Here is a 72,089-nt window from a genome sequence, read left to right as displayed (position 1 = left end):
GTCCAAAAGGGATTTCATGCGGGGAGAAAGAAAGCTACAGTGTGAAATTGGATATTTTACAGCGGCGGCAGGGAGGGAGAGCCTACTGAGTGCGCACCTAAACCCCCCCCCCCCCCCAACGATATCAAAGGAAGCAACCCGGTCAGACACACGCCCGACTGAACAGAGACGTAAGCTGACAAGAGTGAAGTTACGAAGAGGGTTTTGCTCGACGCAAGAGGGGATTTCATTCAGCAGCACCAGCAGCGCCGACACAGCTCCTGCTCTGCTCTTCTCGTCTCAGTTTGTCCAAGGGACGGATCGTCGGACCCGTGGGCTTTACGCGAATCTTTTCCCGGAATATCCATCCTTTCTTACGGTAGGTTTTCACACCCTAATTATTGACATATACTACGAATTTAGTCAAAAGTAGACAATTTAGTTTAATTATAGGCTTTTTAAAAAAAAAAAAAAAAAAAAAAAAAAATTTTTATCAAGATTTACGTGAACCTGATTTAGAAATAATCTCGGATGCCGTCCCTTTCATTGATGTGTTCCTTTCACGTTCAACCTAATTTTCCTGTTTGAACTTTGTCATTCCAAAGTAGAAATAGTGCTTTTAGAGCACTGCAATTACAGGAGCCCTATTACCATTTTGAGAGTGAGTTCATGTTTATTTATTATAATTTACCAGCCTTTACGCCTACAGTTGTAATTGGTAATGTTTTATTTTATTTCATTTTCCTGTTGTGAATGCTGAAATCTGTAAACTCTGAAGTAATTTTTTTTTTTTTAACCTACAGGTTATAGGCTACTTCTTTCTTTGCAATGCGTGTGTGTTTGTGTGCGCGCGCGCGTTCATTTATGGAGGGCAGGAGAGGGGCTGCCACCAAACACGAAAGACATATTAGATCACCGGGCCATGGCGCTGATGGAGTAAAAGTGTGACGGATTGCTCCTCACTTTGTCCGCGAGTAAATCTTCACTTTATCAGCCTCTGTCAGGCAGGCGCTTCAACACAAGATTGAAGTAGCCCAGCGGTGCAGCTCCGCGTAAAAGTGTAGTCCGCGGAAAAACGGCTTCACCCTCACTGCAGGACTAAATTGACTCGTCAGTCCGAGGGAGAGTCAGACAGGGAGACGCGCAGGCAGACGGACACAGAGGTTGATTTGGTGCTCAAAGTGCGACCACGTCCTCATATCCATGACATGAAATCAGACCAGCACAGTGATGCAAAGGTAGGCTGGCATTTTGCGTTCCTCTTCACTGACACTGAGCTATCGTTAACTGGCATGGTGTTGCTGTGATGAGCCAAAAATGCAGCCTGAATGATCTGAGACACTTCTTTGCTGGAAACCTGCAGCCTGCAGGGTTCGATCATGTATAGCTGCTCTAGTGTTAGTAAGTCTCTCAAGGCTGTTTGGAAATTAATTTTTACACAATAACATTTAAAAAACAAATGGATGCTTTTGCAGCTTTTAAATCCACATGTTTAGAATCAGGTTTGCCAGGGGCTATTGAAACACTGAAAGTAACCTCAGGTGCTCTGCTGACTCACAGAGGATGGAACCTGCAGCCATGACAGTATAAATGCCCGACTCATTGAGCCGGTGGGGCTACACCTGTCTCCATTGTGCTGTGGCAAGGCAGGTTTGGTGCCAGCAGGACTCTTCTTTCACCTATGGGGGACCTCATGGGGGAGCAGAGACATCCCCAAAGTGTCCCGTCAGCATCTGCAGGGAAAAGCCAGACCCAGCAGCAGCAAGTCATCGAGCCAGCTAACAGTTCTGAAACGCAACACCAACTCTAATAGTGCTGAGAAAGCTCAAGAGAAAAGGCACAATGCACTGTGTTTCTCTGTGAGGGCGTATGTGCGTGTGTGCTTAAATGCACGCACACGTGTGATTGTGTGTTATACATTTTTGTGGTGACTTCTCAACTATAACAACTCAAGGGTCCACTTCAGTTTTCTCCTGCATACTGATGTGATTCGGAGATATTAATTTGTCTGCGGCTATTAACTAAGGTCATTCCCCTGCAGAACCCCGACTTTACATAACTCCAGCTGGAACATTGCAGAGTTTGGCAGTTTATAGTCTGTAATTAGTGTAATTATCCACTTGAATAAATAATTAATAGTCACTTAGAGAGTCAGTTATTATGTTGAGTCTTGATATCTTGCTGCATTTATTCATTTTTTTGCATGTAACCAGCATGTGGTTGTCTCTCTTGCTGTGTCTCAGTGCAAACATGTGTGCCTTTGCATGTGCAGAATTCTCAGACCTCTTCTCACTTCTCAGTTATGGAAGCATTTCTCATTTGAATGCATTATCCAGCGAGTAAGGTCTTCAAACACACCCAGCTAGTGATGAATTTATCACAATTCACACTGTGGATGAATAGTTGGATGCAGGAACACAGATTAAGAGAAGACCAAGGTCACAGCTTCTCGATTTGTGTGCAGGTTGGAAGCTGTCTTTGCTTCTCTGGAAACTATCACACACACACACACGCATTACTTCAAGGACAGCAGCCCTTGCATTCTGCTTCATTTACAACCAGCCGTAGGACGGCTTTGAAATGCTTTTTCTCAAAGCTACTCTGAGAGAAATATCATTTAATATTTGAAGTGATTACTTCAATAATCTTACATTGAGATTATTAGTGAAGAGCTGGCTGAGTCACAAATTTTTTTTTACTAGAAGCTGCACATGTATAGGCCAAAAAAAAATAAAAATAAAATAAAATAAATATATATATATATATATATATATATATATATATATATATATATATATATATATATATATATATATATATATATATATTTTATATATAGTATAGCCCCCCCCCCTCCTCTTTGCTTCTTGATATGTGAACACTCAAAAGGATTATAGGGTTATTTGACCTTGTTACATATTCCTCCTTTATCAATGTTTTTTTTTTAAACCAATGCCTTACAGCAAAAATCATTCATTGAAATCCATTTTAGGCAATAAAAGCATGTGTGTTTTTGTGTATGTGCACTGGCTAGTGTGTGTGTGTGTGTGTATGTGTGTGCACTTGGGAGCCAGAGCTGCTGGTACAGACTATACACCATGCATAATCTGGTTGAGGAGAACAAAGATTTTCTACAAACAGTGTTTGTTTGGATCAGGATGATCCCGCCATCCAGATCCAGAACAGTGGGTCATTCACAAGACAAGTGGACCAAGTGGAGGGACCCACTAAGGTCTCTTTTTAAAAGTCGTGTATCCCAGGAGAACAACAAGGAGAGGAGTAGTGAGGAATAGTAAAGTATTCTTCCCTTATGTGCTTTTCATTTTAAAATGGACGGATTGGTTGGGGGTTAGTGTTCAAAACATGACCTGAAAAGTAAGAGATCCTTTATATAAGTGAACACACCCTCTGTGGCAAAGAGACTATTCGTAAAACTCATTGCACGTTGCACAATATGTAATGGGAACATTTTGTTTTTGGCAGATTACAAACAGGTAGATTTACATAAATGTATGGCCTTTGAACCAATTCAGTGGTTATCCAGGGGAGCAAACATCACGGGTGCCATGTCTATCATTTAATTCATCATTAAAAGTTGTCAGGTGGATAAAAGGCTTAACAGTTCAAAGTTAGGTCTGTGGTGTGAAATCTTCTGTGGAAATGAAAGCCTCACACCCAAAGAGGCTGCTAAACAAGACTTTTCTTTTCCCCCTTAAATCAAAGCAGAAACAGCTAACTGCTTGGTGCAGAGCCAGTCCACAGGCTCTAGCATACAGATATATTTAATGTGCATATATACATACAGTCAATACACATGCAAATGATCTGTTCACATAATATTTTGTACTTGATTTTGTACATGGATGGACCCATGATGACTTTTGCTTGATGGGATAATGAACAGCCCCAGTAATTGCCATTTATTTTTCCAGTTAGGCCCAGCTTGTATCTTATTATAAGTACATTTACAAAGCAATCTAAGCAGGGGCAAGATGAGGGCACAGGCATTATGTAAATTTAAGAATTGAGTATGCAGATTTTCCTAAAACTATTTCTTCATAAATGTAGGGATCATGCGGTCCTCTTAATCTGCCAACAATAATTCTGCCTCCATATCACACAGTGATCAGAGAAGCCAGACCATTGTTACAGCTGGCACAATGCACCATTGTTTCACTTTCTTTTGTGTGAAGCTTTGAATAAGGTAAGGTCTTTTCAAATGGCAAGGTTGTAGTAAAAGGATGCACAGCACATATTCATTACACTGTGTGTGATCCTTGTCCTGATTATGGAGAATTAATGGGACGTATTGCTCAAAATCAATACTTCAATTATAACTTACATTAACTGCGCACTGTGTCTGCAGCTGTTTGTTTCTGGCAAAGTCATTTCAGTCCCATCAAAACCCATTGTTGCTGTGGCACCTCACGTAAACGATTTAATGTAGAATCTGGGTGGCCCCTTTCTCACCACACCTAAATTGCCTTGAACAGTTTCTAGTCGTATGCCATCCATTATTAGTCCCTGTTTTTGTCACATGTCCTGAAGGTACTGTGAGTGTGACGTCAAAAGGAGCTTGCGTCTGGTAATGCCTCATGCACTTGATGCAGGAGATCAGCTATGTCTGACAGCATACTTCAAAAGAATCATTCCCAGGTGTTAAAGGAAGCTTTTTCTGTCATCATCCAGAAAATATCTGTGCAATTATAACCGACATTGTTATCTTTAAAACTTCAAAACTTCAAAAACTTCACTCTGACCCGAAACCTATTCACAATCCCAGTTGTCTTCTCCTTTTTTTCAAATTGTGTTCTCTTTTGCCAGCTTTATTATTCAGAACAGAAAAGGGGTTAAATTAATTGAATTTTGCCCCTGGCTTTCAACTACTTTCTTTTTTGCTTCGTCCTTCAGCTCCTTTCATCTGTCCTCTGAGTTCATATCCCTGTTGTCTCAAATCTAGGTTGGACCCATTTTCAAACACGGAACTAGGCGAGGAAAAGATAGTCATGTAATTGCCTAACCGCATCGCATCACAAAAGCAGAAGTCTGGTTTAACCAGCGAGGCTGATGTAAGCATCTTTGAAAAGACCGGGGGTTAGGAGAAAAAACCTGACAGGAATACAGCGCATCAGAAATTTAGAATAAACGTCACAGAAATAAGGGTCGTTGATTATTTCTGTTATTTGGCCTTTTGATGTTTCTTCTACAGATATGAGGACATGTCTGTGAAACCATGACATATTCAGACCTTTGTTTGTGATACCCGCAGCTTAGAGTTCACTCAGCTTTGACCTTTTAATGCCTGTTACATGGCCGACTCCGAGAGACGAGTAGAAAATAAGAGCAAACAACAGAGGCTCGGGGGTGGTTTGGGAATTGATTGCATGCCTTTTACTTGTGTGATGACAAACTGCTTACCAATAGACAGCATAAACATTGGTTTGCTCTGCACACATTTCTAATTTTTACGGTCAAATCACCCTAACAGATCTTATTTCTTTTCAATGTGCAATTCACAACTATAATAATGATTACATTTATTCCCAATGACATGCTCCAATTCCACCACAGGGCTTCTATGTAAGGACATTGCATACAGATCTTTTTCTGTGCACCCGTGCCACTAGTAGTCATTAACCTTCTAGTCAGGCAATTTGGGCCAGAGGAGTGTTTTTCTCTGTATGTCGAGCAGGCTGGATATGAGAGCTCGCCAAGAAGGCCAACACCCTGTTCGCAAGGTGAAAAAGGCTATTTTCATTGGCCATGTGATGAATGTGGTGTCTGTGAAGGTGCATCGCCCTTTTGCCGCTCTCTTCCGGGCTCTCATTCGCTCTCCATTAGTATTTTCCTTCATTCTGTTCCCCTCATTCATTTTTCCTCCTCGGCTCACCCTCTCATTCTCTGGTCCCGCCACTCTCTGTCGCTCTGTCCCTCTCATTTTCTCCCATCTGCTCACACGGAATCTATTGTAACTGACTTTATCTGTCAAATGTCCTTCCTCTGTGTCTCCCTGTCTCCCTATTCACAGTGCATCGGCTGTTGCTGGCCGGGGCTGAAGGTGATTTGTTGGCTGGGCCAACGGCTGCAACACAGGACATGGGTTCTGACTCTCCTCCACCGCTCGTGTCTTGTGTTGCAGCCAGTGGTGCTGCCTGTCTGCCTCTCTGCCCGTCTGTCTGCCCACTGCTGATGGACTGAGCTCCAGGAATAGACGGACCCCTATCAACCATGGACCTGCCGACCCAGCTCCTCACTTTACAGCTGGCTTATGCCTCATCGCTGTCATTCTGTGTGGTTTTAAAAATCAATATATTGTCCTCTCACAGTTTTAAAGGCAATAAAGCACTTTGGAGAAAATGTTATTCCTGTTCTATTTGTAATGACAATGCAGGGATTCAAGGATTATTTGCTTTGGGTTATAATGGGATGTGCTCAGTGATCCCAGTTTATGTCTCATCAAGTGCATAGCTGCAGCCCTCAGAGAACAGCTCCCTGGTAACATTTGCACTGACAAAGTTAGCACCATCGGGGATTGTTATTCTTTTAACACTATAAACACAAGGCAAGCCAAATAGGTTTTTAATGAGCTTTGTCTTGCATAAAATAAAGACACACTTCTGACTTTTCCAGGAAGCAAACACCATCATGAAGTAATAACTCCTGACAAGGTAAACAGTGATGCACCTCTGGTGAGGCAGGCAGGTGCTGTGAAGGCACGCACAGGCTGTCTGAGCCCCTTCAAATGCTTCCTCATCTGCCCTGCACCAAACAAACAGCGAAGACGCTACAGAGTGACATGAAATAGATTGTGTCTTTGTTGTCTTCTCAATAACTAGAGGGGAGATGAGGGAAGAAGAGTGAGTGGGAAGAGATGCTGTACAATGCCTCCTGCTACCAGATGTGACCGTTCACCTTGTTGTCACTCAGACTTCTCTGGAAAACACTGTGTGTCTGTGTGAGAAAAAAAAAAAAAAAAAAATAGTGGGCAGAATACAAGTGTTTTTCACATCAGGTATTCTTGTTCTCTATGTATTATAATAATGGAGCAATGGAGCGCGTGAGTGTGCATGTGTTTCAGAGTTGGGAAAATGAAACCATTTTCTGATCGGGGTGTCACTTGATTGGAATGTAAAGCTGGGTGTGAAAGCTTGCTGTTTTCAATCTCCCCCTACCCGAATTGTTTACCAGAGGGATTGAATGGAGGCTGTGTGCTGAATGCTGTGCGAGCTGATATTGGCTGACACTGTTTACCCCGTGTTGGTGCAGGTGTCTCAGAAGCAATATTATTTATTTACCAGTATATCACCCCAAGCGCCAACAAATACTTTGCTGATATACCTCTGGGAGTGTTCCATAACCTGATTGGCAAATTAACTCTGAAATGGCATGTAATGATTGGTGGACATCGTTTCATGGCCCAGGCAAGATTAGCTACAATTACTTCAGGGGGACTTTCTGCAGCAGAAAGTTTTCTCTTCTACTTGGTTTAAATGTTTTGAGAAACTGAAAGCAAATGAACTCAGTGGCCTCTCTTTGGTCTGAAGACAACATTTTAATATTAGTTTTCCTAGAAAATATGCGCAGTCGCTCTCTTTCATTGATACCACTCTCATCTCATTAAGGTATATATAAAACTGCTGCTATAGCAGCATGTTGGCTCAAAAAGACTGTAAACAGCGGCAAACAGCAAGCCTGGCTTTGAGGTTAGAAAATTCACCGATCAGCATCACTAAAGCTTCCTAATTAAAGTGTTTTATCTCTGTAGAAACAAAGATTTTTGTTACATTGCCAAGGCGTTATATACTGGACTGTTCAGCAAATTTCCTGCAGACTCCACTGGTTGCCTCTAGTCACAAATAGTCTGGCACATAAACCCCTAAGATGACAACTTGTCATTTTTACTTGTCTAGTTTATATAAAACAAGAACAGAGTTGCAATCTATACAAGATTGTATAAACAGGACATAACGTGTTCATTCATGAGCTTGAAATGGTGCTGGTATGTGGATTGTTACTTTTTGACATGGCAGACTAGCTGCTTCCCCCACATTTTCCATCTTCATGCCAAACAAAGAGAACCAGCTTCTAATCATGCTGTCCATTAATAAAGAGAGAAGCTCTACCTAAAACCCTATGCTAACAAAAGGCTAACCTTGAAAGCACCTAAATAACTAAATGAAATAGGTTGCATCTTACACCCAGAGAAGTGAGCAGGACATATCAGTCTGACATCTAACAGATTGCTGGGTCTTAACAAGGATTTGCTGTGCTGCATATTTTTCTACACCAGTGCACTTTGTGTCTGCAATCAGCAGTTACAGATTGAGGCAGAGAACTATTCCCCTTCCTGCTGTGGTCTAAACTCCTCGTTGGTATGGTAATGCTACAGCAACAATATCAAGGCAAGGAATTTATTCAGTTCACAGTGGGGGGAGATGAGGACAGAGATTGAAGGCAGGATTGGGAGTGGGAGGGTCTTGTCACAGGTGTCTTGTCACTTTGTGTTATATTAGATATTTGTTCAGCTTATGGCATGGCAGGCACCCCGGGCTGAATGTCATGGCACTAGGTTAAGAGACTGACATTTGTTTGATGATGACATGAGGTGAAACATAGTCAGCAATGTGCTCTGAAAAAAATAAAAATAAAATTATAGTGGGGGTGATAAAAGAAGAAAAAGAGTTCTGTCACATCTCAGTTACCGGTGCAACTGCATGTTTCTGGGCTAAGTAACTATTATTTATGTGCAGTCGCTCATACTGAAGTGTCAGTAAGGATAAAGGAATAAATGATGGCTTGGCTGGCTGTTCATAATCAATTACGGCATGTTTAAATGTAGTCAAAGTCAAAAGAGTGGACAACAAGGCCTCTTAAAGTCAGGCTTTCTCACTGTGATGAAGGATTGCCAATACAGATCAGGCTCATTTACAAGATGAAGTACGAGGCAATGTAATCAATTCCTCAGTCTATTCCAGGCGCTGCAGATCCATTCAAACGCACACACACAAGGTCATGATGTGTTTTGTGTTTTGGAGCCCAATACAAAGGTCAAGAAAGCCAAAGGAGGATTGGGAATAAGAGGAGAGACAACATTCTGGTTAAAGGGCAGCGAGCGGCACAGACCAAACTCTCTGCCACACTCATGCTCCATTTAATTAAACCATACATCTACCATTAATCTGTCAAAAGTGAGGCACCCACAGTACCTGGATTCTCTCCAAGGACCCTGAGCTTTTATAACAGGCTGAATGTGCCGGCACTCCCAGACGCAGGGGGAGGGGCTCTTTTTTGAGAAAACTTAGCGATGATAAGAGCTTCTAAAAAGAGGCTGGAAAGGAGGGAGTGAAAGAGGGGGAAGAGGAAGCTAACTATTAAGGCGGAGGAGTTAGAGATGGCAGGAGGGGGACGAAGAGATTGGCAGCTGGAAGATAAAGACAGACAAGCAGAGGGAGGGAAAGAGACCGGCAAAACAGAGATAGAGAGCGGCGAGGAAGGAAAGGCAGCAGGCTTAGATAAGTAGTGAAAGGGACAGAGCTAGAGAGGCAGACTCTCCATTCTCAGGGAGAGAGTGGAGAATAGAGTGCCTGGGGATGATTTATTAAAATTGAGCGAGGCGCCACTTCAGAGACAGCTGCCACTTTTCACTGAGTTTCAGACAGGGTGAACGACAGTGACGCATCAGTCAATAGAAACAAAAACTTTGCCCACAAGTGCTCGGCACAAAAGTTAGGAACAATGTGCGATAATTGGTCTGCGGAGGTCTCTGAGGTCCAACATAGCCAGAGCACACAAAGTCTTTCGATTATTCTTTAAATATCTGAGTGGTGTGGCGTTCTAGCATATAGTACATAAAGAAGAGCGAGGTATCGATCGCCAACCCCACTATCCCCCCCCCCCCCCCACACACACACACCACCACCACCACAGTTTCAGTTTTTTTGCTCGCCCTGTGTATAAGTAGATTTTCCATCCGAGTCTGTTTACCCATTGCAGAGCAAACACAGACAAAAATCTAATTTAAAGCAATGATACTCTCCCAGTCCTTCTGAAGTGGAATAAGCAGTTCGAGGAATGAATATGAAACATTTTCACCCACTGCAGCGTCAGCAGCAAACCAAACAACCATTACAGCATTACAATGGGAGTCCTCTGCAGCTGTGTGGTATACATTTTCCCAGCAAAGTCACAAAGGATACAGGTACTATGGTAGCCTATTCAGAATTCTAAACACTACTACTCAGGTAGGTCATGTGAGGTTGAATGTTCGTATTTATCGTCTATAGAGCACATAGCGCACGTTGATGTCAGTTTTCAAAGCAAAGATTTCAAAAGGCGGCAAATGATCACATAGTTTCAGGTAACAGATATGCAGCCTTATCTGATCCACCTTTGTCCATCAGTGCGATCATTTCTTCCCATTTAAAGTTCTCATTAACTATTTAAAAGAGTATTATCTGCCTTGGGTACATATTGTGCGGTTGTGCATAAATGCCTGTTTGTGTGTGGGTGCTCACACTATGGGATGCCCTTGAAAGGTTCATTGAGTTGATGGGGAGATTCAGATCACAGGTTTCCTGTAAACTTACTGGGCGGTGTTGCAGGAACAGGCAGTCAGACATTTTGCGATGCCCCTGGAAGCACTTTCAAGCTGCTGGAGTGTGACTTTGATAATGCAAACATCAACCAATGCTAGGCCTCACTGGGTTGATGGTCTGTAGTTTGGGGGGGAAAATTTGCTTGTGATTTTAATGGAATCCAGCATTTCATCACTCGATTCCATGCTCCCTTTAGTTACAGGGGAGCGGATTAAAAACCAAGACACATTTCAGGGGATGTGTCTTCACCACAGAAAATAAATGGACGTGGTCTTTATTTCTCAGCGTAAATAAAAAAAAAAAAATAAAAAAAAAGTTTGTCATTTGGATGCTGTATAGCAGAGAGGCACTCACCGATGGGAAGAAACTGGATCAGAGAAAAATGCTCTTTCTCATCTGCCGTGGTGGATTAGGTGACCACTGTTCCCCATGTCTGTCTCTCCACATCACCTCCCATGAGTACCACTGTTCCAGCTCAAGGGCTCATAGTGTGCATAGGGCGAAGGAATGTGAATGCGTGTCTGTGTGTGGGGTGTGTGTATAAAGATAGAGACAGGCAGGAAAGGAAAGGCTGTCGGTTAGATGAGATGAAGAAAAAAAACTCACACTTGGAAGTTTACAGACAGGAAAGCAGAGTGAGGGAGGAGAGAAGAAGAAATGGTAGAGTGTGTGTAATATGAGTGTTTGAGAAATTAAAAAACCCTGAGGAACATAAAAGAAGACTGAGAACAAGTGAGTATGACAGGAAAGTAGAGGAACAATCAGACCGCTGAAGAGTCACACTGATAGAAATGAAGAGTTACACAAGATCAAAAGCTCCTGAGGTGGCAAATGTGAAAGAGACAGGGAGACAGGACAGGAGGAGAGACAGAGGACAGAGCGATTCAAGCTTCCAAAGATGAGAAATTAATCTCCTGTTGACAGCAGATAGGGGTCAGTCATGATAAGTGTTCCCCTCTCTATCCTCAGTGGGAGTATAGTCCAGTGCTGAATTATCAGCTGCCAGGGCCCTGCTCAGGTCCTGCAGACACAAGGTGACCTTCTCTGATCAGCCAGTTGGTGGCAGGGAGCTGCAGACCGCTGACAGTGACAGGTGTTCACTTTCAGCTCCGAGCTCCCGCTGGCACACTGTCATTATGGTTTATTCATTCATTCTGGATTCACACAAAACTTTAAAAGGGTAAAGAGGTTCCCTGCAGGGCAGATATAAATCAAGCATTCTTGCACATGCAGTAATACTTGCTGGGTTGTAAAAAAAAGTGCTGCAGTGTTCAATCAATGAGGGGAAATCACACCAGTTGCGACGGGGAGCGTGTAAATGTTGACACCCTGTCAGATTCACTCAGAAATGATGGGGGGGGAGCAATTATGAGAGTGTTCCTTGAAGGGGCAGAGCTTTAAAATGGATTAAAACAAAGACTAAAGTGATGGATTGCTGCCTTTCCTGACTGTCTGGGATAATGTGTTTTCAACAGTGTCTGCTTTTCCATTGAAAGTCATAACGATTGTAATATATCAGTAAAATGTGAATTTAATGTGCTGCAGGTTCCAAAGGATTTTGAGGCTAAAGTTAGGTTTTTCTTTTCATTTCCTACCAAAAATAAAAGGTTCTATTCCATTATCAACACATTGTAAATTATCACCTGCCACATGAAAAGAATCACCTGGCAGTGCACCCACCTCACAAAAAAGAAAAGATTGGAATTCATCCTGGTGGAAACAAAGCATGTGTCACTGAAACGTGCGGCAGACAATAGTGCAAGATATTTTCAGGAAAATCGAAACCTGATAAGAAGCAATGGTGCGATGGCTCCTACAACCGGAGCGGAAAGTATAAAGATATTAAAAATCCTCAGTCATGCGCCAGCAGTTGCCAAATGATCATCCGGGAGGAGGACTTTGGTGCCACAGCCGCTGATGATATACACTGTGTGTCGGTGGTGGGGTGAGGATGTTTTTACGAGGCCCACGGCCATGAAAGCGCCGCTGTGCGGACCAGCTCTGAACAATTCTATTGTCCCAGGGCTTTTGACTAATGTGAAGGGTGGCTGAGGAACAATTCCAGCAAACAGAGAAGAGACGGAGGGCCCTCGGGCTCAGCGGGTGCCCCATCAGTGGGCCCCTATACTGCTTTGGTTGCGATTCCTACAACTGGACTGATAGTGTCTGATGTTTCTGTTTACCTACGTGTCCTCGTGTGCCTGTACTCGCAGCTGGGATGCAGGGAATTGTGTTTCTGCGTTTACTCCATGATTGAAAATCTCTCTTCCACTGAACATAACTACTGATTGGTTTGACCTTGCCAGCGAAATCCATTTGTTTAACCAACTTGGGCTGAAAAATAAATTCCATCATGCTGCATTTCACAGCTAAACTGTGAATTATGTAAATATTTTTGAGTTGAAATCAAGGCTCAGATATGGACAGATACTTATTTGCCTGGTGTGGGAGTTCCTTTGAAGACTATGTCACAGCAAATACTATGGTTATTCAAAGTCTAGACATGCACTTTTATCTTTGGCAGCTGTGCGATAATTCCCAATGATGATTATCTGCCTTGCTTCCAATTACAAATATTACACTGTTTCCCTACAAATGAGGCTGGTGCATGAACGGCTTACTCTTTCAGTCTACCTGTCTGGGTGTTTGAAACCCGTATGATGTCCCAAAAGAAGAAGACCCCCCCCTCCCCCACCCCCTACACGGACAAACTTGTCAGGAGAAACCATCAACAACTGTCATACTTACTTAAGAAGAAGCCAATTAAAGCAAATTGACAGTTATACTCATTTCTGAGCAGATCCCCTTTCAAAGGAGCAGACATGGCATGTTGCCTGGCACTCTTTAGAACTTTGTGGCTGTTTCTGGCCAAGCAGATTCATTTGCATGCCACTCTCCCCTCCTCTCCTCTGTTTTCTCTCTCACCCCTTTCTGCCCCTCTCCGTCTCCTTCTTATACCACCCTATCCCCTCCAATTGTGAATCAGACGTGAAACAAACAAGTTAGATGCTCACTGGAGTGATGCGTTGCCTTGGTGACGAAGGGACAGGTCTGAGAAGTCTGGGGCTGGATGAGAGATTGGAGAAAAGTGAGGAGGTGGTTTTGTGTGTGTGTGTGTGTGTGTGTGTGTGTGTGTGTGTGTGTGTCTTATAGACACTCCCACTGGGCCCCCTGGCTGGCAAGGACTGACTGCTGAGTGGGCTGATTGGCACATGGAGACCCCACCCCCCACCACCCCCCACCCCCGCTACCCCAACCTTTTCCTGCTCATCTCTCTTCTATTCTTCCTCCTCTCACTCTGTAATGCTGATGATACATTCTGCTCCGGGTCTACTTCAGCTGCATAAACAAGTGGATGGTGCTCTGTCCTGCAACCTTGGTATGGTCATCCAACATGCAGACTACAACAAAAAAATACACACACACACACACACACACACACACAGACAGACAAGACAGACAGACAGACAGACAGACAGACAGACAGACAAGACAGACCGACCCTCACCATCAAAATCATTTATTGATAACCGCATTCTGCTCTTATGGCTGAAGGTCATTGTGTCTTCGTCTCTGTGGGGAACTAATAAGCGATGGGAGAGTGTGGGCCAGAATCCATCTCCATTAAATTAAAGGAGCCTGGTCCCACAATGTGACCTCTCTTCACTATGATTTATTGCATGAACAGAGTAAATGAACATCAAGCACAAAGGACATCCAGTTAATGAAATCATTGGCCCAACAGTTAAGTCAGTTAAGATGTGAATCGAGCTGTAATTGAATAGAATTGTAGAGAAGTAAAAGGCCTGGACACACATTCCTGGAATTGCCGTTGTGTAGTTCAGGCAGTTCTTAAGTCTATTGTCAATACATACATAGATCTGGCCTTCTCATTTTAAATGACTTGCTCAAACAAAGTGGCATTCATTCAGCCAAAATATCACAAAGTGATGCATCAGTGTCACAGGCCTTTTTCAGCTGAAGATAAGAACTCTTCATCAAAATAGATTAGAGCATCCAAAAGTTATTTACTGGAAAATAGGAGAGAGTGTTTCTCTGTAGTATTTTATTGTAAGAGAAAGTAGATGAAATAGGGGTGAGTTAGGACAGAGAGTCAGTTTGGGCCCAAATTGGCTCCAGAAGGATTCACTCAGGCTATTTGATGCCTCCATCCCTTTGGATTTGTTAAGTTCTCCAAACAGCTTGGATCAGATGTTTTTTTCCATTCAAGAGGCATTACCATAGTTAATGCAATTACATTGGATGTATTCTATCTAGACACTAGATGGCGCTCTTTACTTGAACTGTTTCGTCTGATCTTATGGCACCAGGTCAAACACTGCCTGTTGCCATTCTTCAAATCCACTTGACTCATGTTCTTCAAATCAGTTAAATGAGAACAATCTCAGTTGCAAACTCTGCAGCTACTGAGCAGAGTCCAAATGCAGATTATGAGGACAGTGATAGGTCTAGTCAGCCTAAAACCAAGAAACCAAAAGCCTCTACAGACCGGTTTTAAAGGGAGCAAAACCAAGTTTGCTCTGGATGTAAATAAAATCTCTTTAGAAATAGGACTCTTTCCGTTTAATTTTAGTGCAATTTAGTAGGACAAAGGTTTTTGACAAATGATGCAATTGGGTTAAGATGCAACCTTAATGAAAATCCACATGTAGGTTAAAGCACAATCAAATCTGCAGTTCTCCCACATGGAAAAAGTAAAATTACATTTAGTGACTTAGAGGAATGAAGAGCAAATGGAGCATGCTTGCTTCTCTGAACTAAATAATAGTTTGAATAGAGGAAAGGTTAAAACGCAACACCCGTACAAGAGCCCTCCTTGTAGCTTTGAAAGCCCCAGATCCCTATCGTAGAAACGGGACCCTTTTCAGTTCCGGATGGGGGCACGTAACCCTCACAGAGAGAGGTGTCAACTGGTTTCAAATGGCGAGAAGAAAAAGGGGGGAGGAAAGGAAAAGGAAAGAGAGGGAGGAATAAAAGATATTGGCAAGTTCCCAAGTGGTGCAGGTGTCTGTCTAACAACAGGCTGCACTAGCGCATTGCACACTCTAGGCAAGTGTGGTCCGGCCTGAGCAGGACCCGGAGACTATGGGAAAACAAACCAAGCTTAAGCATGGCAAACACACAGAGGGAACGGCTGTTTGTGCATGCGTGGCGCACTGTTTATTCATTCAGTGGACGAATGGATCCTGTCAGCATTCCTGTGATGATCAAGACGGTTTCTGACGTTGAATTTCGTCAAATCAATCCCATGATCAAGTAAAGCTGCAGGATCTCACTGAACTCCATAAATCACTCACTGTCAAAGTGTACCATGCAAAAACAAGTCTGTAGTCCTGAAAAAAAAAAAGAAAAAAAAAAGCTTAATTCGCCTGCACGTAATCACATAATCTACTCTTCAATCCACTGAATAAACTTCACTTGAGGACTTTGATCTTGATGAAAGAGATTCACGCTCTGTAAAAATGAATCACCCACAAACATGCTATTTAAAATGTAACTCTTTAGGGTGGGCTTGCTAAATTAAAAGGGAGTAGTTTTAGATGTTCAGCAGCATCCACATACAAGACAAATATAATAAAAAAAAAAATTTGAAACTCTCCATGTAACTTGGCTGTTTGTTATACACTTGTCTTATGTTAGCTATAGTTACAATCCGCAGGTTTCTATACAAACACTGACACGCTTTACACACAGACTAAAGATCACTCAGCACGTGTTACCTGCTCATCAATCTGTTCCAGATGTGGTAGTTTGTTGGTGGCTCTATACTTTTGTAAACTGACTGTTCTTCTTCTTCGGGTTTTTAAGAGACCCGAGTAAATGTGAACATCGCTAAACGGTGACACCAAAGTGCAGATGTTTTGAAGCCACACCGTGAAAAACACCTGGCATTTGCCTTCACAACAGTAATAAGTGACTGATGCACATCAGGAAAATCATTTTAAAGTGCAAAAGTCATGACTATATCTCTAAAGTTGGACATTTTCTGTTCAATTTAAAGTTGGCAGAAACTCACATCTGGACGTTTTCCGGTTCTACGGCTCGACTGTGGAGGTACAAATTTTCTATCGCCGGTGGGTACAGAGTACTCAGTCTTTAAATAGGTCATTGAAAATCTTTGGAGTAGCAATTACATCTAGAGGCAACTAACAGCTAACAGGTTAGCATGGGGCGCTGCATCAAGCGAACTGCAAAGGATGCTCGCGTCACCGGAAGTAAGCTGCGCAGGAATTGTTCACTCTGTTCTTTTTTCTTTCTTTGACGTATGGGAAATGTATTTTTAAGGAAACTGCATGAGAAAGTAACAAGATAATTAGCTAAACGTACACAATGTCAGGCAAAGGCTATTTCATCTGGCTGAATTTATTCATTTATTTATTTGTATCTTCCCGTGAATACGTTAGTTTAAAGAGCGTTTTCTATTTCAATGTTATATGTAAACAATTATTTGTCCTATATAACGTTTGCCATTTGTATTTGTTTTCGTTGTTGGGCTTTATGTCGTGAATAAAAGTGAATTGCGCACGCCTCGTGCTTTTATTATGAAAGGTTGTACCGGAACCTCTGTCGTGTTTGCGGCGGCCTTGGCTCAGGTCAAAAGCCCAGTGTGGAGGCGAGGATGTGGGTATGCTGACATCTGCAAGCCAGAGGTTTAACTGGAAGACGACCGCAGTCAGGCGGACAGACAACGGCCTTGGCAACTTTGAAGAAACTCCGAGACATGTAACTTGTTGATGAGGTAAACTCACTCCAGCTTAACTTCCTCTCTTTCTGTTTTGCTTTTCCAACTGTCATGCACGGTATGTTCAAAGTTGCCTGTAAACGCTGGCGATAACTTCATTTGGTGTTTCTGACTTACTTGCTTATTTACCAGTAACTTTTAGTCAACGCAGTTTGACGAGCTGGTGTTGGATTTACAAAGACATTGGCGACAGGTTATTATTTAGTCGCCAACAATCGCGGGTGCCTTTGGAAAGCTGAGATTTGTCATATTAGTCCGAGTCCCTGCTGCGCTGATCTGCATAATTTAATGCAACCTTCACCGAGAGATCAGCTAAAAAAGCCTTTACCCTCACAAATCATGATCCTGACATTGATTCAGTTTGACAGAACTAGAGACCTGTTGCTGAACTGTGTGTTAGCAGCCATACTCGTGACAGGCTCTCTCTCTCTCTGTCTGCCTCTCTCTCTCTCTCTCTCTTTTCTCTTTGCTCATAAACCTGATAAAAACGACCGAAAATATGACTGAGTTCAAAGTTGGCTCAGTAGAAAGGCCGTGGAGAGGTGAGCAAAGGTGGAGGAGTTTCACTTTTGCGTGAAAGTAAAGCACGTGACGTGAAGCGAGAGGAGAGCGTTTAGTCAAAGCTCTGCCTAAAAGCACAGTTCAAGTCTGTTTAGGTTTATTTGTATGTATGTCAGAGGCTCCTCTGTCCAACTTTGAATTAAGCCCATCATCACTCATCCCAGTTTGGCCCCATTAAAATACTTGCTGTCAGCATTGTAGTCACAGAGTTGAGAGCTTTGAGCTCTTGAGAGGAGTATTGTTTTATGTGGGTATTCTAAATAGGGCTAGGAAATATATTTATATTATATAAATTTCATGACATGAGCATAGATTTTTTTTTTTCATAGATTTGAGTTATTGTGATGTCTCATAAGTGTTGTCTTTTCCTGGTTTTAAATGCTGGGTTATGGTGAAGTGATGTAAATTTCTGAACTCACGAGTTTATTCGAAATTTACTATTATTTGTGTTTACCTATTTAGTTCTTATATCCACATTTCTGATGATTATTTATCAAAAAAGCTCAGTATCCATATCAAAACATTTTGTCAAAGATCCTGTGGCCTGATGAGGTAAATCTGTGTCAGCCCTACTTCTAGATTCTGAAAAAGTTGGGGTCAACCTGTTTGACTGGTTATTATTTGATGTCACACCCATTACAGCAATTTGTCTTTGTCTGACAAAGAAATGAGTCAGGTACTGTATTCAGCACCCGGTGTTCATTCCAGGCTAATCATGGAGAGCAATAGGGGCTTCATCATGTACCATGTACCTCAGAGCTGACATCAGAGTTTTAAGTGAACCCAACATCAAACAAAAACATCAAATATTGACCCTCAGCGTGAAACATGCACTGCAGATTGCAGCTCAAGAGGCAAATCCAAATGTTTCTCCTTCCTCCCCTTTTTTTTTTTTTTTTGGTCACCGAAAAGTGGGGCAGGATTAAACTGCATCTTAGCCTTCTGCCCCCTCCTGCTCACGCCAGACTGCTCCCCAGTAAGGCTATCAGATTCAGAGAGAGTGCAAGGTGTGATGGACAGCCAATAAAAGGGTTTTTTGTCTGCAGCCGTCTCCATTTTGAAACCCCAGGAGGACGCCCCGAGTCCTCTGGCCCGAGCCCAGACCGGAGTGAAAGGGCTGCGCTGCTGCCTTGAAGGACTCGCTCAAATTGAGTTTCCTTTGATTCTGCAACGTAGATCGACAGATTCTCATGCAGCATCTGGGGAGCAATTTCAGTTTGATTTAACTACATGAACTGTTCCCAGAATTAACATTTTTATATAGAAGTAGGAAATAACCATCACTGGGCTCCGGTGTGTGGAAGCACTGATGAAGTGTGTGTTTGTGTGCACATCAGCGTTGTCACAAAGCCTGTCCGGCATTGGCTGGCACTACTGTAAAAGGCACCCTCCTGTAATATTAATGCCACACAATTATGTGATTACATTGAGTTAAGTGTCAACATAGCTAAGTGGTTTGTTTTTACCACAACCTTCTTTTTGATTTTGGCATGTTAAGCTGATCTGTCTGACACAATCGTCTAAATGTCTGTCTTCCCGTATCTACAAACCCCAGGCTAATCCTCTTTTTAAATTAGCAAAACAGGGATTTGTCCTCGTGCGAATATTTCACCCAGGCTTTTTTTTTTTTTTTGGGTGGGGGGGGGGGGGAACTTCTATTTTTGCCTCAGTGGAAGAGAATAGAAATCCTAAAATGAGAAACGCTTCAAAAGACCTGGTTCTTAAGTAAATCTAAATTTGAACAAAAGGCCTGCTTTGACCTCACTGTTTGAATGTTGTCACTTGTTTTTGTTTTTGTTTTAAATGCGTTTGCTTTGATGGTAAGATATTGTGCAAGCATGTGTATTTGGCTTCAACAGAAGAGAAAAAAAGTTGATTGCGAGTCAGGAAATTTGCCAAAGCTGAAAATGTTGTTCATCAGGTCAAATTTCTGAAGGCCTCCAGGGTTTCCTTAGAAATGGTGCTGACATGAACAAGTGTAAATTGAAACTTCACCTTAGACATAAAAGCTGCAAAAACGAAAGTTTAGCAGCGCAAATCGAGTGAAACTCCTCCTTATTTTAGACTTCCTGTTATGCATTGTGGCTAACAACTGCACCATTGTAATTTAGTTCATCAGGCTAACATATCTCTCCTTGGAGTGCACCACAGATTCAATTTATTCAACACATTGTTGTACTCCAAGTCATAATTTAGCCTCTTCCATCTAGTATCTAATGAGCATCTTAATGCAGCCGTGAGCATGCAATTATATTTATGGTGCTGTTTTTTTTCATTACAAGCGGTCTGGTCTATTGAAGCTGTGTCCTCAGGCTATTTGAGAATTTCGAGGCAGACATAATCTTACTTAGGTGTAAAGTGTTTAGATGAATCACTTCACTTAATTGTGGATGGGTTCCTACTTGATTAAACCTCCTCCTAATAGGGAGAGCTTTGTCTAAAGGCTTCAATCTTGCGAGTCTTCACCTTTCAGTGGTAGCTAATTGTTGCTGTGGTTGGATTTTTAGTGACTACCCATGTGTTCACTTCTCCGTGGTATGTTTCTGACATGAAATAAAAATGTCTATGGTCATATTTTTTGTTTAACCATTTTATCTTTTTGTTTCCTTCCTCCAGAGGGTTGTGTCCTGCAGGGCACCCTGAGGCTCAGCCAGTCCCGGTGCCTCCTTGGGGCTTTCCATCATGAGGGGCCGCTGCTCTCGAAAACTGGGCGTGCTGTCCAAGGCTGGCTTCTTGCTGTGGCTGCTATGGCTGGGTTACATACTGTTAGAGCGTTCCTCGTTCCCTTTTTCCTCCTCCGCGGAGGAAGGAGACGAGGGCCGCAATCTTCCGGCGAGACAGCTCTCTGAGGGGGAGAGTGGGGCTGACGGGCTGCTGGCTCGACCCTTCTACGTTAAACCATCACCTGACAACAATGCGCCAGGAGAGTGGGGTCGGGCCACACACCTGAGCCTCGATTCTGAGGAGAAGAAACAGGAGCAGGACACTGTGGAGCGCTACGCTATCAATATTTACGTTAGTGACAAGATCTCCCTCCATCGGCACATCCAGGACCACAGAATGAATGAGTGAGTCAAGCAAAAAACAGCAATGACCCCATCAGTCACTTACTGAGTAATGAGCTGAGACAATCGCTTGACTGAAATGTTTTTTCCACAAATCACTAGTTCTTTTTTTTATTGCTTTCTATTTTCTTTGAAATGCTAACTAAAACATATATGGCTTTGAATGTTACCTGGAGCTGCTGCTCTGCTGCAATTGTGACAGGAACTAATGACTCAGTGGAGATTAATCTGAACTCGTTACTTGAATCAGTTTTCCACCGACCGTTACAAAGAAGCATGAAGGCTCTCGTGATGCATCGCAGGGCTTATTGAAGCCGGTCTGAGCAGCCTTCTGGCTGAATGAACTTAAGGCAGAGTTGTTGTCGACCGCCATTCTCAGCTTATTTGTAGCTTCTCCCTCCAACCTTGCCTTGTCTCTGTCTGGCGCTCATTCCAATGAAACCCAAATCTAGTATCGGTATCAGTGGAGTAAGGACCGTCATTTGATCGTGTCAAGGCCGGTGAATCATAAATCATTTTAATGATGACATCTAAGCATACACTTTCTAAATTACTGTCATTAAAGGTGTAATGCGAAAACCCTCTGAAGTGGACTTTACTGGAGACGCAGACAAATATATCTCATTGGTCACAGAGGTGAAACTGCGGTAAATCATTTCACCGCCGAGATGCCTGCATGACCAAAGACAGGCTGATAAGATACTTTAATCTTAATGCTGGGCTGCAGAAAACTGCAGTGGAGGTTGAAAGTCACACCCTGTGCTTATTCAAAGATAATGCTGAAACAAGAGCCATCATTATCAGACCTCACTATAATTGCGCTCCTTCGCTGCAGTTCACTTTACCAATGCCTTTTGGCACTTGCAGTGACATTTTGCCAGGTACACTTCCTTTTGGTGTTTTGGAGAGCGGTTATGAACATGACATAAGTGAAAGCAGAGAACACCGTTAGGAGTGGATTGGCAGGGATGAAGTGGTGCACAGCTTTGGTGTCAGGGAACTTGGCTGCCTGCCTGCTTTATTGCAGAGTGACTCTGACACGAGACCCAGCAGTGCTGAGTGCTATAGGGGCATGAGCAGAACTTATTCATACATGTACATACGCAGACTTGTCTTTTCTCTTGTTACATGTCAGCTGATTTTACTTTGATAGTTAACGAAGTAACATGTTTTGAAGCGTGAATGATTGTCAGTCATCGTGGTCGGTTGTTATGTACATTCTTCACAGACATTATTGAGTGGATGGGGACTTTCTCTTCCTGTTTTCAGACTGTCTCTGTTAGTGTTTGGCTTCAGGCCTCACAGCACAGTAAGCAAATGAGTTATGTCCTCCCAGGTTATTTTATATTAAGGTTGTGTGTTTATACTTGTTGTAGTTCTGAACCTATTTCATATTTAGATCATACTTCCTGGGGGCAGGTTTTTTGGCAGATTGGCTTCAGCCTGCTCCCTCCATGATGAAGCGGCAGCGCTATAAACACAGTGCTTTTGAAGGAAAGAGACATCTAATTTGACTGGTAGTGATTATTGCTTGGGCATAATGTATTTGGTCTAGCTCCAACTCACTTCCAGCATCGTCACAGTTGTTAATTGAGTCTGGCTACAAAATTACCAGAAGTCTGTGCCAGTGGCTAAGCTCGCATTTCCTTTTGCACTTGTAAAACAAATTTTGCAGAAAACATTTGTCCTCCCTATTTTTCCTCTCTCAATGTTCTCATTTTCTCAAGTTTTTAATTTCCAGTGTTTATATTTGGTCACTTTTCGTGTTTCAGCCAGTCTTGCCTCTGTCCCTGGTCTCTCTGATTTGCTCTTTTCGTTTCTGTTTGCTCACGTTCTGTGGTCTCTCCCGGAGCGCTGCTGTGGTATGTTGCTCATTGGTGTGATACCCTCCCCGCCCCCAATTCATATTTCTGCAGCTCTTTATTGTTTTAATGACTGCCATCTGGATTAAGACCAGACACCTCCTCCTGCCACACTGGTTTGCTGACGCCGCTCTGGCCGTATGAAAAATCATTTCCTACTCGTGCGAGTTAACTTAGAGGGCTGTTCTTTATAAATATGTACTGCACATGAATACTGATGCTTATGTCAACTGTGTCTCCCCTTCCACCCACGCAAACACACACACACGCATACCTCAGATGCCGAAGTAAGAAGTTCGACTACCGACATTTACCCACCACCTCTGTGATCATAGCCTTCTACAACGAGGCCTGGTCCACGCTGCTGAGAACTATTCACAGCGTGCTGGAGACTACGCCTGCCATCCTGTTGAAAGAGATCATCCTCATTGATGACTACAGCGACCGAGGTCTGACACTCTGCACTAACCTGTTTTATTTAATCTCTGTAAAAGTAAAACTGCCACAATTATGTCCTGCCAGCTGGGAAACAAAGAGGACTGACAGTCTTGGCCTAGTTTGGTAAAGCTGACGAACCAAACCTCAGTTGTGTGCTTTTATCACAATGACAGTACTCAAAGGAACATGTCAAGAAGGATTCGGCTATATATAGAAAAAAGACTAGTGAATGCCTCTGGATAAATTCCAAAAGCAATTAGAAAAACATCCCTCTGGAACAAGTCGGGACACATTTCTTTGTCGAGAATGATGTGCAAAGCAAGGGGTTTTGAATCACCTCTTATTCTTAACATGTTTGATTGAAGGATAAGAAGACAAAAGAAGGCCTGTCATTCATTTGTTTGCGAGTCATCTTTTGTGTAAGACAGTGAGGGACTTCGCCATGAACTTTCTTGACCTCGGGGACAACATGTGTAACCAAATAGTTTCAAGTCAAAGTCTGCTCACTGGCTCTCAGAGAGCTTTCAACCACACCTCACAGTTTTCATCAGTGAGTGGAATGTCTGCTTTCTGCAGGCTAACTCTGAGAGCGATACCACTTCGTCTCAGAAACTGGATATAGGAGGAGCTTGATGTCTGCCCGTCTTAATGGAATTAGTATTCGGTCCCAGCTAGTCTGGTCCGTGTATCGGAGACATTACACCATAATGATGACTTCAGTGAGACTGAGCTGCTCTGACATCATTTCCTCTCCTCTAACCACCCTGACCAAGTGGAATGCTAGACATGCCCCTCCTGAGCCAGGAGGGTTACTGCAGACAGACAGCGACTGGAGGGCTGACAGCTTCCACTTAACTTTTCATGCTAGTTCAACAGGATCTAATATACCAATCCTTCTTTTGATCTCAGCTGTCCTTTGCCCACAAACATGCCATCTTGGAAATTAGGTAACAGTGAAAAGAGTTTATACATAAGCACTCATTCTGCATCTCAGATTTGAATGTGATTCTATAACTAGACCTGCATAAATTTAGAGTTTTGATGTCAAAACTCAACTCATAATAACTTTGTAATAATAAGAGGTCACTAGTATTTTCAAAATAAACAAGCACTCGGCCTGAGCCAAACTAATCAAGACCAAAACCGGGAAAAGTAAAACTCGACATGTGACACAGGTACAAATGGATGCTGCTTAATGATTGATTTTAAAGCAGACGCATGTTTTTTTACTAACATGCTATCCATAACAAATTCATTAAGGTTTTGATTGTAGCTGTGTCTGTCAGCTTGTTATTATATTTCCCATCCCTTTAGTAGCCTAAAGTCCACCTTTAAAGACAGAGCAGCTTTGTATGAAGAGTAAATAACATAGCTGCAATGAGAGAGATGATTATCTGTACTTGTGTCTGTATTATGAAAATTAGGCTACCTGAAGTCCCAGCTAGCAGACTACATCAGTAATCTACAACGTGTGCGGCTCATCCGCACCAACAAAAGAGAGGGGCTGGTCCGGGCCCGTCTCATCGGCGCCACCTATGCCACGGGGGATGTACTGACATTTCTTGATTGCCACTGCGAGTGTGTCCCTGGCTGGATCGAGCCTCTGCTGGAAAGGTGATCAAAGTAGATTATTTATAGTTTTCTGATCAATCTAAACCAAAATAAAGTGGCACACACTGTACATGAATCAAAAATAATCTTTGCCCCCCCCCCCCCCCCCCCCCTCCCTCACACACACACACCCTTCCCCTCCATCTTACTTTCTTTCTGCGTGATACTGGCTTCGCGTTTAGGATCGGTGAGAACGCCAGTACCATTGTGTGCCCCGTGATCGACACCATTGACTGGAACACCTTCGAGTTTTACATGCAAACAGACGAGCCGATGATCGGCGGATTTGACTGGAGACTCACCTTTCAGTGGCACTCTGTCCCCGAAGTGGAACGTAAGAGGCGCAAGTCTCGCATTGACCCCATCAGGTAACCGTATAATACTTCGCAACAGTGACTCACATGAGAGATCACTTTATCAGATTGGCACATACCAGTGTAGAGATCTGCTGTCAAAACTGTAATACATCTTTCACTTCTAATTTGTCACTCTACCTGTTCTTTTATGTATTATGTTCTACTTATATTACACCCTAACACATGTGGCTGATCTTTAAAACATTGGGAGAGCCATTATACTTCCTGTCACCTTAACACAGTCATAATAAAATGATGTTCCTGTCCCTGTATCCCCCTCAGGTCTCCTACCATGGCAGGTGGTTTATTTGCTGTGAGCAAGGCCTTCTTTGAGTACCTTGGCACATACGACATGGGCATGGAGGTGTGGGGTGGTGAAAATCTGGAGCTGTCCTTCAGGGTGAGTTCAGTTTTTCCCCACTGAGGATCACATAGTAAAGTCTCTTCTTTACCGCCGCAGTGCCACTTAGCAATATGAGACCACAGAGCAGGTTTTAAAACTATCAGGAAAGAGTGACGAATCTGACTTCCTTGTTACCAAATTTCCTGTTCCCAGACCGAGCATCCACTGGCTCAGTTTGTTCGCCACCATGATGGAAAGCAGACAGAGGGATCAGGGAATTGTGGTTTATCAGCTTGTCATTACCCGAGGGGAATATGTTTTCAAAGTATAAGTCCCTGATTCATCAATCTTAACAGCTAACAGTCAGTGGGTGGTTGGTGTGAGAGAGACACGTCAGTGTCAGATCGCAATCAGCCACGGCATCTGAAATGGCACCCTGATATTGGCTGATACCTCGTTGTGACGTTGGTGTTGCTTTTCACTTGTTTGCGTCAATCAAATTGGCACTGCTACGTGCAAGTGTGTAGCAGGGTGCATGCAAGGATGGGCAAGGTAAATTACGTGTGTATGATTTAGAGTGTGTATTGTGTTGCAGTGTGAAGACGAAAGGACTGTTCCCGTGAGTGATGTGTTATGCATGTGGAACCAAAACTCCGGACTTTTTCCATACATAATTTATGTTTAGTGGATTCAGGTCTGTTTTTGTAGCGCTGAGAAATAATGGTGTGGAGTAAAAGGCCTGGTGAATTCAGATGGAAAGGACTGTCTTGTAAAGGCTGTTTGGCCATAGACATATGGTAATGATTTAGCCTTGTGTAATTGGAACATAGCTCAGCCATGTATTAAGAAATACCTTGTTAACAACCTTTCATTCTTTAAGGGTGTTGTTGTTGTTTTTTTGTTGTTGTTTTTTTAAACAGTGAAAGATCAAACAATTCTGCCATGTAAATTGATCCATAAATCAGAGATGTGTTCAGACGTAGTTGCATGACTCACCAGAGGCAGGCGGTGAATCTTTATGGTGATACTGACGAGAGGACACAGTTTTTAAATTATTTTTCAAATAGATGTTTAGGCTTCCCTGTGTAGGGACATTAATAGTACAAAGGTTTTAGAAGATGTAAAAATAAATCTTGGCTAATAGTGCATTTGTCAGTTGGAAATATCAACTATTTGCAACATTTAAAATGATGTGCTGTCCAGTTCAGCCTTTTAATATTTGGACATGCTACACGAAAGTGACAAGCTTTTGCTTTAATTTGAGTAAGTTTATATCAATATAGCAAATAACTATATAGAAGAGGTAGCCCTTGTTCGGCACTTCTTGAATTACTATGACTGCATAGTCGAAATTCACAGACACTAACTGTCAAACTGTAACTGCTCAAATGTGGTTGTTATGCAGCGCTGTGGGACAGCGGTAAATAGTAAAATGTTTCTGTTTTTCACAAATATTAGGTATGTGAAATATTCTTAATTTATAGGTACATAATAAATGCACTGCTGAGATGTGAGGCTTCAACAAGGCTCAAGCGTATTTTGACATCACTCTAATAGCTTCGGAAATGTATCCAGACAGTTAATTGTGGTTGCGGTTGTAGAGTTGCACATCTCAGATTAGTGGACTATTGGCCTCAGCTGAGTTCTGTGCTCTCTGGGGACCCTTCTAGTTTAATCCTGCTGTGGGCTCATACATTTTAAACGTACTGTAAAAAAAAAAAAGATTAGTTTCACTTGTTTTCGAGCTTTATGTAACAACAAAAAAAGGAGAAAATGGGAAAAACGATAAATAAATATGGGATGAATAGTGCTAGTAATGTTTTTGACTTTAAAGAAAACCAATAAGATCTTTTCTATGTCATGTTGTGTGTCTGACACCCTCAGGTGTGGCAGTGTGGGGGAAGTCTGGAGATTCACCCTTGCTCTCATGTGGGCCATGTATTCCCTAAAAAGGCCCCATACGCACGGCCCAACTTCCTCCAGAATACTGTGCGAGCTGCAGAGGTTTGGATGGACTCTTATAAACAACACTTCTACAACAGGAACCCCCCAGCCAGAAAGGTAGGACATTCACAAATAAAGCTTTTTTTTTTTAAATAGTGTGTCTAACTAAACATGTTGCTGTGATTCTGAATATTTCCTGTATCCTATTTAAACAAAGTTGTTCTCTAGGTACTGACTTCATCTTTTTTAGCCTGTTACAGGCTTGTTATTCATTCAACTAGTGCTAAATTGAAACCCTGCAGTGATGCCATGTTACACCCTGGAGCACTGTGTTAATATGGTACAGAGCTTGACTTACCTGTGACGTCAGATTTAGATTCACCTGTCGAGGTGCCAACATATTATCACACACTGTCTGCCTGACTGGGTCAGATGTATGTGTTTGTGTGAGGACTCACGCATGTGTGTGTTTGTGTGCCGTGCCTCTCAGGTTCTGAGTATTGAGCACCATCAAAAATTGATGTATCTCAGTTTCACCTATCTGAAAAAAAGTACATTATTAATGTTGGGGATCTTTGATCAAACAATAAATTACCTGGCAAGGGGGAGATTGAACAGTGCTGCCAGACCACATCGGCAGATCCAAATCCATTTTGCTGATGTCATAGTATGTCAACCAACCCCGGCTATAGAGCTATAGACATAGTATTGGTTCTGAGCTGTGCAAAATATCGAATTACTTATTTTGATTTCATATTAAGGTGTTTTTTTTTTGTGCAATTTTTAATCAGATCGACAACCACTTAACAGTATCTTCTTGATGTTAGCTTATTTTTGCAATTTTTTTAGGGGGGAGGAGGGGATTTTTGTATCCTGGATTTGGAGAATTAGAGTAGTATGGCTTAACTGCAGCGAGTGTTTTCACAAAGGAGTACAATCTTTTACACTTGTTTGTTTATTTGAGAAACCACATTCCTCTCTTGGTTGTCCCAGTGACATTTTCTGTGTCCTCTGATCTTGAAATGCCGATAAGAGCACTAGATTTGCGACTGAAATAGTTTAGCACATCTGGCGCCATGTTTTATCAGTCCATCCTCACATGCAAAGGAGTAAGGTGTGAATGCTCTGGACTTTGAGTTGTTTAAGGTGGAGTTACGCACATTAGCAAACACAGTTATCTAAAGTATACACGTTGCAGTCAACTGCTAGTCGGGTTCCTGAGGACTTCATTGTTATTGAGTTACAGGATTCAGCAATCATAACCAGGATTTAAATATTTGCTTTTTTTGTTATTGGTGTAACTGTTTTATTTTAGATGCCACACAAATACATTACAAAGTGTCATGTGTGTGTTTAAATGACAGCGTGTGTGCTGTTATGAATGAAGTCAAAACGTAGAGATGATCCCATATTGTCACGGAGGCCTATTTTTAATCAACAACCAAATATAACCAGATTTGTCACCCGCAACAATGACTCATACAGTGTGTGCTCACTTCACAGGAGACCTACGGGGATATCTCAGAGCGGCTGCTGCTGAGGGAGAGGCTGAAATGCAACAGCTTTGACTGGTATCTGAAGAACATTTATCCTGAACTGCACGTACCTGAGGACAGGGAAGGCTGGCACGGGGATGTACGTGTCTGCTAATCATACACTCTATCTGAATACCATTATTTATCCTTTTCGTGCAGCATTTGTTTTTTATTTTCATCTCAGATCTTGCGCTGATTTGCGTAAGATGTAGCTACAGAACACAGCAGTGTGTTCTTTCCTAATTCCATCTATCCTAAATCTGAAACTGGGTATCAAGGGTGGGGCATGACGTGGGAAAATTCTGTTGAAAGTGAGAATGCTGCATTAAGACAAACAAAGGCTTTGAAACCCTTTTGGACTCGGCTCAAAACTATTATACTCCAGGTACCCGGTGAAGTATTCCATTGTAAAATGATTTGCACAAAATCCTTACTTGGCTCATTGTTGTATTTTAAAATAAATAACATTTCAGCCACAACAATGTAAGCTTTGTGTCTAAAGAGAGAAAGAAAACTCCCTGAAAGATTTATTTCCTCCTAATATCCCAAAATCCACCACCTGGTCGTGCTGGCACTTGTCTCATAGTTCACATTGACATGTAACAGGGGGAATGTCCAAAATTGAAATGATGTCGAAACTAAAATGAGTTTACACGCCTACAGTACAGGTACACAGTGACATGACCTGAAATGACCATTTCAGACGGAGAAATATTGGCATTTTCACAAAAGCACAAGAAAGTATTTCATATTGATTTCATGCTGAATAGGTGTGTGTTGATGTGGAAAATAAGCAAACAGCAGGCAGAAGTCTGCTTTACTGATACTGTATACTGAATCCTGTAATTGAATTAGCTGACTGAATCTACCAGCTTCACTGTTGAGTGGGTGGTCTTACAGTCTGACCTGCTTGTAGAGAATAAAACCAAGAAGATAGACTCCTCGCAGGAATCAATGTGCAGTTCTGCATTTTAATTGGGACCCATATTTGTTTTTCTCCTCCTGCCAGGTGCGTAGCTCGGGGATACATTCAGAGTGTCTTGACTACAATGCTCCAGAGCACAATCCCACAGGTGCCCACATCTCTCTGTTCGGCTGCCATGGTCAGGGAGGCAACCAGGTACGTTAAGCACTTCATCGTGTTTATTCTGTCGATCTCCATCTCTCTCATGCACACACTCTCTCTCTACACAATCCCACAACTTCTCTTGGCCCGGAGGGAGAACCCCTAAAATGAGCTGCCACACTCGATTCACACCAGAAAATTGCTCACTGCTGGTGCGTCCAGCATGACTTGAATGCAATGAAGGGAAAACTAAATGAAGTGTTGCAGACATACCCCCCCCCCCCCCCCCCCAAAAAAAAAAAAAGACTGTGTCGAGTCACAGGTACTTTTAACCGGATTGGCTGCCAATTCGAGTGATGGATGGTTTAGCAAACAACAGATTCTTTGTCATTGAGGATGTATATTTAATGTTGGAGTCAGACAATAGTCAGAACTCCTTTCTGTAGATCTTCAACCTGCTTTGATATCTCTGATAACCCCACTGATGCACCGCATCAGGTGTCCTCGGCCACAAAAAGCACCATGTGTGACTGAAAATCAATGTTTGAATGGCTTCCTGGTGAAACAAAAACCTGAGAGCCTATCACCCCCCCCCCCCCTCCTCCTCACTGGCCCATATAAGAACCGCGTTCCATTTAAAAGATACATGAGCCTCACAGGCACAATGAATGCCGCAGCCTGGGTAAATAAGTCTGAAGCCAGAGACAGTGGCCCTGAGTGAGTCTTTTATTAGAAACAACCATCATGGGTCCCGATGCACCTAAAAGATGTATGAGATGTGAAGAGAAGGATGGGGAAGTATGAAGATTGATTACCTGACCCTCCATTTAACGGTCTGCCCAGGGAGAGTGGCATCCTTTGTCCCACTGGGCCGCGTTGTTGAAATGACACCAGAGGGGGAAGAGTTGGGTTTGTGTTCACGTCTACTGGATTGAGAGGGCCAAGGCCCTGTCTCTTCTGATGAGATCCGTCTACACACATACAGACACACCATACGGTGCTGGCTCTCTCAGGACATGAGCTCAGAGGAGAGGAAGAGAAAAACATCCTGTAATCCTTGTGGAAAAAACCTACAGTATTTGGCTTGTTGAAAGTCTTTCTACATAAAAAGAGATGTAGCAAAACAATTTGAAAGGGAAGGAACAGCGTTTTAACCTCTTTCCTTTTGGGATTCTTTTCAAAGAAATTTCCGAACACAAACTCATGAGACAGAAACACATTTGAACTGTATAGCCACAAAACCCGGTCCCTCTTGTGTTCCAGTACTTTGAATACACATCCCAGAAGGAGATCCGTTTCAACTCCGTGACAGAGCTATGTGCTGAAGTACTTGAAGGACAGACCTCCATCGGGACGAGGCACTGCCCTCGGGACGGGGAGCTCAAGCCTCCCAGCATCACGTGGGAGTTCAGAAACGTAAGGGCTTCACGCAGCTGAATGCATTTGCACCCACATTATTCAAAATCCTCCACAAAATCTCATCCACATTTTCCCCCTCAATCTCCTCAGGATGGGACCATCTACCATCCGCACTCAGACATGTGTGTGACGGCCTACCGCACGACGGAGGGCCGCACAGACGCTCAGATGAGGCGGTGCAGCTCAGGAGACAAAGCCCAGCAATGGAAGTTTGAGTGGTAGAATGAGGAGGAAAGAAAGTAGCAGGAAACCTCAAGTGACCTTCGATGACCGTAGTGCAATTACTACCGCTGCTCCCAGTCCTCTCGCTCTCCCAGCCTGCACTCCATTTGAATGGGAATGGCGAGCAAAAAAAAAAAAAAGGTGTTGGAAAAAGTCACTTTAAGCCAATGATTGATCCAATTCAGTGCTTTAATACCCATATGAAAACTGAATAGGTGCAGAGTGCAGGGGACTGAATGAGAACTGCTAGATGAGGTTTATTTGGTCTTTTTGAGGAGACCAGCTGAACTGAAGACTTATGCTTTTGTGTTGCTTTCATCAAAGTGCCTCTGCAACCAAAATGGAGTATATTGCACACCTGAAGTGTCATTACTGTCATCCGTTCTTGCAACAACCTTAAAGCAGTGAAACTTATTTGACTGTCCAGCACATGATGAAGTGCCTTCAAGGAGATGAAAGACAGTTTCTTTGAAAACCAGTCGCACTGTAGAATGTTACCTTAATGTGCAATTAATATTGATTTATTATTGTTAAATGCCTGATTGTTTGCTTGTCAAAATTTGTTGAAAGCAGGCTGCTGAAAGACGATGTGTCGGGACTGGTAAGGTCAGCAGCATTTTGACCCAAACCAGTTACTTCCTAACATGCTCCATCGAGTGAGGGAAAATAGGGAGAGCGTGTTCTGGTCACGTTGGACTACTTCTTAATCTCTTCTCTCTGGAGCCAGTTCCATAGCGGAAAAATGCCTGAGCAAGACTTGAAGTATTCATTAAGCATTAGAACTAAGGGCATTTTGCCCTTGAGGGCTGAGGGAATTGACAGTAATGTTGTAATCTCTTCTTCCCTGTTGTGTAAATTGCAGAATACCCTCTAAACTCATTTGTCAGTTTGCCTTTGAAAAACTGTCATCCTAAAAAAAATTTACTTGTGTGTGCCGAAATGCAATGTGCCTGTGGGTGTCAAAAAGTATTTAGAGCATTTTAAATGCTAAAAACTTAAACAACGGTGACTTGATGAACTTTCTTATATTTAGTCCAAAAAAAGCCTTAAAGGGAGCACCTCTGTGCCACTGTTTTTTTAAGACTTCTCTGTGTAAACTGTACTTGAAACTGCATCAAAAACACTCCTGTGTTGTTGTTGGCTTTTTTTTTTTTCCACTGAAGACCCCATTGATGTTTCTACTGGGATTCAAACACCAAGATATGCAGTGTAACTGTTGTCGAAATGTTTGGTGAATAGCAGCTTTATTTGGAGGAGACTGATTATTACTGAGCAAATGTTTGGTCTCTGTGGTCCTTTGCAATCATGAATATGAGATATTCATACTAATCAATGGATGCAGCCGGTAAACATGTAAGATGACTTCTGTGTTTGTGTTACCTTTTGTAAATGTTTGGTTTAAGGGACCAGAGAGGGACAGTGCTAATGTAAAACACCTCTAAAACTACTGATAATGGAAAAGGGCAGTTGATTACTTTATATAAAGAAGAGGGTAGAGTGAAATGGGATTGATGTTTAAAAAAAAAAGAAAAAAAGAATAAAGCTGTTGGGATGATTGAAAGAATAAAAAAAAAACTAACCACAAATACACATTTTCATGTTGTTTTTACTCTCTCCAGCACACAGCTGACATATTTTACAGTTAAACTATCAGAAATAGAAGAACAAAAGCTTTTTTTTTTTGCTCTTTTTTCTCATTTTATGCAATGTCCGGTATCACAAAATGACACCTATTAGCTGCTGTAACACCAATACTTGTGTCATTTTATTGTGTGAGGGTTTGAGCAACATGATGTATTTTTTTTTAACTCACTAGTCCTGATCCACTGTTCATGCTATTCTGCCATGGATTACATCATTCATAGTCATTTGGCATCACCTACTGGCAGCAAAGCAGACAACATGACTGCTGATGGCAGGCTGCAGATGAGGAACAAGAATTTGGTCTCAGTGGAGCAAACCATTAACACCAAATAATGTGAGATTACATATATGTTATAGCCAATGTGTAATGTTTCAACATTGTTTTCTGTGTCTGTGGGCTTAGAGAATGGCTAATGTAAGTCACAATATATGGTTTGTTTACCATGTTCTTAATTCACATTTAAGTTAAGATTGCAACTCAAGCTATTTAAAGTCATTTTAAAACAGTTATTTTCATAAACTGGGTAGTACTTTGACAAACAGTACAATAATTAAGGGTTAGATGGGTTTTATTTGACTAGAATTGTAATACTTCAAATCATTGATGTTTTAATCTCATCAGGAAATCTATATCATCATTCTCTGATGGTTGAGGTTGGCGCAAAAGAAAAAATGAAGACAATATGAACTCTTTTTAGTAGACAAAAGTGAGGCTTGCGGCATAATAAAGCTGGGTGACACTCAACTATGTGCAGGGAAGGAAGCACAACATAACAAAGGAAGACTAACATACGCCTGGAATATGCACAATTATTTAATCAGATGATCCATTGTTTGGTTTAGTTTGCCCTATAAACTCTATATTTACGCTTACATAAAGGAAATCTTTTCCATCTCCTTATATGAACCCCCCGCAGCACTGAATTTCCTCTTTCCCCTTTCAAACATTGAATCTGACCTTTCAGAGAAACAGAACGTCCCTAGAAATTCCTCTTAATGCCAGTATTCAAACTCAACAGGACCTACAAGAGAACTCTCTACTTACATTACAAGAGTAAACCAGTTGATCAGGTCAATCACTTTCCTTGAAACTAGCAGTTGCTTAAAGAATGCTTGGTGGTGATGCTTCACTCCCTTCATTCTTTCGTTTCCAGATGCATTGGGTATTTAAGTCCCACTTCCCCTTTAAGTTGTGCTTTTGTTTGGTCCAACAGAGGCTGTGATTGTGGTATTCCATCCACTTTTCAAAAAATTTAATCTTTCAGTTTGAAGGAAGTACACATTCGAGCAGAGTCATCAACAAAAGCAGGATCTACTGGTGTTTACTGTTTCAGAGAAAGGCTCATGAGGGGCCTAATTCAAATGAAGCTTTGTAACAATACATGTTTTAAATTGCTTCTTGTATTACCTGGTTTAGTGTTATATGGCTGTTTCTATAATATACACATTTATTTATCAGTTCAAAAAAGTTCAACATTCAACCCTGGTGTCTTGAATGATACCACTTTTCAGTGTGAGACATATACTGGTCCACAGTGGTGTGACAACAGAGAGGACAATAACTTAGCCCAAAGGTGCAACTTACCACTGTTTTATTTCCCTGTTAATACATTTGGTCCAAATATCTGTTGCATGGAAAATGTTATCCATCATCCAGTCCTAAATGAAAACGCCCTCACGCATTCACGTTAACAATGTGTCTCTGACAGAACACAACAAGCCCAGTCTACCGTGGTATATTACAACACTACGGCTGACTTGTTGCATTCCCGTGTCTCTTTGTGGTTTTCACAATATGGGTACTCGATCAAATCAGTATGCCACTCAAATTACCTTCTTGCCTTGAATGATCATCTTAATTATTTAGCATTTTAATTTGCTTAAACATACATTTTGTGTCAGATTTCATTTTTGGTGTCAAGAGTTTTCATATCAGTTTCATATGAGTGACAACTGGCCTTATATGAAGTAAGACCACCGAGGTAAAGGACTTCCAAGCTTGAGTCCTGCGTGTTCCCAGGGTCACTAAAGGTGTTTCCAAAAATAATTATCGCTGTCTTTGGTAACCCTGGTGGAATTTGACATTGGTGGAAAATGGGGAAAAGTTCCAGTACAGCAAGAGAAATGTCAGACATAAAAATGTTTTGCTTAAAGTACAGAACTAGGCTACTAGCAACATGTAATCAGAGTGTTAAAGTCAAAGTACTGGTTTGGTCTCCCTGACTGATATATTATTAGCCTATACATGACATCGTTAGATTATTAATCGTGAACCATTAGTGTGTTACTGTTGTAGCTGCTGCAGGTGGAGCTAGTTTGAACTATTTTATATCCAGTATTATTCACAGGGACAACAGACAAATCTGACGGATCGCGAGATGATTAGAGTAAAGAAGAACAAAACAAAGTCTTGATACACAAACCTGTTTTCGGTTTTTAGGCTTTTTCTATCATCTTTGATTTTTTTTTTGTAAGAATCATTTGAGTAGGCCTATTTTTCTAAATAACGCTACTATGAAATCACTTTTTGGTGGAACTGTTAACAACTCACAGACATCTGACATGTGATCTTGACTACACTGCTTTTTGTACAACGTCAGAAGACAAACAGGTTGGAAGCCACTGCTTTAATCTTGAACAATGTACTGTAGGCTATTTTAAAAAAAACCTGTGCATCCATGGTGTCAACTTTTCATCTGAAAAGTAACTAACTAAAGCTGTCAAAAATGTAGTTGAGTAGAAGTATGTAGCATCACATGAAAATACTCGAATAAAGGCCAAAGCATGTCAAAATTGTATTTAATTAATTAATTGCAGTACTAGAGGAAATGTAGGTACTTAGTTACTTTTATTTATTTACTTTAGGGATGCAATACTTATCAAACGAGGGAAAATTAAGCACGTGGCTAACCTGGAGGCTGCATGCTTCCGGGAAGAGTTCAAAATATCTGTATCTGATACTTGGAAGTAAAAACTGAAAATGAGGCCAAATATTTTAGGCCATTTTATCTGCAGATTTACCTGCTGATAGACTTGCGACAAACTTTACGTTAATTTTTTTTTTAATTGCAGCTATAGTCGTTTTAAACCGGGTCCTCCTTCAAGTTAAAAGCACCAAGCATTTTCTTTTTAGAGAAATTACTAAATCTACCTCTGACAACCATTGTATATATTTAGGATTTATTCCTAGAAAAACAAATCCTATCTTAATTGTTGTTATTGACTTAATTGTATTCGAGTATGGTTTAAAGGGCACGCCACTGAGTTTTAATTTGGCGTTCGCTGACCGGAAACGAAGTCGCCAGCTCGGCCAGTTTAACAGTTGACATAAATTGAAATTGAAATCGAAGTAGCATGAGGGAAAAGTTTAGCGCTGTCTGTCGACATCAGTGGGTAAGGTGCGTTGTTGAGCGAGGTAATAGTTGATCACGCACTATAATCTTGAGGGCGAGGCGTGTATTTAATTGTACCATTTTAATTTGGTTGCTGACAACGAAACGGAAAAGTGGACAGGGCTTTTGATCTGACCTAGATTTGTTTAGTCGCCCACTGTCCAGGTAAAGCAGCCAACTAATCCAACAAGATAATGGTTTACTAATCTAATCTGAGTTTGTTAATCCTTTCCCATTTGTCCCGCACACCATTGGAGAGAGTCGAGGAGGAGTGCCCGTGAGGAGAAACAACTCTTTGAGAGCATCCGCTCACACCGTCAGTAGTTGGGGAAATTCACAATGAAAGCCCACTTGACGCAAACTCTATAGATTCACGACATGAACTTCACCTCATAGTATGCGAACTTGATTCACAGTAGACAAACTTGAAATAGTCAAGCGGTAACGTGACGAGGCTGGTGAAAGTTTACTTGGGCTGCATAGTTCCAGCGGAGTGCCGCAGACCCCTCGGGGCATGAGACCCACCTCTGCTCCGCGCCAGGAAGCGACACGATGGCAGCATGCGGAAGAAGGAGCCGACCCAAGTTACTCTTTTTCCTCTTCGGTGCCACTTTAGTTGGGTATCTGATCTTTTTTCGACACAACTCCGGGGAAGTGAGCGCGACAAATCGACGGGAAGCCCCCGGAGAGCAAGAGGAGGAAGACCTTAAGAAGCCCGTCTACGAGAAGCCCCCCTTGGATTTAAATGCCCTGGGAGAACTGGGGAGAGCTGTGAAACTGAATCTGAATGAGGAGGAGAAAAGAAAAGAAGAGGAAAGTCTCAAAAAGCACCAGATTAACATTTATGTCAGTGACAAAGTGTCTCTACACCGCAGGCTGCCGGAGAGATGGAGCCCACTGTAAGTAACTAATGGAGTGATGTCAACCATTACAAAACAAAAAAGCCTTATTATCAGCCGGTAGCAAAGTTCAGGGGTAATTTATACAGTTGGGACATGCCAGCAAAGCTCAACTCAACTCGGTGAAGCTTTTAAAGGAGTGCGAGTGAGTCATTTACTGTTGGGGTGGGGTAATAACTACTTGATTTTATCATGTCTGAAAATGTTCTGCTGTATTCATTCCTACTAGTTTCAAAGATGAATTACCAAGGCAACCAAGCTTCACACAGCCAGCTCTTGTCTTCTCCCATTCGTCCAGCCTCACCTCCTCCACTGTACTGACCTGTGTCCTAACAATCAAACTCTCCTTACGCCACAGCTGCAAAGAGCTGCAGTATGACTACAGGTCCCTGCCGACGACCTCCGTGGTGATCGCCTTCTACAACGAGGCGTGGTCCACCCTGCTGAGGACAGTCCACAGTGTGCTGGAGACTTCCCCAGACATCCTGCTGAAAGAGGTGGTGCTGGTGGATGACTACAGTGAAAGAGGTAGAGACACAGACAAGGGAGGGAGGGAGGGAGGAAGGAAGGAGGGAGGGGAGGGGGGGGGGGGCACGAGGTTGTTGGGAACAGACAGGCTGATGGATATGAAAGAGGCAGTTGTAGGTGGGGAAGCTGGCAGGGCGATAGTCATAAAGGACAGGAAGGTTGCTCAAGGTACACACACTGACAGGTGGCAGTCACTGGTTTGTCAGACGGGTGGAGGGAGGCCATATAGACTGACATGACTTGTGGGCAATTAGGAAAATCAAACAGACATGCAGGAAGGTAGTGACAGGGAGTCAAGATGTAGATAAATGGAAATCTTTCCCTGTAGTTATCAAGATAGTCCTACAAATATCAAAATCACATGTCTGGTGCACTTTTTTTAATCTTCCATTTGAATTACCAAGTAATCTAATAATAATTTTTGACAGTAAATGTATTCATAGTATGGCTGGCATTCAGTGTTTCCTCTTCTGTACTCACTACATGAGACGAGACACTTTCAGGGAGTGAATCTAAGTTGTTTTGGGTAATGCCCTACAAATGAAGCAATGCGTAGAGGATCATGCCAAGCAAAGAACGATGTTTCCCTACTGGATTGTTTTCAATTAAAGCGTTAAAGAAGAAGAAGAAGAAGGAGGAGGAGGAGAAGTAGAGGTCAAAAACTACTTGGTATATCCCACTAAAAAACTAGAATGAAACAAATATTTAAGTGTCATTGTATTTAACACTGGAGCCTTCAAAATGACTCAAAGCACATTGGGTGGGTCTTGAACACGTACTGTACGTACTTAAGATAGTTTACTATTGCACAATGAATGCAGCAGTGTGGCAAACAGTCTGAAACACTGTTTTCCATTCTCTTAATCCGCCAAACTTGCTTATTAAAAGCTGTTCACAGATTTAATTTGTTATGTTTCGCTTGTCGTCCTTGTTCTATTTATTCATCCAGTGTTGGAAGCGATTTTGCATACAGTCATGGCCTTCATACAAACACCGTAAATAACCCATTTTCAGTTTTATTTTGGTTCATCTGTCCATCTGTTTGATTCTCTGCAGATCATCTGAAGGAGCCGTTGGAGAAGTACATCGCAGGTTTGAGGAAGGTTCGTCTGATCCGCGCCACAAAGAGGGAGGGGCTGGTGCGGGCCCGGTTGCTAGGGGCATCCATTACCACGGGTGACGTGCTGACCTTCTTGGATTGTCACTGCGAGTGTCATGAGGGCTGGTTAGAGCCCCTGCTCCACAGGTGAGAAAACACTCATGTGGAACAGAAAGGACTCTTCCACTGGAGTGCTTTGTTGTAGTGTGGCCTTTTACGGGAGAAAAAAAAACCAACTGCCTTTTTGTCCCACTGTCACAGAGCAAAGCACTGAATTGCTAGAAACTGACTCGTGCTCAGTAGCTCAATACTTGACTGTCTTTTCAGAACAACAGCCTCTCTCTCTTTTCTCCACAAGGATCAAAGAGGAGCCGACAGCTGTGGTGTGTCCTGTCATCGATGTGATCGACTGGAACACCTTCCAGTATTTAGGCAACTCCGGAGAACCTCAAATTGGGGGGTTTGATTGGCGGTTGGTCTTTACGTGGCACACTGTCCCAGATTATGAGCAGAAACGGCGACACTCACCCACTGATGTCATCAGGTGTGTTTGTTGAACTCAACAGAGAATAGAACCAAATCATAATTGCATCTGTCTCATCACGCTCGTCAAAGCTAACAATATGCAGGTTAATTATTCTCTGATATGTTTTTTGTTGTTGTTGTTGTTTTCAGGTCTCCCACTATGGCTGGGGGTCTGTTTTCTGTGAGCAAGAAGTACTTCCATTACCTGGGGACATACGACACAGGGATGGAGGTGTGGGGAGGAGAGAACCTGGAGTTTTCATTCAGGGTAAAGAAATTGTGTACATGTACAGTAGAAATATTTTACAAGCCCCTGGCTTTATGTAAAATGGGCACAATGTGCACACTGGTTCCATTTTGACGTTAATTATGCACTGCTTTCAGCACCAAGCCACAATTCACAACGCACAGCACAAAGCAGTCAGGCTACATTTACCAAGACGCATGATGACTTCTCATTTTATGGGGAAGTCACACTGAAAGAATTATAACTCCACAACCAGTGAAAACAGGCCAAAGAGCTTAATACTTTAATTGCAGTGAAGAATTCGCACATCCCTTTTCTGCACTGGCTGCATATTCCCAAAGGGAAGGAACCAAAAATATTTCTACCAACAAAACAGCTCTTCTGTTTCCAGGCTCCTCCACAACAAGGCTGCGCTTTGTGTTGTCTGATTGAATCATGGTTGAGAGGCCAACCAAACCCTTGAGGTGGTGGTGTTGTTCGTGTCTTTCAGATTTGGCAATGTGGGGGAAGCCTGGAGATCCACCCATGCTCCCACGTGGGTCATGTGTTCCCGAAAAAAGCCCCTTACTCCCGGAGCAAAGCATTGGCAAACAGCGTGAGAGCGGCCGAGGTCTGGATGGATGAATACAAGGTGATCTACTACCATCGAAACCCCCACGCGCGACTGGTGAGTCCACACAGATGGTGTGAGTGTATGTGTGCTTTAGTGGTATCCAACACAACCAGAACTATTCTTTAAGAGGGCATTCGGACATATTTAATGACTGAATGACTTGTTTTCTTTACGGTGAAAGCAGCATCTTTTTCGCTGACTCATCTCAGAAATGTCTGATTAATCTCTTGTTTTAACCAATGAACATGCACACTTGGAAAAAATGACATGCACTCTTTTGCTCTCCCAAACTACACACACTGGTCTCCCGCTGCGGTGTAAAAGCTCCCCTGATTAAGTGACACTTGGGATACATGAGCGGCAAGACACCCAAGGTGACAGGGGTGTCGGGGCGTTCCGGTGTGTGATTACCACCTTTCCGTGTCACTTGGTGCCAGCGGGTGTCACCCACCTGTCCTTGACAGTTTGAAAGCAGTGCTAACCCACGGGGTGCCCTGCCTTTGTGTGTGTGTGTGTGTGTGTGTGTGTGTGTGTGTGCATGCGCGGGTCAGTGTGACAGTGTAGTTAAGAGGAGAAGCTCTCTAAACACAGATCAGGTGGTGCTCATCTCCCTGAGAGGAGGTTGCTTTGCCAAAAGGTAATAAACTAAGGCCTCCTGCACAAGAACTGCTGCACTTCTTCTTTTCTGACTCACAAGTGGACACATGTTCCTTAGTTTTCTCAGATATTTTTGCTCTTTAAAAAAAAAAAATTAAATGTTCTTTTATGAAATATTTGTCTAGCATCTAATAGCCTCATTTTTATTCTGTAATTTTTGCTGTTTTTATCAGGTATTTTCACCCAATTTGACAAATTTCAGATACTCGCGTGAAGATTTAGTTGAGTGGTATGAAGAAATTATTAATCTACGTCATAACCTCGACCCACAATTTTGTGAAGTTGTTTTTTTTGTATAATTCTGTGAAGCTTTTACAAATTGTCATATATTTGTCTTAATTCTTACTCGAGGTTTGGTGTGACGAAGCTGGATTGCCACCTTTTACTTTGATCTGGTTCAAGGTTTATGATCTAGATAAATTGAATTGGTCAAATAAAGTTATGGTTAATTTTTAACACCATCACCCCACCCCCACAGCGGAAAAAGTGTGTATTGGGGTTTGTAGGATGAAGCAGTGTCAAGCTGATGAGTCACCCGTCTGTCCTTGTGAGATATGTTTACAACTCCTGGTTAATTAGCAATGAGGCAATAAAATACACATTGAATATAACTAGATTCAAAATGCTGCAGTATATCATTTTCAGGAACTATGCAGACAGAAGAGTGTGTCTTGAAACATCATTATGTAAACATGCTTCTCCAATTATTTTTTTTTCCCCACTGTGCACATTCGATTGGCTTCTAGCTGCTCCCTTAGTTTATTTTTTTTTATTTTTTAAATGATCCCTTACTGATCCATATACTGGATTGTCATTGGGCCGCTGGTCACCCTTATCTTTACTCCTCATTGGAACCTGCACTGGTCTTTAATTTAAAAGTCTTATCGGCCTGATATGCTACAGTGGCCTGCACTGGCCCATACTGGTCCTATCGACAAAGGAGAATCGCTCTCATAACCAAATAAACTGATGAAAGGCCAATTAGAGCTGCGTTTAGGCAAACCACCAAATCCGTCATCCTGCTGTGCTGCTAAACCCTTCCTCCAGCAGGGAAGGTGTGGTGAGCATATGGTGTAATCGAAGCAGACACCAACTGTAACTCGCAAGTGTTACTATGTTTGCGTACCGGTATTTACATTAACACTTTGCGGGCACACCCACCCAAACATTTGCAAAACACACAAGTTGATCCTGTTCATGCACTTAGGAGTGTTTTACTTCTAAAAAGTTCTGTTTGTTTTAAGGGTGTGCTATTATTTGGAAATGCATTTTAATTGTTAAGATTTTTTGGATCAACTACAAATTGTGCCAATTGTATGCCGTGTCAGCACAGGGCCATATTAAGAAATCATCCTGACACAGCAGCTGTCTGGCTACTTTTCATCATGTGATATCTATATTACATCTGTTCTGTTCTTCTTAAAGTTGTTTTGAATGTCAGTGTGTTCAGGCAGAAAGGTGAAACTAAAATAATAAAGGGGAACTGTCACTCATGGTCTTTGTTTCTAGGAAGCCTTTGGAGATGTGACAGAGCGGAAAAAGCTAAGAGAGAAGCTGAGCTGTAAGAACTTCAGGTGGTATCTGGATAATGTTTACCCCGACATTCACATCCCAACGGATCGGCCAGGCATGTTTGGAATGGTGAGGACACATCTGAATCACGGGCAGTCAGCTTCAATTCAATTTAATTAGCCATTTTAAATTACCAAAAATGTTAAGTGTGATTATTATTATTTATTTTTTTCACCCCTTGGGATAAGATTAACTTTAGCATTAATTGGTGGTAGCTTCTCCAAGATAAGTTTTATCAAAACCTAAAATGTATCATTCGATGTGACTGCTTTTGCTAGCTGAAGAACCGGGGAAAGACCAACTACTGCTTTGACTACAACCCTATCGATGACCACGTGATGGTGGGCCAAAGGGTCATCCTCTATCCGTGTCACGGGATGGGCCAGAACCAGGTAGGACATGTTGGGGTTTCAGGCCATGAGCCATAAAATGCGTCACGATGTCGGGTGAAAAACCACTTGCGCCGTAGTTTGTTGAACCAGTGAACAAACAAACATCACTGTGGAGCAAAGCCAGCTTTAGTTTGCAAACTGGATAGCTTATCAGCTACTGAGCTGCAGCGCATTTTAAAGTGTGTAAATGTTCTCACAAATGTCAGTTGGGTTCGGTTAGACGTTGGCGTGATCCTCACGCTTCCAAATCACAAAACGACACTTTGTCTTCTCATGATAATGTAACCCAGAGAGCTGGTTTGTTTACTCTCGTCTCTTGTTCTATACACGCACTGTAACACCGGCACTGTCGTCTGCCTGCCAGCTGCTGTCAATCAAACAGATATCCTCGTCTCCTGTCTTAAGTTGGTGACATCTGTGATTAGATAAGTGGCCTGGAATCTGATTCATGCATTTATGCAAAATACAAACGGCAACACCTAATGCTGCAGGTATAACTACATGAACCCCATGAAGGTACTCTTTACTCTTATGCACCAGTAGAGGTGATTGACTTCAGCCCTCAAGGATGTGTTACTGGTTGTGTAAAGCTAATGAGTGCAATTCCTTGACAACTGGAGTTTGTGTTGGCTTATTTGATTTTAGCATGTTCTGGGCTATAGACTTCTTTTCACCTCAAGTTTAATTCTAATCCTTACTGTGTACTGTGCGACATGAGTCTTTACCAGCATATTTGGTAGCAATAATGTGAAATGGTGAGTCCCCGTAGACGTGATCACATTTACTTTTCACTCTCTACTGATTCTCCATGACTCCCTGTTTTCCATATAACTTAGACAATAGCAGAGATTATCTCAAAAGTAAGGATACAATCATCGTATTTCATCATAGACTGCCAGGCTTTGCGGTTGTACCTTTTGTAAACATGGGAATAATGGCCTTTTTTTTTTTTTGTGTGCCTATCCCAGGTTGCAAAATGATGTGGGCTTTGTTGATATAAAGAGAGGGTAGATTTCCCAATGCCTTTTCCTCCGTGGTTGTCACTACTCCAGGAAGCACTGTCAAATTTAGCATCGTTATTCCATCACCCCTCTGTGGACACACACTGATGGCGCCTTTTTTGAGAATAGGCTCTGCGGTGCTCGTGCTGTCGGCCTTGTGAGAGTGCTCTGCAGGCTACAGAATCACATTCCACTTTCTGTACTTTCATTTACAGCCTGTACACCGACCAGCAATACATGTTTGTATACAAACAATCCATGTCTCTGTACACCGAGTCCTTTTGCTTTCTTGCTTCGTCTTGCTCTGAGTCATGCATGTACACACTCCCTGTTAGTGACTAAGAAGACACCCTGAACTAACCGAAATACAGCAAACCAAAATGGACTGTGTGAAATGATAGTAAAATATATATACTTTCTGAATTTGACATTACACAATCAGCACGTAAGCATTCAGATGGAGACCCAGTCATGTCGTCTCGTCTCTCCCCACAGTTTTTCGAGTACTCCGTGGATGGCGAGATCTGTTATAACACGAGGGAACCTGCCGGATGCGTCGTGGCTGACAACATCAGTACTTACCTGACTGTCCAGCTGTGCAGAAAACGAGGGCAGCCTGTACCCGCGGACCAGAAATTTGTCCTTCGGGAGGTGAGGTGTAAAGTTCATTTCTCTTTTTGGTGGTGTAAGACGGGGAGTGATGTGGCAGCAGTGTAAGTGCAGGATTGAGTGTCTGAGCTGCTGTCTAGGAGAGAAAGAGAAGTGTAACATGAAATCAGTCGGGGGACATGAAACGGTTTACTGTTGAATTCTCTCTGTTGATTCCGCATTATATATCACTTCTCAAACCAGCACTAATACTTCACAATATGCACAGACTTAAAACCTGAACTCTGTTTGTTTCTCTTGCTGCTATAGACCATCTATTTTTTATTTTTTTTTGGTGTATATGATCTGTCGTTTGCGCCATGATTGCAGGGTAAAAATATAACTACTTTAATTCTGAAAAATCGAGTAGACTTTTAACAATGTTATCGTCCATACATTTCAAATTCATATTATGAAGTTGGTCAGCGTGTGCTGAATGTTGGAACCTCGGCACTATCGGAATGTAAATGGAGCCAAAAGAAATGGAGTGAATGCAAGAAGCAGAGTCGTGGGGGATCGGAGAAAACAGAAAGTGAGGCAAACGAAAAGAAAGGTCGCTAAATGTGCAGATCAATCAATCAGGGCAGAGTATCCGTGTTCTAGTAGGGAGCTTTGTGGTAGAAATGATGAAGATAACGTCACAGAGCTGCTGTTTGGTTCTTTTATACATGTCGCACTGATTTTTAGCGCCGGAGATACCACCACATAACTGTTTTGTTTTCAATTTAAAATATGATCCTTTCTAAGGAATTTTTCCCAAATGGTTGTTTTTTTTTCAGGACGGGAGTTTGTACCATGTCCTGAGCCAGAAGTGTGTTCAGGCGGTAGACAAGACCGACAACGGGACTCCAGCCCCCTCGCTCCAACCCTGCTCCAACAACCTCCACCAGAAGTGGTTCTTTGAGGAGAGAATATAAAAGTATAAAGAGAGAAGATCTATTTTTCGTGCAAAGCCCATATCCTGAGGAGGGATACGAGTGGATTTAATTGCACATTTTATATTCAATATATTTGCCTTGCCCTAAAACGAGCCTAAAAGAGGGTGCTTCTATGCTTCCTTCCAAACTGAACCTCTGCACATTTTTGTGCCAACTGGATGTAATGGACCACCAGTCCATTATGCTGATAAGTACTTAGAGTCTATGTTGCTGGGAGACCACAAAAATATGCATTCTTTTTCTAATCAAGGAGATGCTTGAGAATCGGAGATAATCTGCATTACGACATATGCTGGCATTTTTCTTGTTTTTCATTTACCCACTACTCTTCTATTGCAGCCTTTGAGAGAGAGAGAGAGAGAGACCCATTTGAGCTCCCTTGGTTTATAAAAACGCTGACAGAGATGCACAGAAACATGTGCAACCATCTGAAAGACAACAACAGCTTCACAAATCTGTCACCAAACTCGGAGCCTCTTATGAGTGAGTGGCTGGCATCACAGTAGATTTCCAAGCCATGTCATATGGTGTCTTTTCCTGTAGAGGGGGCCAGCGGTCCTCTCTGTGTTTCTCTCTTTCTTATTTGTCAAGAGGAAGTGGGACAAATCTTCAGGTATTTTATGAAGAACCTTTTCAGGACATTATGAGTGCTTGCTTCTCCTACATACCGGTGGCTTAGAAGAAGAAAAAAGAAAAGAAAAGCCATAGATCACAGGCATTACGCAAGCCCCCAGTACCTCTTCAACTTAATCGCCTAACTACTGATAACAGGCTGAAACTCCAGTCTCATTCTGTTCTGCTTTGAGTGAAGTAACCCTGTAGTGTGAATTGAACTAAGGTAAAAAGACACGTGGCATTTTGCGCCCTTTTGTAGCCATTTTTGTAACTACTTTTTTCAACATAGTGTAAATCTGTTTTGTGTTCTTTAAGTGATATGCAGCTGGAAAAGACTAAATCACAGCCATATTTTTATGGATTTACTTCATATGGGTTATGTATTTTCTAAATTAATTATTTTTAAAGCTTCACTTTAGACCTATCTCAATTATAGTCATAAATAAGTAGGAATTTATTCACTTCATGCTGGAAAGTGCAAATGTAAAGACACTGGTCTTCTTCCTCATTAATTCTCCACGTGGAGCCCATAGAAAGTGCCTGATGTAAAAAAGAAAATTATAATTTATAATTGAACTCGTGAAGAAGGCTCTTACTGAATGTATATTTTAGTAACAACGAGACGGAATTAGAGCAGTAGTGAGGAAGGTGACAAAGTGTACGCCCAGGCATGGAGGCATTCTTTTGAGAGTATTGTATTTACCTGCGGTGGGTTGCGAACACCGCTTTTGTATCAGTCCGTCAGAATCGGACAACTATAGATCCCTCTGACGCGCAGCTGTGGTCACTTGTGTGTCCGTCCCTCAGGCTATGCGCAGGGACTCTGGGAAACACAGCGGAGGAGTCGACAGTTGTCTGTGCCTCGAGAGTCCCGGGATGCCAGATGGTCTCCTGATTGATTTCTCTGGTCCTCTCCCAATTCGTCATCGCCTCCTCTTTCTTTCTGTGTCAAAGGTGTTCAGTGGAGGACTTATCTTTTGGGTGTGTGCCAGCCAAATCCTCCTCAGATGAGCACTTGTGTACTTGAGGTTTGATTCATGAGCGGAAGTCATCAAGAGTACAGTTTTTGACAGCAGAAAGCGGATAACGGAGGAGGCTGAATGAAGCAATTTGTGACCTCTTCCTTACCATTAACCTTCACAGGCTGTTGGCCCATCAGTCTCAAAGGAGTTCTGTTAGGAGCTAATGTTAGGGGATGATGGTGCTGAAATAGATTTTTTTGTTATAGATTCAGAATGTATACTCACAATATAATAAATGGGAAATAGAAAAAGATTGTTTTCCCTGTACCATTGCTGAGCTGCAGCAGAATCACTTGAATTGCCAAACGTACTGAATGTACAGCAGTGAGACGTTGTTGCAGGAACACGGTAGCATCTGTGTGTTTGAGCTTGCATACATGCCTAAAGGGATGGCGCAAGTGAGGCATTATTTGCCCCACTGACCCTACATATACAGCTTTATTGCACTGTGGAGAGTTTTATTTTTTAACGATGACTGTACCAAGCAGGATGGAAGTACAAAATATGACCACAAATATGGAATAAATCCTAGGTTTACATTTCCGCTATTCCATAAAGGACTTTTGTTGGGATTATGAGCAGTACATTATGGTGCGGACAGTGTAATGAAATGACCAATAGGAAGATTATGGTTGCTTACAGCTCAGATGGGCTGATTGTGTACGGTTACGATGTTTTTATTTTTATTTTGGGGTTGCAATAGAAGAGCGATGAAACCCCAAGAAGGAACAGGTTGAGTTTGCTTCGTGTTCATGGTCTGTTACAATCCCACATTCCTGTTCTCTCGGCTTTCCGTGAATTTAGACTTTTAACATCAATGAGAAATAAGATTCTCCAAGATCAGATGAAATTGCCCTTTTAATAACAGTACTCATGCTTTATGTATAGAACACTTAAGAAGTGACAGCTATTCCATTTCCACCAGTTTATGTCTTTAGCTTGAGTGCAGTATAAATATTCTGTCCTGTTATTAAAAAGGGTTATTTATTGTCCCCTGTGGCCATCTCTTATTCCAGCCATGTCCTACATTGTAAAACATTTTTACTGTGGTGTTACTATGTATGCTAATTTGAAACAACACATGCTACAGCAGTCAAATTCATATTTGCCATCTCTGCAGCGGGTCATGTCGAGTTTTTATATCAAGCATACCTGTTTCGTAAACACAGATTTCCCAGGGATATGTTGGAGCACTTGAACCTGTAAAGTGGTTGACTGTTTTGTTGCCCAACTCTAATGGAGCATGTAGTCTTGCTTTACAATATTTGTAATGGTAAACAATTCCTACTGGAGACATTTCTATTATTTAAGTGCGAAACGCACACCAATAATAATGCTTTGAATTCAACACTCTCTGGTGTAATAGTTCTGTCAGTAACTCCAGTGGCCTTATATTGTAATTAGAAAAGTGAAGGATGTAATTAACATTATTTGTTATATTTGTTTGATCCAATTAAATTATGTCAATCTGTACTCCTTTTACTTGTTGTGAATTAAAAGTCACAATAATTATAAAAAACAGGTTTTGTTTTTATTTTCACTTTTGTCTTTTAAAATGTGTCAACATTGGAAATACAAAAAATATTTTTCATCTAACCATTCGCGAATGTTTAGCAATTAAACCGTGACTCATCAACATGATTAAAACGGGCTTTCATCCACATTTAACTGCTGGAGACGTGAATCAAGATGCTCGGAGGATAATGAGAGAAGAAAATGAGGGATGTGGAGGGGGGAGTTAAGTTTTCCAACCATATCTGATTGGATTGATCACCAGCTGCTTAGTGAGATGGTTGAAATGTTTCACCAGTGCCAAGTCTCTGTTTCCTCTGGTGTTGACACTCTGCCCTGCAGTCTATTTCAATTACTCAATGATGATGCTCTGTTGTTTGTTTCATAGGATGCATAGGGATATGCCAAAAATAATATCAGGGATCATTTGTGGCCCACTGAAGACACCGCCATGAGACAAGCTGGTGTCTCTCTTGCACAAGATGACATGGTCTGATGGAAAACTTGACAAAAATCGTAACGTTCTGACAACTGTATATTGCGGCAGTCTGTTCACACAATAGAGGCCTAGTTTTTGATCCGATGTGGCATAGATGCTGCACTACAGTCTCCCAAAACCCCATATGTGTCTTTAATGATAATGCAAAACAAGCCTCCCCGTGGTGCAAGTCTTTGGAGATACTCAGGCTTCAGTTGTCAGGGAGCGAGAAGAACCATAGGAGGAGCAACACACACACACACACACACACACACACACACACACACACACTGATTGGAAGCCATTTTCACACTGCATGTCGGTTTGGTTTATGTAATCCCCAATACCCAGAACAGCTCAGCAGCAGTAGCTTTTGGCTGCATACACTAGATGACACACTTTCACTTTCAGGAGGGACTCCAGACGGTGCAGAAAACATGTGAGGCCTAGATACTGAGATAGAAATGCATTTCTTATGCACCGCCACTTCCTGGCAACTGATTATGTGGCTCATGTAGTGAAGAAAGCAGCATTGCTTCCATGAAGTCTCTCAGTCAGGAACCATAACCAACTATTCTTCCCTTCAATAGTTATGTCTGAACAATATTGCAGCTATATTTGCTGGATCATGTGTGTCATTTCCTTTTGTAAGAACTTGTCATTTTTATAGATTTCAGTTTTTTCAGCAAGCAAGACAGAACAATTAAACTTTATAGCTTTCAACACAAAAAAAAAATCATAACCTTAAACTGTGAAAAGACGGGCAATGCATAACAGATTTTACTAGGCAGGAAAAAAAATTAAGATGAGACAGCAACAAATAAGTCTTAAATATAAATATGATATTTTATAGCCCTATAAACAGCGCTGATGTAAAATACAAATACCTGTAAAATAAGCACAAACATGCAAACAAATGATGTTTGTTGATATTTCTCCAAATACTTAAGGGGCCAGTTTCACAGACATGCCTCGACTTAAAGCCCTTTTTCTTTTTCCAGCGGAAAGCTTACTTCAGTGTAGGATCAAGCTCATCTAATCCATGTCTGTAACACCAGCCAATACAGCATCAAAGGCGGATTATTTGTTGCTTATTTGCCTTGAATCACTCCCCCTATGTTTTTCCAGTGGAGTTGGAACTCACCAGGAACTCACTTGAGGAACATTTCAAGAGCCTTGGCTTTCCAGAATATGACCCAGCTGTGAAAAAATTTCCTTCTGCAACACAGTGATTTGAATCCAAAATTCATTCACTCAGCCAAAGCATTACTGGAGTTAATTGATAATTTGCTAACTTTCATTTTCTCATTAAAAAAAATCTTATGACCCCATTCTCAGTCTGAATTGTTTGAACATAAGTGTTAATCATTAGAATAAGTAGATGGGAATATTTGACTTTTACTGTGATCGTAATTGTGGATAATATCTCATAGTTTTTCAATTATTGTCACGATCAGTGAAGCTGTAAATTAGCAGACCATAGCTTTGGTAAAGACATCAATGGATAAGTCCTTGATAATGATTCACTTGTCACTTATTTGGACTTTCTACACAGATGATTCTGAGCACGAGCACTCTCTTGCAGACTGGAGAATACCACAAGTGTTTTTTGATCAATCATCTTGCTCATGTTGTTGTTGTTTATTTCATAACACTCGCAGAATGGTACTAGTGTTAGCAATGTTCGTCGTAGGTTGGTTGCTTGGTTAGTAGGTAAGGATGGTAATCATGTTTGGTTGGTTGGTAGAAATGGCAATGATGATTGGTTGGTTGGATGGTTGGTTAATTGGAATGGCAATGATGATTGGTTTGCAAGGATTGTGATCATGTTTGTTTGTTTGTTTGTTTGTTGGGTCGGGTGATTGGTTTGGTGGTTGGTTGATTAGCTGTGATGGTAATGATGATTGGTTGGTAAGGATTGTAATCCCGTTTTTGTTTGTTTGTTTGGGTAGTTGGTTGGTTGCTGTCTGGCTGTCTGGCCGGTTGGTCGGTTGGGATGGCAATGATGATTGGTTGGTAAAGATCGCGATCATGTTAGTTTGTTTGTTGGGTTGGTTGGATGGGATGGCGATGAGGATTAGTTGATAAGGATTGCAATCATGTTTGTTTGTTTGTTTGTTTGTTTGTTGGGTTGGTTTGTTGGTTGGTTGGCCTGTCACTTTGTTCAAGACTGAAATATCTCAACTATTGGATGTATTGCTATGGAATTGAGTATAGATATGTTCTCAATTTTCTCAATATCTGGCCTCTTATCTTTTCCTTTAGTGCTATCATTAGGTCATAAGTTCAGTTTGTCCAATACTTTGGTTTATGACACATCAGTCTTCACGGTAACTTGTGTGCGTTTATAAACATGTTAGCATTGCTTTTGTGAACATACTGTCATGCAACCCTTAACATTTATCTCAAAGCATTGCTGTGCCTCAGTTCAGTGTCACAGATATGCTGAAATGGCTGCAGATTTGTTGACCTGTCTATTAATATTTTTAAAGCTGGGGAAATAATTAGGAATGATCAGGGGCATCAAATGCCAGTTGAAGGTGTAACATGCTTTTCCAAACAGTGAAAAAAAGTAGTTCTCTAGTTTAGAAAGGTTTTGTTGTGACAATGTTTATGCCTTTGTAAAACACTAGAATTGCATAATACAGATCTTGTGATATCAATGGTGACACTGCAGATGGATTTAAATAAGAGAAGCCTTTCCATGGTGAGAGTTAGGAGAGCAGTCACAGCACATATCACACTTGTCCACTAAAGACTGGAGACTGTCACTCTTTTCTCTCCCACAGCAGATGACATGGCGGAGCTTAGAAATATGTGTTATTTCTTATGTAGATGACATATAATCTGATATAGATAAGAATCAAGACATTACTATATTATATTTAGCACACATTTAGCGATATGTTGATTTTTGCCCCTTCAAATTCTGATGTTTTTCTGCTATTGTTTTCTTTCCCTGTCGAATTCAATGATGAAGTCTGTCTAAGAACAAATCATATTTGGCAGAAATGATGTATTTTGATAAAGAGAACACCCGAGTCACATCACTTCACACCCCGGCAGACTGTGATTTTTCACAGGCTCCCCCAACATAGCCTACAATGACAGAGTACCTCTTTAATGTGTTCCTACGAGATAAAATGCTTCCACAGGTGATTAACCATTCCACCTCACTCCCATTCATTTCACTTCACCAGATTACTTGATTGCTTGCTAAATAGACTGCCTCTTCCTCCAGGGAAATATAGTGTATGTTTTTCCTTTGGACAAAATGAGATGAGGCTGATTTGTTTTGCCTTGCATACAGTGTTTTTGGACATTTGATCAGACATAGTTCAGTCAAGTGCACCTCAGGTTTGAAGATATTATTAATTTGTTCCAACACAAATTTTATATTCTGATCTATATAGTAGCCTTGAGCTCTTTTAGAGTTTCAAGTTGTGAATCATGAAATTGGGGAATTGTTGGTGTTAGTTTACAAATTATCTAGACTGAGTTAAACAGAGAATACTGTTTCTGTTGCAACCCCATAGATTTTCTCATGAATTTAGGTTCTAACCACGAACTGTCTCAGACCTTCAGAGGCAGACCTGACTCTTGCTACCTGCCTCATAATCAATCACAGGAATAGTTTATATTTTTGAAAATATGCTTATTTACTTCCCTGTTGAGGCTTAGATGACAAGATTAGTACCGACTCATATCTTTCCATTAAATACAAAGCTACGCCAAGAGAGTGATTTTAGCACAGCATTATGCTGAAACAGGAGGAAACAAGTGGGCTGACTCTGTTCAAAGGCAACAGAATCCAGTTAAAAGCACACTAAATTACTAGTTACTTATATATTTGTATGAAAACAGAAAGGTAAAGACAGCACATGGCAGTTGTATTGGTAGGTTAGTAAGCTTCAGAGCTTCTGGTGAGCAGATTTTACTATCCTTTGACAGACCCAAGCCAGCTGTTTCCGGTCCTTATGCTAATCTAACAGACAAATGAGAGTGGTTTCAAACTTCTCACTAATTCTAGGCAGGAAAAAAAAAAAAAGTGTATTTTGTGTATTTCCAAAAATATCAAACTAATTCAATCTTTATCCCAACATGCCCCATCTAAGGTCTAGCCTGGCCTTAGAAGACCCAAACACACTGCATGGATACATGAGTCTGCACACGCTCCATTGGAGATTGTTTCCAGTTGTTACATCCTAATAGGCGTAGACCTCCGGTTAATTTTGAAACTATTGGAGCAGCCCTTAAGCAATTGTTGTGCACTGGAACTCACTAAGCCCTAACCAACAGAGACCCTCCTCAATGCAGTGTACAATGCCATGTCAGTAAATGACCATTGCAGACTTTTAAGAATAAAATATGGGTGTTGTTCTTGTTCCGGCTGAATTGATATTTAATAGCGTAAGCAAATTTTTGTATACTGTAGCTACATCTAGCTCTGCCACTGAGGGCATGGTTTGAACTACATTTCAAATAAGTCACTTGACTTCCGCGTCATCACACTTAGCCACGCCAACTGTTCACTGATTGGTCCAGCTTTCAGCGTTTCTCAGCAATTCTTCAAGCGAACACAGTTTTCTTACTGTAATCACAGCAAAGACTGCAGCTGCGAGCCAGGCTATCTCAGTTCTCAAGTGCAAGGAAAATGGAACATCTGTCCCTGAGCCAGACCATTAAGGACCTATAGGTGAAAGTATATAGATTGTATGTCCTACTAATGTAAACGTCTTTACATACATTTGTGAAATTAGACCAATGTGAATTGGCAAGGCAAGGCAAGGCAAGTTTATTTGTCCAGCACATTTTAACAACAAGGCAATTCAAAGTGCTTCACATAAAACCATTAAAAACATCAAAACCTAAGGCAAAAGAAAAGGACATTCAAAAACAATTAAAAACAGTGATTACAACATTAAGTAAGCTAAAAAAAAAATAGGATAGAAGTTACAGTGCCATTTAAGACATAAAATACAGTAGTAAAATACAGAAATGGAAGAAATTAAACAATCCTCAAATCTGGTTCAGTGAAAGGAAGCAGCAAACAGAAAAGTCTTCAATCTTGATTTAAAGGAGCTGAGTTTGGCAGCAGACCTGTAGGTTTCTGGGAGTTTGTTCCAGATATGTGGAGCATAAAAACATAACGGTGCTTCTCCATGTTTAGTTCTGGCTCTGGGAACAGAAAGTAGACCTGTCCCGGATGACCTGAGGGGTCTGGATGGTTTATAAGGTCGCAGCAGATCACAAATGTATTTTGGCCCTAAACCATTGAGTGCTTTATAGACCAACAGCAGGATTTTTTTTAAGTCGATTCTTTGTTCGACAGGAAGCTAGCGTAAAGACCTCAGAACAGGACTGATGTGATCCAGTTTCTTGGTATTAGTAAGGACTCAGCTGCAGCTGTCTGATTGACTTTTTAGAGAGACCTGTAAACACACTGTTACAGTATTCAAGTCTACTGAAGATAAATGCATGGACAAGTTTTTCCAAATCCTTCCATACATCCATCCATTTTCTTCCGCTTATCCGGGATTGGGTCGTGGTGGCAGGAGGCAAAGCAAGTTGGCCCAGACTTCCCTCTCCCCTGCTTTATCTTCCAGCTCATCCTGGGGGATCCCGAGGCGATCCCAGGCCAGCTGGGATATATAATCCCTCCAGCGTGTTCTGAGTTTTCCCCGGGGTCTCCTGCTCATCCTGATCAGATGCCCGAACCACCTCAGCTCACTCCGTTCGATACAAACCGCCCCAGTGAATGCTGGAGGTCATGGTCTGAAGAGGCAACAGGACCACATCATCTGCAAACAGCAGAGGGGATCCCGAGACCCCCAAACCTGACATTCTCGTCCCCCCCACAGCTGCGCCTAGGTATCCTGTCCATGAAGGTCACAAACAGGATCGGTGACAAAGGACAGCCCTGGCGTAGGCCAACACCCACCGGAAACGTGTCTGACTTATTGCCTAGAATACGAACACAGCTCCTACTGCAGTTGTATTGAGACCAGATCCAATTGACCCTGCAGCACCCCCCACAAAACCCCGTGAGGGACCCGGTCGAAAGCCTTCTCCAAGTCCATAAAGCACATGTAGACTGGAACGGCAAACTCCCAAGACTCCTCCAGTAGTCTTGCGAGGGTAAAGAGCTGGTCCACTGTTCCACGGTTCCACGACGAGGGTGGAATCCGCGCTGTTCTTCTTGAATCAGAGGTTCGACAAACGGTTCTAGCCTCCTTTCCAGCACCCTGGCATAAGCTTTGCCCGGTAGGCTGAGTAATGTGATACCCCGATAGTTGGAGCACACTCTCCGGTCCCCTTTTTGAGAATGGGAACCAAACCCCCCCCCCACGCCAGTTTTTGCATCTGCGACCGCCGCAGCCCTTCTGGCCTGCTGGTACCTCTCAGCTGCTTCAGGAGACCCCTGAGCCTACCAGACCCGAAAGTCCTCCTTCTTCAGCTTGACAGCTTCCCTCACCCATGGTGTCCACCACCGGGTTCTCGGGTTGCCGCCCCGACAGGCACCGATGACCTTCTGACCGCAACTCCTAGCGGCCGCGTCCACAATAGAGGCTTTGAACATGGTCCACTCAGATTCCATGTCCCCAGCCTCCCTCGGGATATGTGAGAAGTTCTTCTGGAGGTGAGAGTTGAAGACCTTCCAGACACGTTCCTCCGCCAGATGTTCCCAGTTCACCCTCACTACACGCTTGGGCTTACCAGGTCTTTCCAGCTGACTCCCCCGCCATCTGATCCAACTCACCACTGGGTGGTGATCAGTTGACAGCTCTGCTCCTCTCTTCATCCGAGTGTCCAAAACATAAGGCTGCAGGTATTGTGGTATTGTTCCTGCACCAGCTCCCGTATCAGCTCCGGCTCCTTCCCTGCTAGCGAGGTGACGTTCCATGTCCCCAGAGCGAGTCTATGCCCCCAGTCCGGCCTGCCCCCCAGTCCGCAATGCACCCGACCCCGATGCCTGTCCCTGCAGGTGGTGGGTCCACAGGGTGGCTACTCCATGATATTTCTTCGGGCTGAGCCCAACCGGGCACCATGGGTGAAGGCCCGGCCATCAGACGCTCGCCGGCGAACTCCCCTCCCAGATCTGGCTCCGGGAGGGTGCCCCGGTTTCCCTGATCCGGGCGAGGTGGCTGAACTCCATATGCTGCTGTTCATCATGGGACTTATGATTTTTTCCAAATCCTGTTGAGACATAAATCCTCTAATCCTTGATATATTCTTCAGGTGATAGTAGGTGGATTTTGTAATTGTCTTAATATGGCGTTTCAGATTGAGGTCTGAATCCATGACTATACTGAGATTTCTGGCTTGGTTTGTGGTTTTAAACATCAGTGATTGAAGCTGAACACTGACATTCAATTGTTCTTCATTGGCAATTATTTCTGTTTTATCTTTGTTTAATTAAAGAAAATTCTGGCACATCCAGTTGTTGATTTGTTCAATACAGTATTTGAGCCACTCAGAAATGTCCATGGAGTCTGATGGTGTGTTCTCGTCACTCTCCCAGGAGATGAAATAAGTCAGACACCTTCATGTGGTCTGATTTTTTTTTTGGGGGGGGGGGCTAAAGACATTGACATTGCTTTTCACAGTTTATGATTAAATTGAATTCTGCCTCGTCTTGAGGGGCCCTTTCACTTACGGGGGGTAGTGATGCAGGTCAAATGAACAGATCCCTTGCTGTCTGGGTGTAGTCATGTGTGAATTAAACGCCTCATCACTTTGCAGAGGCTGTGTCAGCTGTGTAAGCTAATTGTGATGGTCTTCCATGTGTACAATATACACATAAGCATGCATGAGTGTGCTGTTTGTAGACCAAATGCAACCTGACACTCCGGCCTCAGAAGAATGTTGTCCATGTTTTATGTTACTTGGCAGTGTGCTTGAGGTGCAACGTCACCACATATAGAGCTTATTCTGAATGAAAATGTGTTTTAAAAACTATTTTCCTGGCAGGGAATTAATTATTGTAGTCTATTAATCTTATCTGTTGGTGCAGAGGCAGTGGATATGAAACTGGCAAGAAAAAAAAGCAGCAGGAAGCAGTTGAGCTCCAAGCTCAAGCATCTGAGAACTGGCTAATGTTCTTTTAAGAGAGAAGCAGCACTTAGAGTTCTTTAGCAGTCGCCAAGTCTGGGAGGAAAAAAAAAAAGAAGACTATCCCTTCCTCTGCATAATTCATTCCTGATGTGGTGATGATGTGCTTGGTCAGACAGACTACCACATACCCTCGCAATGGAAATTTAACTTAGATTGATGCAGCACACACGGTGTTAATCATCTAAATCACTGAGCTGATGCCTCATTCAGACTAGATAAAACATATTCATCAAGGCATGTCTCTCACACAGGATGTACTTTCTTTTTTTTTTCACAAGTAGGTTTTCTTTCTAAATTAAGCAGAATGTATTGCTTGTTGTTTCCACTAGCAGCACAGTACTTTCTCTGCCAACACATGTTTCTGCTGAAGTCCTTGCTATCATTTCAAGCTGCTTCTAAGGGAGTCTTTGTTTGCAGGGTCCTATATGTTCTGCAGCTCTATTTAGCACATAATGGAACCTAATAAAGGGCCCTAAATCCCCCAGTTCTACATTATGTTCCCAAAGTTCCCAGGCTCTTGTGTTCCTCAGCTGTATTCAGTATATTGACATGGGTTATTGCGGGTTAGGTTAGAGTTGAACTGGGGAACATAGGACTCCGAGAACACAGATGTGGTCTCATTCTAATCATCTCGGGGCCCTCCTGAGCAGATGGAGATAAGCAAAAGTAATTGACATCCTTTGCAAATGTTATCAAGCTAATACGTTAAACTAAGGCGGGTAAACATTGTACCTGCTCCATATAGCCGCGTTAGCATTGTCCCTGTGAGCATGTCCGCGTGCTGGTGTTTCATTTAAAGCACTGCTCTGTCTCTAAGCAAAGCCTTCCAGAGCTACTAGCACGGCTGAAGACTTTTGTAATCCTGTTTTCACCATCACATTATAGAGGCTACTGTATCTTGGGCGCATGGTGCCAGCCTAGGTGGGCAGCAATGCATTGTGGGTGCGCAGCTCCAGTAAATGCCAGAGCAGGGGGTGTTCCGGCAGTGAGCGAAGTCACTGACCTTTCCAGCATGCTGATCGATAAGGTTCAGCATCGCAGGGCTCCAGAAATCTCTCAGCAGAGAGACAAGAAGCAGAAGACTCATACTGTCAGATGATAGCTAATTGCTTGTGGTTGCTAACCTCACCTACCCCTGCTGGGTGGATCTCTGTGGTATGATACAGCCCCCTGCCCCTGGGCCCTTCTGTGCAGTGTGGATCGCCAAACCCCTGGGGGCCATGGGGCAGGTTGCATAAGGTCGCATAAACAGATACTGTACATACACATGGCGATGATAACACACTGTGATGTATTTTTATAATTCTGAGCCCTTTAAACCTCATGTAAAGACTATAGTGTGGCATAGTGCTGTGTTATAAAACCGGAAACAAAACATAAGCCTCCCTGGTTAAATACATCTGCTCCATGCACCAAAAAAAATGTACATGACAGCCTTCTTTTCACACATGAAGACTAAAGTACAAATGTTCGCGCTACTCTGTATAAATGGCCAGTTCAGTACCCAACAGTGACAGGTGAGCAATGCTCAGCGGGTAGTAGTATGGAAATGGTGCATGTAGGACTGGGCTGCTTGCTGGTAATGAGCCTGCAGACATGTGGAGGAGTGACAGCAAGCAGGGCCAACTCCTCTTACTGCCTAACTCTGCTTTCATCACCCTGCTTTCATCAAGCTCAAGTGCCACAGCTATTAGACCTTTGTGCAATGTTGAAGGGGGGGAAGCTGAATGTGCCAGCACCGTTGGCTAGGTTACTTCCAAACTGCTTCCCACAGCAGCTCTTTGATTAACTCCTCAAATATGATGATTAGCTTTAAGCATTTTGATTTCTTAAACATACTGAATGAATAAATATGGTCACTTTTAATTTCCTTGTTTGTGCTATACTTTGCAAAAGAATCCATCAAATGTGAAGTTACACAGACAATCGAATTTACCTATAACAAAGTGATTTATTTGAGTAATTCTGCACCAAATAAAACAATGAAAAATGTCTTTCACCCACCACACATATGTGTTACTGGAATCTCTTCAGTATTACAATATCAAAAGGTTTTATAACTGATGTATTGTGCAAGCCACTGGAATTCACTCGCATGAGTCACTGACTTATAAAGGCACATGAGCACAGATTTAGATTCTCTTCCTCTACACTTCTTTTGAATGGACTGAGTGGCTCACCACCTGTGGATGCTCCTGCAGTAAAGCCATCACTTCTGTTGACCACAGTTATCTCTCTGTTTAATTCTTTCCTCTCATTATCTACTTTAATCACTTCTATTTGCCTCTTGATTTGTGTGTCATGATTATAGTATAGAGTATAGTATAGTTTCTCACAGAGATTCAGAACACCTCATTATAGCCATCGCTGCAGCCTGCAGATCGGAACAACAGTGTTGATAGGTGTCAGTGTCTTACTGTGGCAGGTACAGTATGTAGTTTTCTTTCTCTACCAGGACGCTTTCAAGAAGCAAACACACAAAAAATGCGAGGGAAGACACAGGGACACAAAATCTATTGAGCGGAAACGGCTAGAGGCAGACTATGGAGCTCCTGGTGGAGAGCAGCCAGCGAGTGAGTGGCAGGTGGCCTGGCCCCAGGGACTCCTAATGAAGAGTCTGCCTGCCTGCGTATCGATCCGGCCACATCAGCTGATCTGATGCCTGGTTGACTGCTAGACTAAGGGGGGCCTTAATGGGCAGCTGGGGCCACACACACACACACACACACACACACACACACACACACACACACACACACACACACACACACACACACACACACACACACACACACACACACAGAAGATGGAAACCATTCTGCTCAACAGGTGTGTGTATGCTTGGATTTGAATTGTAATGTTTTGACTGGGTGTTAGAGGGAATATAGATGTGTGTAGTTTGTTTGTGACTTATTCTGGTAGCAGAAAGTACTTCGGAGTATTTTCCACATGCTGTTTCATATGTGCCTACTAGATGGGTGCGTATACTGTATATAGTGTTTATGCAGGTATGTGTCATTTGTCTTATATTATCAAACTCTTTCTCATCGTTTGTTTCCGCACATGAAAAGACGAGGCAGAGGAGACAACAGCTGTTCGCCTGTCACACAGTAAGACCGCCACTGTCCAGTATAATCGACTCACATAAACACACTCAGACATGTTTCCATCACTTTAGAGGACACTACAATAACTTACATTCACTCATTTGTCTGGAGACCCACCTTAACCATAACAACTACACGCCTATTCAGAACTCTTACCTTAACAGTAAACAAAGGCTTCATGCTAAATGGTTTTTGGCCCTAAAAGGAAGGCGTGTCTGTAACTGTGTAAACAGATTATGTCCCCACAACATTGGTAAGATATACAAACACGCACACACACACACACACACACACACACACACACACACACACACACACACACACACACACACACACACACACACACACACACACACACACCTCTCTGCCATCACAGATGCTCCTTCAAGCTCATTATTTCTGGGACTGTCAGTGTGTGGCTTGTTGCGTTGGTTGGGTAATGCATCTTAAGCCCAGCTATCAAATATGAATGAGGCGTTGACTTCCTCATTTATCTTTCATTGCTTTCATTTGTTAAGCTGTTTGCCTGCAAAAATATTTTTGGATGTTCCCTTACTGTTGTGAATAATGCGCTTGAACAGCGGCGGTCTATTATAGAACTGAACATACTGTTCTGGGTTGTGCGTGTGTTATTGTGTGGTGGGTTTCTGGTTAAAATATTTGTGTGAATGGGTCTTTATAATCATAATTGATATTAGAAATGTTCATGCTCATGTTCATGTTTGTGTGGCATCACGGTTAAGACTGCATAATATACAACACAATGCTGTGCTGGGGAGTGTGAATGTGTAATTTACTGTGTATTTATCTATGTGCGTGCTTGTTCTTTTCAATTATCATCAGTGTTGTTTGTGTCTGCTTGTGTGTGTTAAAATGTAGGCCTATATGCCAGGTTGTCTGTATGTGCATGAATGTCTGCATGTTTGTCTTGATGCCTTTCTATCATATTCCATGCATAAATGAGGGGATATATGAATGCATACATTTGATATATATTCTATATTTAAGCGTGTTTGCATATCCACTTATAGCTCTTGTGTTTTAAAAGAGAATGTCACTGAACATGCATTATGTAATTCCATTGGACGGAGACAAACCTGTCAATGTGTGTAAGAACACAACCAAAGAGGAATAATATATAAATAAAGCTTGTGATGTCATCAACATAACAGCCAAGAGCTTCTCCATCAGCAGAGAACTGGGGAAGACGTTCAGTTTGATTATGGGAGCATCAAATGGAGATTTCTCACATAAGGAAACCGTTTCTGAGCAGCTAATACTGCAACCAAATGGAGCTTTGGTGAGTATATGAAAGAACCTTGTCGGTGTAATTATCAGCCTCTGATTCACCGTCTAGGAAAAGTTCACAGATCTGGTATCTTATTGATAATCCATATCTGAGTACAGCTCTTGAAGAAAGCTGTCTCTGTTCATATCATAAGGATTGTCCTGGATTTGAGAAAACGAGAAGACTCCTGGGACTGAGCAGTATTTCTGCACATGGACTTGACACTGCACCACATAGTTCTCATGGCTGAGCCATTAGGACGAAGCTGTAAGCAAACAATCCTCAAGCAATCGATGATCAATACACGCGCTCATGCTTGGAGAGACTTGGCATCTCCTGTGTCCATTAATACCATCAACAGTGAAGACAACTTGAAACAATTTGCCCAAGTGCTCTTCATTCAGCATGTGGAGCCATATTTGTCATGGAGAGCCACACCAATCAGCTCACACTTACATAAATTATCCAATGGCTTTTAACCTCTTTAGAGCGCACACCTCTTTGTCTTGGTTGATGGAAAGAGGTTGTGTATAATTAATGCTGGTGGGGTGCGTGGAGGTGGGAGGCCTTGGAAATCTGCCATCCACCCCTTCTACCTCTGAGCATGTGCGCTGCAGGGCAGCATGTGCACATGCATCAACATCTGTCGTTATCTGGGCCCAGAGAAATGCCTTGAGATTATTTTCCTGTACCTATTTTTAATACAGCTCATTCCTCAACTCTCAATCTAATTGTTCCTCAATTCCTCTTTCCAATACTTTACTCTTTCCACCCTTCTCTCTGTCTCCCTTTTACTCTCCTGGACATGTCTGTATCACTTTGAGCGACAGTTTGCACTTAAATAATGTGTGCAATAATTTTGGTGGCTGTGAGTGAGCCAGTGAGCATGTTTGTCTGTTTGAGTCAGTATATTTGTTCTTGCCTCTGTGTGTATGTATCTCTTCATAACCATTAATTAGAGTGACAGTTTTTATTAATAGTTTGGGGCTAATGTGCAATAGCGTGACTCCAGCTTTCTTACTAGCTCCTTTACTGTGCTCTCTTGCCACCCCAGGCCCTAATTATTGAACTGACGATCTGACATCTGACCACTAAAACAGAGGTGACACATTGACATATTGTCACTTCTGACTTTAGATTGGACCTCTTTAAACCTGAGGTTATGCTGACTTGTTCCATCTTTACCATCCACGTCTAAGCACCTATGAAAAGATTCCAGAGTCCAGATTATAAAAGTCCATCGTCTTATATCTGAAAATATTTAAAAGGAACATTTCTTAAGCGTATATGTAACTCTTAGTTTTCAGATTTCCCAGTCTGAGATTATACATTCTGCAGGCCGAGAGCGTTTCATCAATCTCAGAGACAAGACAGCAGACACTGGCTGTGGTTTTCATTCGGTAGCCTATGTATTATTGATTCCACAACAAATGTGTTATGCTGATATTTTTTGAAGATCAGTGTGTTGCAGTAAAATTATAGCATCAACTATACACGATTCACACACTGCTGTTTTTCTGGTATATGAGGAGTTTTAACATGAATAGATCAAAATGATGCTATTTTCTGGCTCCATCTTCTCACTGTGTTCCTTGTCAGAGAGCGGATGATTTCCTCTTTTATCTCAAGACAAACCTTTGCATGGATCACACTTGTAATATACAGTCTTTGTTCAAATCCATTGCACACCATTACACCACACCAAATATTTTGAGGAAATTATTATCTTTGTAACGATATTCTCTTGACATACACTTAGTTAACATGCACTCCGTTCTAATCTTGTTACATTCAACCTACAGGCATGTGGAATTGCTGTTAAAATTATCAGTCTTGCTGTGGAGCAGCTCTGCTGTAGATGACGTTGGAAACATTCATTGTAAGTGTGATTATGTAAGACGCAGTTCTTGCTATTACTAGGACTTGACAGTAATCAAAATAGTGTCCTCCCACAGCACAGCCGCAGCTGAAGCTCTTTTGAAGGCAGTGCCCTACTTTATTCAGTCTCTTCTCATGTTCTTGATTTAATTTCAGAATGGAAAAAGAAAGGCTGTGATAACCTCTGACCAGGACAAATGTGGCATGCCCTTTCAAGATGATCTTTCCAGGGTGCAGAGCAGAGGACAACCCTTAAATCAGAAACATGCAGTGCATTTTTCTGTCCATTCTGACAGTAGAAATCCCGTGGTACCCTGTTGCTTTTATTTTTTTATAGTAAACAATTTCTGTGTGCAAACTATTACCACTGTTTGTGGCACTTGTGTTGTTATATTTGACACTTTTCCAGTGGCGATTGCTTTCAAGTCACAGCTAAGCATCTGCTTTTCTTAAAGATACCAGCCACTCTCTGAAAACCCCTGCAGGTCATAGAAAACAGTTACTGCTGTTTTCAAGACATTGCCAGATATTTGTTTTATCTAGCCTCAATATAACAATATTCAATTTGCAGCAAAATATTACTTTGTGGAGACTCTGCCTCTTAAACAAAGCAAAAGCCTGAAGTGACACTTGCTCCTGTAATTGAGTAAATAAAAACAAGACTGAAGCTTGCACTGATCTGCCACAACATTAAAACCAGTGACAGGTGAAGCATAATACAAAAACCAAGCAATGTATTTTCCCTTCATGAGGATTATAATGTTCACTTGTTGTTCATTCTAAATGAGAGAGGTGTTGATTAATTTTACTTCTCATTTTGGTGACTGTAATTTGTAGTGCTGTTGAACTGCGCAGGTTTATACTGAAACATATCCCTAATATATTGTTCCTCCCATTTAAACGAATTGGGTTTTAAAAATATTCAGAACATCTCTCAGTACCTGTGCAGTTCAACAGCACCACAATTTAATGTTTCCAAACAAGATAATCTTCATAAAGGGAGCTGATTGCTGTAGGTGGATGTATGTATGTATGTATGGATGGATGGATGGATGGATAGACAGACAAACAGATGGATAGACAGATAGATAGATAGATAGATGGATAGACAAATAGACAGACAGACAGACAGACAGACAGACAGATAGATAGATAGATAGATGGATAGATGGATGGGCAGACAGACAGACAGATTGATAGATAGATAGAAAAAAACATTCAAAGACATAAAAAACACTAAAACAGTTCATGTCCCAGGGGTGATGATACGGAAAGTTGCAGGAGTCGGCCAACGTATGGTTACATCAAGCGGCATTTATTCGGCCGTCTATTGGTGACGTCATCTGTCCGTCATGTGGCATTCAGCCGACCAACAGTCGCGTTTTAAGTGTGGGACCTGGCGATGCAGTCCAACAAAGTGTCACTTCTAATCACACAGTACATGTAAAAAAAAAAAAAAAAAAAAAAAAAAATCTCTGAAGTTGATTGCATGTTGTAACTCCCGGTGTGCTGACAAGTAAACGGCAGACAAGTGGTCCTCAGAAATGTTTGGGAGCAAGGCCTTAACAATGCCTCTCAGTGGTAAAAGTACTCTTCAGTGTGCAGCCAGCGGACTAAAATATGTTCCAGCTGAATAGAAGAGTCTTTGAACACTGCAAAGTTCTACTAAACAACAAACCGTGGGGTCTGTTTTCAAGTTTGTTTTGTATTTATCTTTTGACTTTTTGCTGCTAGCAAGTGAGGAGACACAACCTGGAGGTTTGTTTTGTAATTGGATCATTTAAACGTGTTTCGTGGTTTGAATTCAGTTGTTTTTGTATTTCTAGATGACCAGTGGATGGCGAATCGATGGAGTTATGAGGACCTTGCCAGCTGATCTTTAGAACATTCAAAAGTAAGTTTCTTTTAGTGTATATTATCTTTAAATTGCTGAAAAGCCTTTGTGCCTTGAACCTAAAATTCTGCCGTGCAGTACAGAGTAAAACGAAACATAGCGCAGAGAAGTTTGAACCTATTGAAATGCTGAGAAATGTGTGTTATTTTAATCAGTCCAGCTGTTCCAGCTTCCAACTTTACACAAAAATGACCCCTGAGGCTAGTACAGTGAAACATATACCTAGCCATTCAATAATGTCTGAGAATGAGCAAATCTTACTTTCTCCTCATTCTGTGATCTTTAATTTTTCTTACAGTCGTCTGAATATATATCTTCCACTGTTCAGTTCTTTAATGCCCAGTGTTGCCAAATTTCATATGTAATGTGTGTGGGTCTGGTATACTGTTGTTTTAAGCCTGGGGTCAAGTTTGTTTGTGTGCAGATTGTATTCTGTTTAGTGAATACATAAAAGATGGACAGAGTAAATGAGCTATATGCACCTGACAAATGTCATTAGGAGGTTCCAGTACAAAGCATTCCCATGAAGGCCAATGCGAGTCATTGCTCTTCTTTATCCAAGTCGGAAATTTCCCTAGTTCACAGTCTGCACTGTTTTCATGTTTCCGAAGCTCATAAAACATGCATTCTCCGCTGCCACGCATGGAACACGCCCCTTCTGAGGAATCATCGCTCTTCAACTTGTTGGTATGCATGGAATTTGCAGAACTGTGGCTCCAGATTCTGAAAGCAATTATTCAAATAGCTGCTACTGTTACTGGCAGGGCAAGCGTGTCGAGAACAAGGGAAAGAAGCATCTCAGAGATTCGTAATGAAATGTTCCCTGCTATATAGTGGATTTACTTGTGTGTGCGCCATTCCCAGAGAAAGTCCCCTGTCCTTGCGTTGGATTTTTCAGATCAGTCACGTGCGACATGAGTCTGAACCAAGGTGTTGATCTGGGATTAACGACAGTCTAGCCTATCTTTTATTTCTAGTGCTAAAAAGATCACAGTAAAGCTTTTTCATGGTCAAGGATATGTAACGGGAAGCCAAATCAAACTAAGCCTTGATTACTTGTAAACAGAACTCAACATAATGTCCCATTACTACTAAATAGTGAATTAGCGACAGGACGGATGGATAAATGGACTAACCTTTCCTCCTGTAACAGTCGGGCAGAAATATGAATCAAAACAGAAAAGTGGTGAGATTAAAGAAGAAAAACGGGTATTGAATGGATTTCCATTGAAGTGGCGTCAAGTTGATTAATTATCCATCACACCATTCAGTTATCTACTTATTCTGTAAACAACTCACTGAAGATGTACATGGATTTTGAGAGCATCTGAATCCTATCATGAATACCTGACGTTTAAAATTCAGAGAGCATCTTGTGATATATTGTACACGTTTTGGTGAGCGATGATCTCAGGCTGCCATGTTACTCTCCATTAAACAGGGACAATGTCAGCCATCCCTCTGTGTATGTGTGTGTATTGGATGATGCATTCATGACTCTTCACATTGAATATTTAGTGTTAGGCAGTATAATTGCTTAAAACTTGGTCATTTGTTATTTTGTTTCCTGTTGCTTTCTTAAAGCATTAGTACTGCAAAACGAGCAGATTTGATATAATCAAATAACCATATTATTTCTCTGTGTGCCCTCCTTATCACACAAGTATGTTCTAATTAGGGATGATATATTGGCTTGACATCTCGTTTAGTGAGGACTGGTAGATTGCAGGGCTGTGATTGAAAGCTTAATGAATGACTCATAATCTGAAATGAAATGGACATTTTCATTTGGGAATCTTCAGCAGTCATTGACTGGACACATCATTTATACATTAGAAAAACAACAACAAATGTCAAGTTTAGAGCTGTTGATTGTTTGTACCTGGAAATGCCTTGATATACTGTTATTATATAAACCATAGCATTTTGCGAAAAACATTTTTTTTTCCAGAGCCTTTAATTTCTAATTTCCTCACCTTTTATGTAAAGGGTTGATTTGCGGCTTTGTGTGATGCTTTACTCCACACCGTTTTTACTCTACCTCATGTTTCTCCTTTGAAGCTGACTTGATATAGGACAATGTTTAGAGCAGGGAGGGATGTTGTCTTGTACAAAACAAACAGATGGAACGACAACTTGACCTACTTTTTCATCTGGACTTTTCTGAATAGAAAGAAGGGATAACGACAGAGAAGAGGGGAGACATACGGCTGTGTGTGATGACTTTATTGTGTGGTTGACTACGAAATACATAAAATACAGCTATTTGCTTTTGATTTGACTAACCTTTTTTATTTGAGCATTTTGTTGATTATATTTTTATACTTGCCCGTTGATTGCAGCAAATGTGCTTTCTCTGTCTTCCTCAGCTAGGTTGCTTGTGTAAAAATAAACGAGGTTTCAGATCTGACTTTACATGTCAAAACGTGGGTCAGGGCGGTAATCAACCTCAAACAACAAGACCAGATTTCTTAAAGCGTTACGATGTCTGATTTGGAAAAATCTTTGATACAAATGATGTGCTTGCCAGATCAACTGAGAGAAAGAGAGGGACCTAGCTATTCCTGCAATCCTCCAGGGCTGCGGCCAGTTCCTTTGTGCGTTGTGTGCATGGAGCTGCTTTGGTGTGTGATAAATGACCTGTGTTTTAAGAACCAGGAGGGTCAACTATGGCATATCAACCTTGACGGCTTTATGATTTAAAGACCGTTATGAAGATAGAGAAAAATGGGTTGTATTAGAGGAGAGGTGAATATCAGATTGTGATCAGGAGTATTTGCTATGCATAGGTTATTTCAAAGTGCCTATTTTTGATAGCAAGCCCAGCCTACAGAGTGAAGTCATCTGGAAAAATGAAAAGCTTGCAGATAGTTTATTTTAATAGCACCGCAAATTCAGACATTATCCTCTGTTGGATGATTAAAAAATACTCGCTGTCACCACCATCTTTGAAATTGAAAAAGACCTGCAACCTGTCACTTGTGCTTCAATTTGAACGTTATTGCTTCCTCTCCATGGCAGTTGTTGAGCAATGCAGCTACAATTCACACCTGTATCCATCCCACAATGCAATTTGTAGGCCCTGTGCCAGGTTCATTGTCATGTTGAATCGGGAAAATGTATTACATTCCTATTTGTGCATTCATTCACGTCCCTGTTTAAAAGCCTTTAAAAAAAAACAAAAAAACTCAACACCAATTGTAATTGTGCATGTGATATAATTACATAGGTCAAACTGTATAGCATCCATTCATGTCTGAAATGTCGTCTCTCCATAGAACATACAAGGCCAGTAAGTCACCCTTGGCTGTCAAGCTGCTGACGAGTTAGCCCTGCGTACAGCCTATGCAGCCTTTCCACCACGCTGTAGTATCTCTCTCTCTCTCTCTCTCTCTCTCTCTCTCTCTCTCTCACTCACCCCCCCCCCCCCACCCCCGCTCTCGTTTCCTCTCCTCCTCCACATTCAGTGCTCCCTCTTGCGCGCACGGTGAGCAGCAGCAGCAGCAGCAGCAACGGCTTCAGCGCTTCTCTGACGCACCATCGGACATGAGCATCCCAGTCCCACAGGCTGTCGAGGCAGTCTCTCTCGACATCTCCCCCTCGAACCTCTCCGGTCAAGCTTTCAACATTAACTCAATTTGTTGTTAGTCTGTTCTCCGTATCTCTTCGTCATCTCGATATTTATCTCATTGAGCGCTGCGTTTGGCAGGGATGCCCACAGTTGGCATCTCTTGGCTGGGATTCTACTTATGAGATAATTTTTGTATCCGCAAGAACTGTCAACAAGAGTGATTGGTTTCTGTCTACAGTTCCGGGGTTCTTTGCCCTGTCTTGGGGGCATCCTTCAGAGGCTCGTTGTGCTTCAGAAAAGTGGTTAAATTAAAGGTGAAAGGGGGGTGTTGAATTAGAGAGCTGTTTTGACAGGAGCTCGTTTGGAGGACGGACACCGAGAGGCGATAGCGCTCCCTCTGCAACGCGAATCTCTGCGCCCTTGGAATATTCTTACACAGGCACTGTTATAGAGCAGAAATATTGTCTCAGTTTGCAGTAATACACACGACGAGTTTGCCCACTGCAGGGGCTGCTGCGGCTTTCGTGTCTGTTCTGTTTTGAAATACGATTTCCTTGAGGAGCGGGCGTCTGAGCATCCCGGACGAGCCAGAATTTGCGATGCCCAAGCAGTGAGGGCACGGCGGGATTTCATTTGGTCACCCTGCACGGTAGCATGGCTCCAGCCCGGAGGGACAGCAGCGGCTGGGAGATGTTCCTCCCGACGGGATGCCTGCTCCTCTCCGTTTTGCTATTTCACCCTGCTCTGGCCAAGGTGTGTAACGACCGCACCAAACACGGACAGGACAACAGCTGGTTCACCAGGGACGGGGAAAACTTGCCCATCATGGTCCTCATGCCCATGAACGAGTCGGCCTTGATGAGCAGCATCAGTCAAGGGATCGAGCCAGCGGTCCAGCTGGCCATCCAGCACATACGGGAGTCCAGGAAGTACTCGTTCTCACTCATCACCAAAATCTACGACACCGAGGTAAACACTAAGCTGCTGCCGGTTGGCTCGGCCGTGCTTAAAACACTTGTGTGTGGCTCGTGTGTGTATGCCTGAGTGTGCGTGCGCCCGTGTAACCTGTGTGTGCACATGTGCATGGCGCGCGCATTGCCCCACAGCGCACCACGGAGTGTCCGTCCGTCCAAGGGGAAACGCTGGGTTGTGCTATGTTTGGTATCTGCGCAGCCTCCTTAGCGCGGGTTTTCATTGCGCAAAAGTCAACTGATATGTCTTCTTTTTTCCTACACGACAACACGGCCTAAGTGCCCATTTCCCATCTTTGTCCATCTCACTGATATCGCTGGTCGTTGATAGTGAATTTAAATGTAAGCTGCCATCATAAGGCGCTGCATTACCCGGACATTCTGGAGGCGCACACTCCTGCTGCCCCGATAGTAAACGTTTTCATGCTTTGCGCAGCCTGATGGTGCCATTCACCGCTGTCACCCAAACTGATTTAAATTAAAATGCTGCATTCGCTCTTTTTTTTTTTTTGTTGCAATCATCACTTCACAAGCTGTCTTTTCAGTCACGAATCAGTGCATCTTTGTAACGATTAAAGGGCTGGTTCTCCTCGTGCCTGAAGATGGCGGTAATTGGATGTAGGATTTCTCCTAAATCCTGGCACCCTTGAAAAGAGCTGAAAAGAGCTGAATATCACCGTGTTGAAGCTCCAAATTAAGATCTATTTATTTGATAACACTAACGACTCCAGTTGAAGTCCTTGTGAAGTTTAGTCCTCACTAAATCTCTGCAAGTGTTAATAGTGGCTTGTTTTCTGTAATCTATTTGAATTATTGGAATCAGTCAACGGTGTGGTTATTCTTTTAATACTGGCCCTTCTTTTGAGGGTGCATTGCAACCAAAGAGTTGCCATGCCAACTTCACAAAATACAGATTGTTTGAAAAGTTTAATTTCAACAAGATAAATCCAATATAAGGCAGTCTAAGATAGACAAATACAAATTATAACTCTGAGTTAATTTTGTGCTTAGTCTTAGGTTGATTTAACTTTATCTTATTGAAACATAGTAACTTCTCCCCCCGTGCCTCAGAGAGCAGTATTTCTTTCACTTTTTCTGGCTAACACTTGTTCAGTATCCAGTATGTGCACAGGTGTGTCCGTGTGAAAGAGCACACAAATCTCTGTTGACAAGGGTAAGCCCTCAGAAGCAGCATGTGCTCAGACCATGGGATTAATATGCTGTTATAAGAGTTATGATTTTCCTCCTTCTTTTCCCCGGGAGAGAAAGATGAGCTGGAAGCGAGAGGTCAGTGGGCCAGCCCGGCATCCGCTTGCTGGGAATGTCTGATAGTGATGCCAGCTTTCTAATACTGAAAATCAATGGCAACTCATGAGAACAGTGTTATTTGATGACTTTGTGGTTAAAGGCTAGACACTATTACACTGTGGCAATGACAATGCCAACCCCGTGGTATTTCACATTGGTTTTGTATGCCAGCTCTGATCTTATTTATGGAAATGTCATGCCTGCATTAAAACTGCCCATGTTTTCCCCAGAATAATATTTTATTAGTGGCAGATCTTATGAATAAATAGTTGTTACACCATTGACTGCAATACCGATAAAAAAACAAGAGAGGGTAAAAAAACCTCCCGCCATCAACTTGTAGTTTCCTGTATAGTAATTGAAGTGATCTGGCACAGCCTGATGTGGTTAAAGGTGAGAAGGGACCACTGTAGCAC

General features: G+C 42.2%; 3 protein-coding genes across 3 annotated transcripts in view; all 3 read left to right on the top strand.

Moving 5' to 3' along the window:
* Positions 1 to 17,186: 17,186 nt before the first annotated feature.
* On the top strand, positions 17,187 to 33,345 carry poc1bl (POC1 centriolar protein homolog B (Chlamydomonas), like). The gene is made up of 11 exons (XM_069176452.1): positions 17,187 to 17,334; positions 20,515 to 20,966; positions 23,105 to 23,274; positions 24,688 to 24,877; positions 25,057 to 25,242; positions 25,513 to 25,630; positions 27,458 to 27,634; positions 29,021 to 29,152; positions 30,062 to 30,172; positions 31,382 to 31,534; positions 31,628 to 33,345. The coding sequence occupies exons 2-11, from the start codon at positions 20,581 to 20,583 to the stop codon at positions 31,757 to 31,759; spliced, it is 1,755 nt and encodes a 584-aa protein (XP_069032553.1). The 5' UTR covers positions 17,187 to 17,334; positions 20,515 to 20,580; the 3' UTR covers positions 31,760 to 33,345.
* Positions 33,346 to 36,656: 3,311 nt separating this feature from the next.
* galnt12 (UDP-N-acetyl-alpha-D-galactosamine:polypeptide N-acetylgalactosaminyltransferase 12) lies at positions 36,657 to 49,049 on the top strand. Its single transcript, XM_069176610.1, has 10 exons — positions 36,657 to 37,694; positions 38,053 to 38,222; positions 39,279 to 39,468; positions 39,680 to 39,865; positions 39,997 to 40,114; positions 40,584 to 40,760; positions 42,873 to 43,004; positions 43,214 to 43,327; positions 44,824 to 44,979; positions 45,756 to 49,049. The coding sequence occupies exons 1-10, from the start codon at positions 37,348 to 37,350 to the stop codon at positions 45,891 to 45,893; spliced, it is 1,728 nt and encodes a 575-aa protein (XP_069032711.1). The 5' UTR covers positions 36,657 to 37,347; the 3' UTR covers positions 45,894 to 49,049.
* Positions 49,050 to 69,305: 20,256 nt separating this feature from the next.
* Positions 69,306 to 72,089, top strand: part of gabbr2 (gamma-aminobutyric acid (GABA) B receptor, 2) — a 179,009-nt gene continuing 176,225 nt past the window's right edge. The window contains exon 1 of the mRNA XM_069175712.1: positions 69,306 to 70,363. Coding sequence (XP_069031813.1) covers positions 70,049 to 70,363 — 315 coding nt within the window. The 5' untranslated portion in view covers positions 69,306 to 70,048. The remainder of the gene's footprint in view (positions 70,364 to 72,089) is intronic.

The sequence above is a fragment of the Embiotoca jacksoni genome, unplaced genomic scaffold (assembly GCF_022577435.1).
Source record: "Embiotoca jacksoni isolate LCO1_2020_lvr unplaced genomic scaffold, fEmbJac1.0.p SCAF_7, whole genome shotgun sequence".
NCBI classification, from domain to species: domain Eukaryota; kingdom Metazoa; phylum Chordata; class Actinopteri; family Embiotocidae; genus Embiotoca; species Embiotoca jacksoni.
The sequence above is the reverse complement of the archived record's forward strand: the minus strand, read 5'-3'. Positions and strand labels throughout refer to the sequence as shown.

Coding starts and splice junctions, on each gene's coding strand:
- poc1bl (XM_069176452.1), top strand. CDS start 20,581: ATGAGGGGCCGCTGCTCTCGAAAACTGGGCGTGCTGTCCAAGGCTGGC. Junction 24,878..25,056: donor ATCGAGCCTCTGCTGGAAAG/GTGATCAAAGTA, acceptor CTTCGCGTTTAG/GATCGGTGAGAACGCCAGTA. Junction 25,243..25,512: donor TCTCGCATTGACCCCATCAG/GTAACCGTATAA, acceptor TATCCCCCTCAG/GTCTCCTACCATGGCAGGTG.
- galnt12 (XM_069176610.1), top strand. CDS start 37,348: ATGGCAGCATGCGGAAGAAGGAGCCGACCCAAGTTACTCTTTTTCCTC. Junction 40,761..42,872: donor GAAACCCCCACGCGCGACTG/GTGAGTCCACAC, acceptor CTTTGTTTCTAG/GAAGCCTTTGGAGATGTGAC. Junction 43,005..43,213: donor GGCCAGGCATGTTTGGAATG/GTGAGGACACAT, acceptor TGCTTTTGCTAG/CTGAAGAACCGGGGAAAGAC.